General features: G+C 40.3%; 2 protein-coding genes across 2 annotated transcripts; one reads left to right on the forward strand and one right to left on the reverse strand.

The window, feature by feature from the left end:
* Window positions 1-214: 214 nt before the first annotated feature.
* On the reverse strand, window positions 215-30,321 carry LOC137268213 (sodium/myo-inositol cotransporter-like). Its single transcript, XM_067802753.1, has 16 exons — window positions 30,007-30,321; window positions 22,023-22,191; window positions 19,473-19,544; window positions 16,351-16,455; window positions 15,410-15,469; window positions 14,866-14,970; window positions 13,986-14,091; window positions 12,942-13,022; window positions 12,261-12,475; window positions 11,422-11,557; window positions 9,684-9,791; window positions 8,585-8,735; window positions 7,602-7,770; window positions 3,593-3,817; window positions 2,803-3,016; window positions 215-1,434 (listed from the first exon to the last, which is right to left on the reverse strand). Exons 2-16 carry the CDS (start codon window positions 22,110-22,112, stop codon window positions 1,088-1,090), a joined length of 2,184 nt encoding a protein of 727 aa, XP_067658854.1. The 5' UTR covers window positions 22,113-22,191; window positions 30,007-30,321; the 3' UTR covers window positions 215-1,087.
* A 3,048-nt stretch (window positions 30,322-33,369) lies between these two features.
* Window positions 33,370-40,955, forward strand: LOC137268220 (transformer-2 protein homolog alpha-like). The gene is made up of 2 exons (XM_067802759.1): window positions 33,370-33,659; window positions 39,550-40,955. Exons 1-2 carry the CDS (start codon window positions 33,623-33,625, stop codon window positions 40,167-40,169), a joined length of 657 nt encoding a protein of 218 aa, XP_067658860.1. The 5' UTR covers window positions 33,370-33,622; the 3' UTR covers window positions 40,170-40,955.
* Window positions 40,956-65,718: the final 24,763 nt, after the last annotated feature.

The raw sequence follows: 65,718 nt of genomic DNA on the forward strand, positions 1-65,718 counted from the left end.
TGAGCGACAATTAAGCCACTGCTATTTTAGTGGGTGAGTGAGTTTAGTTTTACGCCGTTTTAGGAAGGTTTTAGGCCATCAGTGATGTTATAGGGTGCTGTACTTTGACAGAATAGGTTTTCGCTTTCGCTCGTAAAGTGCACCCTTCAAACACACACGCACACACGCACACACGCACAAGCAAGCAAGCGTACGCAATAAATTACGCGTTATGTAGTAGGTATATCGTCTTGTAATCTTTATTTCTACCATAAAGCATAAATGACACCGCAGATATACAAAGGTGCAATACAATGAAGATCAGGTCCAAAACACTGCAGTGATGTAAAAATAGCAAACGTAAAACATGGACGTCCATGGGATTTGTACCGCCATCTTTGTGGTAGTGACTTCTACCTACGGGAATGTATTTGCAGCACACAGAGACATCATCAGGGTTGGAGTGAGTGAATGAGTGAGTTTGGTTTTACGCCGCTTTTAGCAATATTCCAGCGATATCACGGCTGGGGACACCAGAAAATGGGCCTCACACATCGTACCCATGTGGGGAATCGAACCCGGGTCTTCGGCGTGACGAGCGAACGCTCTAACCTCAAGGCTACCCCACCGCCCCATCAGGGTTGGAACTGATCCCTACGATAGGAAAAATACAACCGCAGCTGAAGAAGGACCATGGAGTGCACCTACCCAGTGCCTGGAAAGTCAGATAAGTTATTACTGGCTTCTGCCCACAACTGCTAATCACTTGTATGAACTCCTCCCATGTTTAAACAATATACCCATTGTCTGTGCATCTCGCCTTTTTATCACGTTTATTATTCGATTTTATTGTACATACACGTAACGCTGCTTTCTTGTACAATACAGTACATATTCTCATTGGTGTATCTTGTTTTTATCAGTTCACCTGACGAAAGGGCAATAGCCCAGAAACAGTTGTCAGCCATCCTGTTGGCCTTTAGCTTCAACACCAGCTTCGAAATTCCTCTCAAGAATCCTTTTCAAAGACCGTTTTCACAAAGGTGAGATATTGTTCCGTGATAAGTAATATAGTGTAAAAGCCGAACAAAGATGACTGCCACAAAGATTACACCAGAGTTCTGTTGCTGAGGGCTGTGTCCGATGTGTGTTTGGCTGTATGGTTCATAGAATTGTGAAGAAACTCTTCATCGCCAGGAAGAAGATCCTCGGCACCTTCAGGATAGAATTCGTTTGTGTCGAAGTTATAGACAGACCAGAAAACGTACATGGCTACTGCTATTGAGAGTATACTCAGTAGACCAGTGGTCAATATTACTTTCTCCAACCTGGTCTGTTTGAGGGCAACAGGGACAAACACGGGATCATGGAACACCTCGTCATTCTCGGTGCTTTCATGGACTTGGTCAATACCAAAGACGTCGTTGAACAACCTCCTGGCGACACTCCTCGTGGCTGTGGAACAGCAAAAGTAGGTTTAGAAATTGGATATAAGTTCCTGACTGGATGTAGCATTTGTCCACGATACTGAAACAGTTTATTGTTCATAAAGCTCATATATTAGTGAATATGATTTGTTCAGTTTTAACCCCTGTCCTGGGATATACTCTGGAATGACCAGTTTTTGCAACAAAAACCAAAAAAAAAAAAAACCAAAAAAAAAAAAAAAACCGGTTCCTAATTCATACTCATAAAATGTGATATATAGGATTTTGTTCGTGGCAATCTCGACTCGCCACATATTCTATATTTGCATGGGCAACTTTGTTTAAGTAGTTGCCTGTGAGGCCCATACTGAAAGTAGCATAATTCATCTGATCCATGTTCCGTCATATTGTATCAATAGTTAAAGATGAATAACGAAACGAAATTGGCAAAATGCAATAATTATTTGGACAATGCTGCAGTGCATATTATGCGCGCACACTTTCTGTACTTGATATCCCCTGAATTACCCGAGAAGATGCGGGTTAGGATTGACCCTTAGGATTGATCCGGGTTAGGATTGACCTTCAATAACCCATGTCCGTAGAAAGAGACGACTAACGGAATTGGGTTCGCCGCCATTAAGCTGGAATATTCCTGGGTATTGCGTAAGACCCGTCTAAGTAAACGTACACATTAAGTTAAGCAAACCTAAACTTACTTACTTACTTCGTTACACTCCACTACTGAGTCTCACAAACCCTAGAAGACGGTCGCGTCAGGTACCCTTTGAGACTGACCAATCAGAACACAGCTTATCAAATCGCGAATTTGCACATGCCTTTTGACCTTTTACCTCGAAAAGGTTTGTATCCGAACCATTCCAAATGTTATTTTCCTTACGATCATTTCCGGGTGGTGCACATGGAGCACGATACAACACTGTCAACAATAACTAAACGCTCAATGAAAGTAGCGTTTTTGTCAATATTATTTCAGGATTTCAGCTTGCGTATATACTGCAGGTCAAATATATGTGTTTTATGCGGATTTGCGTTTGTTGAGTGATCAGTGTCAGTGACTGGTGAATTTTGTCCCGCCAAACCCTAAACAGTGGCCTTTGTCTGATTGGTTAAATCCGTTAGGCCTTCTTGCGTTTGCCAGCACAGTCATATGTCGCTTCAAAGGTTGAAGCGACTGCCAACAATAGGGTTTATTAGATGGCGCAGAGAAGTGTAACGAATAGTAATGAGACCAAGTTTAGGTAGACTGGACGTAAAACGTAAATCACTCTGATATTATTTTGTTACCTAGAAAATATATGATCTCAGTTTTTGAGACACGCTCCATATACACACTCTATTGTGTTGGTAGCTTACTGCAGTTTCTACACTACACCTGTAGTTTCTGTCTGAAGCAGGTCAATACAAGTCTCTTCCGCGTTAGACTCCTCGGTAACCGTCGGTGGAGCAACGTCGTCGCGTGGTGTAACAGGGTCCATTTCGTTACCGTCAGCGCCGCTGATGATCTTCAGGTCAACATCAATGTTCTTACTCCCGTCGCTGAAGGTTTTGACTTTGCTTCGGTAACTCCATAACGTAGTGTTTAGCAGCTGGGAAAAACAAATATTCTCCAAAGAAACCTAGATTAGAGAGCTCTTTCACCGCGCGCGCATACGTGCGTGGGTGCGTGGATGCGTGGGTGCGTGGGTGCAGGGGTGCGTGAATGCAACCGATGACTGACGTAAGAGGCAACTAACAGGATCGGGTGGTCAGGCTCGCTGACTTGGTTGACATATATGCATATATGTGAAACATTACTGAAATTGTTCGCACAATTCTTCATGACTATAATATTGATGGGTGAAGCGTTAAACAACAAACAAAACCCAAACGTGTGTGTGTCATAAGAGGCAACTAACAGGATCTGTTAGTCAGACTCGCTGACTGGGTCATTGTATCCTAATTGCCCAAATCGATGCTCATCACTGACGTTAATCAATGGATTGTGTGGTCCAGATTCGATTATTTACAGACCGCCGTCATACAGCCCTACTATTGCTGAGTGTAAAACTAAACCCACTCACTCACTCACTCTCCAGGAAGACGCTCTGTCCACCGATCAACGGAATGCCGTTTGTAATGGGCGATGGTCGTAACAATCACTACCTGATGTGTTTGAAACTCACGCATTCCTCTGGCGGAGGCGTTGTCAAGTAGCTGATGACAAGAGCTATCAGACCAGTGGACAGGAAGAGGAACAGGGCGAAGTACATAAAGTGCATGTCCCTCACAACTGAGGGTATCGTCGTGGTGGATGACGCTCCACAGAAGCCTTCCCCCTGGAAAGACAGAACCAGGACCAGGCGCACCGCCCCGACCACAAAGGCGTACATCAGCGACCAGAACACACCCTGTAATCAGTATCATATATATCTCAGTTTCCAAAACAGACAGAACACACCCTGCAATCCGTACCAGTAGTATAGGAAATAGGGACCGCAGCGGAAAAGATAATGATAATATGAAGGAAAACAAAACAAAAAGAAGAACTGCATTGTGCATTTGAGTATATTTACGAAGGAAAGAGACTCTTTGTCTTCGGGTTGTTTTCCCGGTGGTCAACCCAACACCAAGGCTGGTACCTGGAAAACAAAATGGAATCCAGCACAGGAAAAACCCAACAACAGTATGTGGATGGATCATTTTGTTTCTACACCAAACACGGGGAAAACACTGGCGAAGGTGCACCCCACTTAGAGATACTGCAGGTGCATAGATGAAGAAAACAGATGCCTGGAACCAAGCTATTGCTTGAAGCCTATGCAGAGAACTGATCGGGTCATTTGCTGATTTGGAAGCGAAGAGGAAATATCACATATCACGAGCCCAATATACGCAAATTTGGGTCAGGGTTCCCGACATGGTAGAAGTCTTCAAGACCCTGCTGGAGAAGTGTTCCCGCATCTTGCCTTCTGGCCAAGAGAAATGAAAAGACGTGATCGGGGCACACCTTCTACAAGTGATACCAGATCCCTCGCCAGTTTCTCAAACTCTATTTGTTGTGCTTTCGTGAGTTTGTAGAAGTTGCCAAAATATCAGTTTCGTCTACATATAACCACACAGCCAAATCGACCGTAGCGGGCAAACTCTGAATCGTTCTCGCCACCTACTACAGTCCAGAAGGACAGACTCAACCACTGCATGGACTGCCTCGTCACTGTATCAGCACTCTCCACACTCTTTGAAGCAGACAACTCGACTTGCAAGTGCACCGCCACTGACCACTGTGTCGGACGCAAGAAATGTGTTCCACAATGAACTGACAGACAATTGTCCAGTGATCGTTGCTCGGAGGGGCTGCCATGTCTGTATGCCTTGGCCCACCGTAGTTGGGCAAGGGGGTGTGTTGAATACTATTCCATCTCTGTGGCTCTGTTTTCCCCATTACCTGCCAGAAGGTACAAGATCTTTCTCCCCACATGGACAATTGTCCGCCAATTTGTCAAGGAGGAGTTTGTGTCGAAGGCACCACAGGAGGCAGTCATTGTACAGGTTCTCTATGTTCTAGAAACAGCCATCAATCGCGATTTCTTCCAGCACCCCGAGCAGGAATCATTTCTGAGGTGTGTAGTCCATGTCCTTGTTCTTCCAGAAAACGCATTTCTTGTTGGGGACGTAGTAGTTGATGGTGCCACACAAGTCGAGCGTTTGAAGAGTGTTGGGAGTTCTGATATCGCGACAGTCTGTGCAGTGGTTGTCCTTGGATTCCATACTGTTGTCAGCGGTGAGAATGATTTGGAGTTTGCCCGTTGTGGGTTGAATTTGGCTTGGCAGGTAGACATAGATGAAATCAACCATTTTGCCATCTTTTGCAAACTCATAAAAACACAGCAAATAGAGTTCAAGAAATTGCGAAGGGATCTGGTATCGCTCATAGAAGGTGTGCCCATGTCGACAAATGACCCGATTGGATTTCGGCATAGGCTTCATGCGACAGCTTGGTTCCTAGCACTTTTCTCTATATCCATGCATCAACGATATATCTAATTGGGGTGAACCTTCACCAATCGTTTTCTCCCTGTTTGGAGGGGAAACAGAATAGTCCATCCACATATTGTTCTTGGTTTTCTGCGCTGGACTCTTTTTGCTTTCTGGATGCCAGCTCAAATGCACAATGTACGTCTTTCTTTTTATCTTTTCCTTCTTATTCTATTATTATTTATCTTTATTTTTTCTTCTGCGGTCCAGAACCCCTATCCCCTATACTACTGTACCATACATATCAGTTGCGTAAATACAGATACAGAGCAAACCCTGCAATCAGTACCATATACATCTCAGTTGCACAAACACAGGCGCAAGAAAATGTGAGTTTAGTTTTACGCCGCGCTAGGGAATATTACAGCTGTGTGGCTGCTGTCTGTAAATAATCAAGTCCAGATCAGACAATCCAGTCATAATCTCAGACTCAGAGACACATGCTCTACACTTAACCTGGTTCTAATGAATTTATTGAAGGGTGTCTAAGGTAAAACTGACCAGTACCAACAATCTCTCGCCACTAATATGTGTGCTAACTTAGCCTTGCGATAGTCTATCTTTTGAAACCAAGATATATCATTCTCATTGCGATAGTCTTACTTTTGAAACCAAGATATATTATTCACGTTGAGATAGTCTTACTTTTGAAACCAAGATATATTATTCTCATTGCGATAGTCTTACTTTTTGAAACCAAGATATATTATTCTCGTTGCGATAGTCTTACTTTTGAAAGCAAGATATATCATTCTCGTTGCGATAGTCTTACTTTTGAAACCAAGATATATCATTCTCGTTGCGATAGTCTTACTTTTGAAACCAAGATATATTATTCTCGTTGTGATAGTCTTACTTTTGAAACCAAGATATATTATTCTCGTTGCGATAGTCTTACTTTTGAAAGCAAGATATATCATTCTCGTTGCGATAGTCTTACTTTCGAAACCAAGATATATCATTCTCGTTTTGATAGTCTTACTTTCGAAACCAAGATATATCATTCACGTTGCGATAGTCTTACTTTCGAAACCAAGATATATTATTCTCGTTGCGATAGTCTTACTTTCGAAACCAAGATATATTATTCACGTTGCGATAGTCTTACTTTTGAAACCAAGATATATCATTCTCGTTGCGATAGTCTTACTTTTGAAACCAAGATATATCATTCTCGTTGCGATAGTCTTACTTTTGAAACCAAGATGTATCATTCTCGTTGCGATAATCTTACTTTTGAAACCAAGATATATCATTCTCGTTGCGATAGTCTTACTTTTGAAACCAAGATGTATCATTCTCGTTGCGATAGTCTTACTTTTGAAACCAAGATATATTATTCACGTTGCGATAGTCTTACTTTTGAAACCAAGATATATCATTCTCGTTGCGATAGTCTTACTTTTGAAACCAAGATATATCATTCTCGTTGCGATAGTCTTACTTTTGAAACCAAGATATATCATTCTCGTTGCGATATTCTTACTTTTGAAACCAAGATGTATCATTCTCGTTGCGATAGTCTTACTTTTGAAACCAAGATATATCATTCACGTTGCGATAGTCTTACTTTCGAAACCAAGATATATCATTCTCGTTGCGATAGTCTTACTTTCGAAACCAAGATATATCATTCACGTTGCGATAGTCTTACTTTCGAAACCAAGATATATCATTCTCGTTGCGATAGTCTTACTTTTGAAACCAAGATATATCATTCACGTTGCGATAGTCTTACTTTCGAAACCAAGATATATCATTCACGTTGCGATAGTCTTACTTTTGAAACCAAGATGTATCATTCACGTTGCGATAGTCTTACTTTTGAAACCAAGATGTATCATTCACGTTGCGATAGTCTTACTTTTGAAACCAAGATGTATCATTCTCGTTGCGATATTCTTACTTTTGAAACCAAGATGTATCATTCTCGTTGCGATAGTCTTACTTTTGAAACCAAGATATATTATTCTCGTTGCGATAGTCTTACTTTCGAAACCAAGATATATTATTCTCGTTGCGATTACTGGATAAAATTATTTTTGATAAATGCAAGGTCACACATTTCAACATGAAATTACCACAATTAAATAAATGGAGATTATATCTGCATTTCAACTCATTCTATATAAACTAAATAAACGTCAACCAACACACCTTTTCATTGACCCTGGGAACTAACACAGCCAGTAGAAACACCGCAGCGAAAGAAGGGGTGAAGTAGTTGGTAACCTCGTTCATGAAGATGAACACCTGACCTTTCTGGGTTTCTTTAATCACGGGTACCCATGCTATGGATACGACAACCATTATCACAACAAACACCCTGTAATTACAAAACACTTACAAAACACCAGAACTTTGATAAAACTGTCACTAAAATAGACGGAAGGGAGTGGGTTTAACTTTACACCACTGTTAGCAATTTACTAAAAATATGACGGCGGGGGTCATGTCAGTCGAGTGAAGCCACTGCTAACCAAGAAACAGGGTGCGACAGAGTTGGCTGCCCTGAAAGCGAGTGAGTGAGTGTAGTTTTAGGTCGCTTTTCAGCAATATTCCAGCAATTTCACGGCTGGGGACACCAGAAAATGGGCTTCACACACTGTACCCATGTGGGGAATCGAACCCGGGTCTTCGGCGTGATGGGCGAACGCTTTAACCATTAGGCTACTCTACCGCGCCCCTGAAGGATACTGGACAGCTCACATGTATTGTGACAAGACGTTGGTTACCAAGGATACGTTTGATAACGAGGGTCTTCGGCGTGACGGGCGAACGCTTTAACCATTAGGCTACTCCACCGCCCCCCTGAAGGATACTGGACAGCTCACATGTATTGTGACAAGACGTTGGTTACCAAGGATACGTTTGATTACGAGCGCGCAGACTGGAATGGCATTGTGACGTCAATACAGCGTGACTTAAGGCATATGCGGTACTTTATCGCCTGATAATGAACTGTTAGCAAAGTGTCGTTGCCTTTCCATACAGTTAGTCCACAGTGCTAAGTAACCGGTTCTAACATATCGGTGCGTTCTGGGAATGTCAGCGTACATGATGGGAATTCACCGACAACAGGCTGGCAAATGTCATGAGAACCGCTAATCATACATGTCTGGAAGATAGTTAACAAGCACCTGCCAACAAGCAACTGTTCTGTAACCGATGCCGCCTTTCTGATCCGCTTCCATACATCAATGGTGAACAACGTGCTGGCGCTGTTGAAGATGGAGTCGAGGTCACTCATGAGTGCTGCTACAATCACAGCCATCATCAGCCCCCGGGCACCTGTGTGAAGACAAGACGATAACAGACGCACATAGACTGACAAGACAGGCTTCATCTGGATTCAATCACTCAGTCATGCATAGACTGACAAGACAGGCTTCATCTGGATTCAATCACTCAGTCATGCATAAACTGACAAGACAGGCTTCATCTGGATTCAATCACTCAATCAAGCATAGACTGACAAGACAGGCTTCATCTGGATGCAATCACTCAGTCATGCATAGATTGACAAGACAGACGTCATCAGCCCCCGGGCACCTTTGTGAAGACAAGACGAAAAAAGACACGCATAGACTAACAACAACTGTATGAAGACAAAATGATGAAAGCCCATGAGGACTATTGTGTAACTACGGGGAAAATCTTCACTATTCATAAATAAAAGATGATAGAAGTCATGCATAGATTGACGAGATAGACACCATTTGCCATTGGGCACCTGGTGAAGAAAGACATGCATAGACTGCCAAAATAGACACTTTCAACTCACGGATGCCATTGTGGGAACAAGATGAAAAAGGTCAACCACAGACAACAGAACCAGCATCTCTCGAGGACCAGTGTGTAACTATCTGGAAGTCATCACTATTCATAGATAAAAAGTAAAGACATCATTTATCCTTGAACACTGAGTTTAGTTTTACGCCGCACTCAGCGATATATGTCAGCGATGTATGGTCTGTAAAGATCCGGGGTGGAATTGATATTCAGCAATCCATGCTGGTCGCAAGAGACGACTAACGGGATCAGGTAGTCAAACTCTTGGTAGACACATGTCATCGTATCCCAACCACGTGCACTGATGCTCATGATGGTGGTGTCTGGTCTCGATTAGGTACAGACCTCGATTATATACACACCTCCAGCATATAACTGAAATATTGCTGAGTGTGGCGTAAAACTAAACTCACTCACTATTTTACGAATTACGTAACAAAACCTCACCGTCAGACATAAGCCCCAGGACAAGTCTGGGGTAAGCGATGTTGGAACAGCCTGCTCTGCTCTGACACACCGACATGCAGTAGTCTGGGTTGGTGCAAGCAACATCATCTAAGACCAAAATAGTAATTCATGTAAATACCGTGTTGTTCCTGTATAATACATGTTTGTTTGGTAGCACAGTTAGGGTATCAAAGGTGGCGATATAGTACCAGGTATTTGTTCAGATAAACTTTTAATAGATATAACTCGGGTTGCGAATCATTAAAAAATATTCAATGTTTGAATGTTGTGTCCACAAGCTCCACACTTCAAATGAATGCTTGGAAACGAATTCGAATTTTCCAAATATTCGTATGCTTAGCGTGGCGTGAATCGAGTCAATTCCCAAAGACCATATGGTTCTGTTGTTAGGTTTCGAAACAACGATATCTGTTAGAATAAGCTATCGGGTAATCTTTGATTCCTCAGGTCATACTCATAAAAAATGCATACTCTTCAAACAATGAAGCCTATAGGTGATTTTGAGAATGCTGGACTCATGTCAGTAACAACACAAACAATACACTCGTCAGGTATTCTATTTCTTTCTAAAACGTCATCTTTGTGCGATTGTAATCAGTTTCAGTGCCAATACTTGGCAATTTTAACCTTTCCCATGCTTTAGAGGCGTTTGAAAAAATATTCGCCAAAACGTCACCAAGCAGACATGAAAGGCAAAATACACGTGCAAGTAAAGGGAAAAGTATGCGGTATCGATCACTATAAAAAGCAAATGGTGGGCATAATTTCGTAATTCATTTTTGTCTGAAAAAGATTAAATCGTTATGTCACGAGTGAGTGCCGCCAATCGAAACATAGCCACAGCCTAACAGCTGGGAGACGCAATCTGCAGCTGTCTGACATCAGAGCACCATATCTCCCCCTTGGGATCGTTTCCTGTAGACCATTTCCACCCAAGAAGGCCGTCCAAGAGTTACCACCCACGCCTAGAACCGCTACATTCGTGTTGCTAACTTGCGTCATTGTCTTGCCACAGCCGTGGAGACACAATATATCCCTGGTTTGAGAAGAATTTTAGACCAAACTGTCAAGTATCGATTGTGTGAGGTGGGGATTCGACCAAGAAGGCCAATTGCCGCTGCTGTTTTGAGAGATTTCCATGGCCGCATTCGCTTGCAGTGGTGTTGTGAAGTCCGGAACTGGAACTAGAACCTTAGAAACTGGAGGCGATTCTGGTTCAGGGATGGATCATGATTTCTTACAAACCTGCGTGTTTACCATCAGAGAAATGAACGTTTTGCATTCGACAAGTTGACAGACTCGGTGTAACGGTGTCATGGTATCCAGCAGACAAAGATCTCATTTAGTGGTAGTTCAGGGAAATTTGCCAGCAAATCGGTACATCATCGTGGTCTTTGCTCGTCATTTGCTGATCCAATTATGGACCGACAGAGAGAGCTATTGCAGCTTGACAATGCTACTTCACAAACAGCACGCGTCACGGTGAACTGTCTTGCAAAACCTGACGTCAATGTCTTGCCATGGCCTTCCCGATCACCAGATCTAAACCCGATAGGAAACACCTGTTTCGCCCCATTTGTCAACGTCATTGATAAGTATTTGTTTCACCACAACTTTGACGACTGAGGAATCAATGTTCATGAGTTTAGCTCACCTGGGTACAAGCTAACCTGAGTGCAAGCTCACCTGGGTGCAAGGTCACTTAGATACAACTCACCTGGGTATAGAACTCTGCTGATCATCCCCGGCATCACCATGATGAACAGAGGAAGTATTTTGATGAAACCAGCCATCAGTGTGGCACCCTGAGCATGCGATACACTCTTGGCCGCCAGGGCGCGCTGAATGATCACCTGGGGAACACATGAAATATTTCTCAGAACGGTCGCGAATGGGACAAAGAACTGCTCAGTTTTGGAAGGAGTCTTACGGTGTTTTGTTAAAATCCAACAAAACGGGGACGTCAGGCTTCAAACAATGTATTATCACTTCCACCACTAGGCTGCCCGATTGCTCGGTTGAAGCTTCGTTTAGCATCCACACGACACCTGTTTACAGGGCAATTGTACGATGACTGTAAGTGAGAGTGCCATTAAAAGAAAGACAGAAACAAGTTACTCAGTTCATTGTCACGACAAAACAAAAGGGTAAGATTTAAGTGGTGATGTAACAAGAACAAATGACGTCAGTTTTGTCGTGTAACTAGAAAATGATATTGAAAGTCTGAGAATTTAAACCGTCGAATATCCTGTACGCCTGAAAGGACTTGTGACGATCCGAGTTGGAACTGATCTTCACGAACCCATGCTTGTCGGAAAGGGACACTAACGGGATCGGGTGGTCACACTCGCTGACCTGGTTGATACATGTTATCGAATCCCAGTGGCTGAGACCGATGCCCCCTGCAGACTCAATAATTTTCAGACCGCAGCCTTAGAGCTGGAATATTGCTGTGTGCGGCGTAAAACTAAATTCACTCACTCCAACCTGTATGTGATCCATTTAGGAGGGATCGATATCCAGCGTTGAGATGTCTCCCTCCTGACAGTCAGTTACCTGGTCGGCACACCAGTACCAGATGGACCCTGCTGTCTGTCCAAGGAGGAAGCCGACCCATGGCACGTAGTCATCTGTTGCCCCTCGCAACATGCGGAACGCCTGCTTGTCTGGGTGATGGCAGGTGGTACCAGGCACAATGGCAGTCACGTTGGTTGGAACAGCCTGGGGATACTTCTCCAGAAGACCCGAGAACCCACCGATTTCATAGAACCCTGTTGACGAAACGACAACGTCAGAGAATACCCACTCTCCTTTAACCATTTGAAAAAAGTGTGCGTGTCCGTGCGTGCGCGTGTCTATATATATTTGGCTGGAGGAGAGAGGAAATGATAAACATATTGTTGATTTATTGTTTTACAGCATGCTGCATTATTCAGCAAAATGTTCAGGACAAAATAGTTAGGGATATGCGTAAATTTGAATCATGAATAATGATCTATTTATTAATTGACACACTGATAAGATATCAATCATAAAATACCAACATCCTTGGCATATTCTGTCACGTATATAATATTCCTTAAGGCTCGCTAACTTGGTTGACACTTCGTATCCCAACTGCGTAGGTCGATGCTCATGATGTTGACCACGGGATTGTCTGGTCCCGACTCGATCATGTACATCCATCGCCATGTAGTGGGAACATTGTGGAGCACAGTCAGACCCCGTCGAACATACCTGCTCCCATGAGGTAGAGGGCCCCACCGACCATCACTGTAGCCTGCAGTGTGTCTGTGTAGATGACAGCTGTTAGCCCACCTGATGAAATAGCAACACACTTTGTTATATCTAGCAACATCCTCCGTTTAACTTATATCTTGCAACACTCTTTGTTCTATCTGAGACCACTTGAACAAAGTTAACTCGATCCGAAAGTAACTTTATCCTAAACGTTAAAATGAACTGGAATGCTTTGTGCAAGATGTTCCCGGATGGTATTACATTGCACAGATGTATCAAAGCAATGACAATCTGTAGGACTTTCATGGGTCTGTGTTAAGGGCCACGAAAGTCTTTGTTGGGGGATCAAACGGTCAAATGGCTCTCTGTCTTTAACAGTTTTAGTATTTATATTCAGTTGACTTGTTTGTTGGCTTCTTTTCTTATCATATTCGGCAACATTCCATCTAAAAATCCAGTTTGGACCAGATCATTCTCCGCAATTCGGAACCAATGACGTGTCAATCAAGTCAGCGAATTTGACCACCAGATCCTGTTAGTCGCCTCTTATGACAAGCATGAGCTACTGAAGACCAGTTCTAACCCAGATCCTCACGGGTCACTTATTTTGATAAATCTACGAATGTCATTGACAACGACAGTTGGGTAACTACACAGATCCATAAACGTTTCATCATCGTATTCCAACGAGTGTGGGAACAATAAGAGAAATCATCAACACAAGTTCAACTTTGAGGCTTACCAAAATGTTATATTTGTCAGGAATACAGAGACACTGCTACACTGATCCACATAAGTTGCGCGTACAGTGAACATGTTTTCAATGAACCGAAAACATGCTGATAATCAATAAAACACGTGGAATATACGTTAGTGAATCAGTGAGTGCAGTTTGGCGTCGATTTCCACAATATCTAGTGGTGGACATCAGAAATGGCTCAACACATTGTTCACATATAGACCCCGGGTGATGAGCGAACACTTTAACCCTCCCCCGTCCCACCCCACCCCAAACATGTGAAATACAAAGAGAGTAACCACCTGTAAATGTGAGTACGGCAGTAACAACGATCAGCAACACGATGCTGACGTAGATATCCCAGTTGAGAGCTTGTTGGATGAACAGCGCACCTGTGTAAAGATTAGACTGAAAGCAACAAATAAATCCATTTATTCCATCAATTCGACAGTGGTATGGCTAAAATAAGTAGTTTACCATCACATTATACATTCAAACAACTACCTGATGGACTTGGCTACTTTGCATGTTGATATATTCTTCAGATGAGGAACACTGGTACGCAATTTCACTATGAGCTCATGTCTTCAACTTCTTAAGTGTCATTTAGAAGCTGGAAGAGCGACTTTTTATGGATTTGTAGTTGTAGATGCGGCGACAATTTGGTGTGAATGCTGTATAAACGATCTCGAAACGCCGTGCATGTTGCAATAATTCTAGAAGATGAGAATCCACAAAAGTTGAAGCTCATACATTTAGAATCAGAATGTAAGCAGTAAATAAAAACACGATTTTACAGTCGACTGGGACCTGTGACAGCACCTCTGTCGGGTATAGGGCTTGTAAGTCTCAAGACACGCTACTTCCGGTACTAAGCTGGTTACCATCGCCCTTTGTGTGCGCCAACTTACGCTTACTTCCGGTATAACATTTCCGATGATAAGAGTATATTTAAGAACCAGTCCTGATTCCTAATTTCACGACCGCCAAATATGACTTTACTAGAAAGGACAACGTGTACAACTATGCTCGGGGGTCACATCCGTTGACAGTCTCAATGATAAAATGGGCTAATTTTGGGATGTTTTGATAAGATATGAAACATTGTCCCAGGAAGTTCAAAAGTCTCGCAAAGTACCGTCCCATACAGGTCCTGTTGGCGTTACAGAAACAACGACTCACCGAACACTTTGTCAGCATGGAGAGAATAAGGCTCAACACTGCGTAATAGATCCGCAACCGATTACCACCAAATCTCTTGGCGAGATACTGAGGCATTGTGTAGGTCTGTGAAAACAAGAATAATTATTGTGAATGATATCCATAATGTATTTATGGGAAAGTTAGTTAAAACACAACTCAGTGGAAACAGGTTTCAATTCCCCTTGCTCAAGAGAAGAGCCGGAAACGTGGCTGAATTTTGATTTAGCTGAACGCTTTATCACACCACTAATTTCTAAATAGACTAGTGAAGATCTGGTTTAGAACTGGTCTTCAGCGACCCATGCTTGTCGTACGAGACGACTAACCGGATTGGGTGGTCAGACTCGCTGACGTATGACATCGTATCCCAATTGTGTAGATCGATTTTCATGATCTTGATCATTGGATTGGCTGCTCCAAACTCAAGTATTTACAAACGACCGTCATAGAGCTGAAACATTCCTGAGTGCGTTGCGAAACAACAAAAAAGAACCAAGCAAGCTCTAGATAAACAGTTACTCACCCCGCACGATAAGTAAACAGGTATGAATATCCATCCAGATATCTGCAGGATCAGTAGAGCCTGTTGACAAGAACCGACATACATTACAGCATGGGAAACTTGACTAGTAACTAGTATTTAAGCTACTTTATTTTCAATAAAGCATTCACCAATACCAAAAGTGTTGATTGGAGGCATGTTAATACAGAAAATCTACCTCACAGAATCTCCAGATTTTAAATACGAGGCAATGAAAATTTTAAAAACCTCCAAGGTTTGTCGGGGAACTTTAAACGTTTAAAGGCGAATGTTGATACATGTATTATCCAAAGTCAGATGATCTGTTGCTTTATCATACAAAGGATTCTTCTAACTGCTCTGGGTCTCGAGCCAGAAAACTTCAGGAGTACTACGACATTCGTAAGTCTATGATGAAGAGGTACGACAGGTCGTAAGTTACGAACACTCTGTGGATCGGGAGTGTGGTTAGAAAACAGTAACCACGGGGACTCCAGTGTAAATATTACAGCAGATCTGCTTCCGCGACAGGGAATAGCGACCTCATTAAGTTGTGATGTCCTTATCAAATGACACAACACTTGAGTGTCGGAGGAAAGGCAAAACGACTCTTTATGCTGGTGCGTAGTCCTGACAGACCAACCCATGAAGATCAGGGTTAGAATGGATCTTCAGTAACTCATGCTCGTCCTAAAAAAACACTAAAGGGATCAGATAGTCAGGTTCCCTAGAATATTGCCGAGTGCGGCATAAAACTAAAACTCACTCACTTCACCATCGACAAACCTCTAAGTTTATCGAACGGTTTGGTAAACAGACTTCGGTGAACGATCACCGGGCACAACACGGTGTGCACAATGCTGACGCTTTAAGAGAAAACACTTTTATCATACTGAGTGTGTGATGGTAGCTCTGGTCATCGTGAATATGGTGTCGTCACTTACATTGAGCTCCCACGCGCCAACAGCGATTCCATTTGCAGCACCAGAACCAGCCAGCCCTATGAAATGTTCCGTTCCTATATTGCTCACGTACAGAGATGCGCCAACCTACAGGTGATGTAAATGTGATCACCAGAGACAGAGATTAGAGACAGATATTCAAGGAGCTGAAAACAGGCCACTGAATGGGGAAACGATTTAAATATTCAGTTTGAAAACTGCTATAGTCATCATAAAATTTTCTTTGACCCAGACCCATTTTGATGTTTGCATGTGTTTGTGGTGGTGGTGTGATGGGGGGAGGTGGGGCTAGGGAGCATAGCAGTATACACGAACCGCCTGGGGTTAAATGACCTTGTACTGAGCTGACCATGGCAAAAATAGCGTTAAGAATGTTAAGGAAACTTTTCAGTTTCTTACAGTGGTTACTTGTCACATCTTCCTACGTAACCTATGTGCTAATACGACCCTTTGATGGTGCGAGTGTTCAAGACTCGTAATTTGATGTAATCAGATTTAGTAGTGCAATCAGCGACCTTGTTTCAAAAGTGATCGTTCGCAAGATCGGTAATTTCCGGATACATCGTGAAAACTACAACCTCTTCCCGAGCGCGATACTCAAATGCTTCTTCTAGACAGAACTCAGTCATGCCATATTTGTTTCTCCACATTGCTTGCATTTGTCAAGTTGAATCTAAGTCGATGTAACACGTGTTCTGATTGGACAGAAAAATGGGAGATAAATCTGCAGAGTATAAATAAACAGAGTATTAGAACAGAGGTTCGGAGGAAGATATGACATGTAACCTCTGTGGTAAGAGAATAGGGAACAGAGATGATTTGAAAAAGGAATATGTTTTTTATCAATCTACACTTGAGCCTAGATCCATATGAAGGGACAGTTCGATTACCTTAAAACAAGATAACCTTCGTTTAGAGTTAAATTCTAAGGGACTGTTTGATTACCTTAAACAAGGCAACCTTTGTTTGGAGTTACATTTTAAGCAAGAGCTTCCAGAAGGTTTCAACTGTTGCAAGGATCAGCTGAGATTTGAAGTGCAAGATGCAAGATTTGAAACAGAAATTTTTGATAGTTTTGGAAGAATACCTGAGTATTATCAAAGAACAGTCTACACATTTCTCCATATAATGGTGCATCTTTCCAACACAATACACGGGTACTTCGTTTTATGCAATGATGAAAAGCAGAGGATATTCACTGAATGATATTCTTAATAATTTTACTCTCAAACAAAGGTTAAATGATATGCTAGTATATAGATATGCGTTTTGATAATGTGTCACTTTTGACATGATTTTCTCCTTAGAATATGTCGGTCACGGTATCTGAAATGCTTAGGTGACTTGGCCTTGATTTTGAAATTAAGGGTTAGTATTTGCTTTATACACTCTGTTGATTGTCTTGCAATCAAATCATTAACATCGACCTTTGCTGTTCGTCGATTGGTTCAATTGGTATTGTAAGATTTTTATTTGATGACGTCACACAGGAATGAATCACATCATGTGCGCAACAATAATACTATATGCCAAGTGAAAAAGATATGCTATGCGGTTTCCCAAGGTCACGTAGTCCAGGTCATTGTGCCCCTAGATCAATGGCGGACACCCATGACCACGATTCTTAGGTGAGCTCAGTTCAAGGTCATTGATATCCGGTCAAATGAGGTCAGCCAGGTTTAATCAGGTGAACAAAATGACGTATATTCTGCTATATCCCCTAACACAGGCTATAAGTCGAGACCAGCAGTGGTTTCCAAATCATGAGCTGCTCACGTGTGCAAGGGGCGCAACTCTGCAAAATATACTGTGACCCGTGTATTTTTAATGAAGGAAAATACTCAGATCATCTTCCCCAGCTGAGGGTGATGATGGTGCATTGCTCTTCTTGTGCATACACGTATAACGTTGGACAACAAACTATGAAATGGAAAAGTCACGCTTTTAAATCCAAATGGAGTTGCATTGATAAGTTGCAAGTCCTTCATAAATACAGTTACCGTAACTGTAAGCGTTATGATTACTTCATGTTTAAATAATAATTCATGTTTATTGCTGCATGTGATTATGCAGATGCTGCCACTAACACTGATCCGAAACACACCGGGCCCAAATTTCGCGAAACAAACTTAAGTGTCTGAGTTTTGACTTAAGTCTGTGTTTTTACTGAGTTCAAGTTTTTGCTTAAATCTGAGAAAACGCAGGAACAAGCTTTTTCCAGAATGAACGGAAATCGGTATCAAACCTTAAGAGGTTTGGTGGACAGATTTCTTTAGTGGTTTGAACTTTTTTATTGTAAAAAATGCAGTTGAGGTAAAACTTCAAATTGTCAAATTCATTTTGAGATTTGAGTAAAAACTTAAGTTTGTTTTCAGAAATTGGGGCCAGGTCTACACTACAACAACTAAACTGTTTGACAGGTTCTGAACACTTGCCTAGCCCTCCTGCAATGGTAAAATCTGGAATGAAGCAAGTCTGGATTTCCACACGGTGAGGTTCTGAATCTCACATCTAAGTGGGGCCACTTTCAGTTTTAATGTGGTTGTTGATAACTATCAAACTACTACTAGTATCGAATTAATATTTCAGAGACTAGGCGTTAGTGTCCCTGACAACAAACCCTACAAAATATGCTTTTTAGAACTGAACACTAAATGCATAATATAAACAGCAACATCTGACACGTTAATAACTACTCATAAAAATGTGCTTTTACGCTACAATCGTGTCCTTTTCTATCTCACAATTTCCTGTCATACATCAGTACTTGAGGATGTCAGGTGTGTCACTATAAATAGGACAAACAATCACATATACACAAGACTTCATGATAGCAATGTGTATTAATGGATTTGAATGTGTGAGGTGAATAACACAAAAGTATATATACATATATATATATATATATATATATATATATATATATATATATATATATATATATATATATATATATATATATATATATATATATATATATATACACACACACATACATACATACACACACACACACACACACACACACATACATACATACATACATACATACATACATACATACATATACACACACGAAGTTTTACTGGACATGCCATACTTACAGGAAGAAACCACATCGACCTCTCAGCTAGAAAGTAGCCGCTGATGGTGTTTCTTTTCGCTCTGAACATAGCCTGCAGGTGACACAAACATACATTACGTTACTTCAATGCGTGTACATCTTGACATTGATTGGTAATCGTTTTGCTTAATATATCTATACATATAGATAAATACACTCGCGAGTGTGTTAATTTCTTCATTATCCATTTGTATCTTACTTTTTATTTCTAAACAACAACGTCCACGTGAAACGAAATCAGCTGCTGTCGCTTGACGTAAAGGTCAAGGTCGCGTAAGAATACAGTGATACGGCACTATGGGCGTAAACTTCCTGTGTAATGCAACTAAGTAAAAGAGCACGATATATTGACTAGCTACTAGCTAGCATTAAGACAAAAATACAAAGTTAACACATTTTGAATTTAATCTTCATCAACTTAAGTAACTGTAAGAATCGTATAACTGGAAACATTGTTAATGCGAATGTTATTCGTCGTCAGAAGAGTCACTGAGAGGAGAGCGAGCAACACGGCGATGTTTTGTAACGGGCTGGGCTTCACTCATTGCTATAGAAGACACCTGGCAATATTGATGTGGAATTTCCCCCAGTATACTGGACCTGCGAAGATAGTGTGAACAACATCAAGAGACAAGGGGTTTTTGTGTCTGTGTACGACATGCACTGAGATGTAGACTTAGTTCGGACAACGTCTGAAGACGCGCGAAGCGAGCATGGAAGCATGGCAGGCTGATTTCCGGTCGAAGACAACAGATTTCCCACTTCCCAGTGTTGTGCATCGGAAAGGCGTGAATAATTGTTCACACTCTGTACATTTTTATGTCCAGAAACGTGATTTGCGTTATTGTCCTGCAACTTCTGAATCAAATGTTTACGGGCACTGTTATCCGTTTGTCCCCAGTGATGTATGCTCCACTTGTCATTATCCAGCCGAATTTATAATCACCTTTTCTTGAAATTGCATATAAAAAAACAAGGTGTGTGAAAAAATGTTTGTTTCTAACGTTTGTATTTCATAGCATTCATTGGTTTGTTCTCGTTGTAGCGAGACTAAACGTACGTAGTAAATTTGTAGTAAAAAGTTATGGATGAAAAAAAGTAGTTCCACATTCCAGTGTAGTCATGGCGGTCATGGACGTAAAACTGACCAATGAAATTCGTTTTAGGGTTTATTACACGTGTGCAACATATGATTTTTATGTACATTGTACTCGGTTATGTTTCACTGTATGGATAATAATGTTTATTAATATATACACGATTATGTACGTTCTCTCAATTTGAATTTGTAAGTGGGTGGTTCTTCGGAATGCATTGTTCAACGTCATATCAAAGAAGATACACTTTCAAAAAGAATGCATTTCATCAAGTGACCGGGTGAGCATAGATATATTACAGCAGCATCATGAACTGGGTTTGAAACTTGGACGTCACATTTCTACTCATGTTGGGAATCAAAATCAAGAATATGACGTCACAAGCTAACGCGTCAACCACAAGACTACAATATCCCCAAGTACTGTAAAACTTGGGCGGTGGTGTAGCCCAGTGGTTAAAGCGTTCGCTAATCGCGCCGAAGACCCGGTCTCGATTCTCCACATGGGTACATTGTGTGAAAACCATTTCTGGTTCCCACCGCCGTGATACTGCTGGAATTTTGCTAAAAGTGACGTGAACCTAAACTCACTCACTCATTCACTATCATATTTGCAGGTAACAAAGCGCCTTCGTTTGCTGAAAACAAATCACTCGTCACGATATGGCTGCAATATTGCCGATGTGACGTTAAATATTAACTCACTCACTCACTCACTCGAAAACAAATCACTCGTTGATAATAGCTATTAGACACTGGGGCACACGATATATTTAGGGTGTACTTGTTCATCGACTTGGCATCATTTGAAGAGGTCTGTCTACACAAATCCCACACAAAGAAGACGATGTGGCTGGAGTGGCAGAAAAAGAACGGGCATGTCACAAAAAGGAATTAATATTTAACATACATAGGAATGGTTTTAACAAGTTCTGAGATCGCTGCATTATTTTTAAAGAACTTTGAGTGAGTTTAGTTTTATGCCTCTTGCAGCAGGATTCCAGCAATATCATGGTGGGGGATCCCAAAATACGTTTAATGATCGGTAAGAGTCTGAAAACAGACCTAATGGCGACAGGCTTAAATTGATAGGACCGAGAGGAGATTGGAAGTTGTTTCAACTGGTACTGAGCTCTGTCGATCACAAATATGATCTTGATGGACAATTCAAAACAATTGCTAAGAAGGTTACAAGAAAAGGCCTTTTCGGAAAGGAATTATAACAATTTCGAAAATCAATATACCCTATGTTGTATTATCTCGATGCAGCGGAATTTCAGTGATAACAAGTGGGTGGCTTCGGTACCTATTATTATGATTCACACTGATGACACATATAAGCCAGAGGGGCACTCTCACTTGGAATACGCGTGATGTTTTTATGATTAATTGCCGTACTAAATAAAATAAATATATTACACATGCTGTACTTACTAACAGGCCGACACCTATGACAAGGATGAAATAAATGGCGATGACGCTAATGTCAGCTCCACTTAAGCGGGGGGCGTTGAAAGTCGCCATTCTCCCACTTAGAGTCAATTTGTAAACTAGGTTCAGCGCTCAGTCATGAAGCTTCAACTCGATGTCCCGATGCTTGGCGCTGAAAAAAATACGTAGCAGTAAGTCACAGGTGTTGTGTTTTTGTGTATGTGCTGAAGAGCAACCGCTAGCTCTGCAGCTGCTTTGTACAACGGTACCTCTGATGGTGGGATAGTGGTGTATTTAAGGCTTTCGCTCGTCACGTAGACAAGTCGGGTTTGATTCCACTCATGAGTACACTGTAAAGGCCCTTGCTAGCGACCCCCGCTGGAAAACTGCGCACACTGACTGCTTGACTGACTGCTTGACTCACTGATTGTTTGACTGACTGCTTGAATAGCTGCTTGACTGACTGACTGCTTGACTCACTGTTTGACTGACTGCTTGAGTGACTGATTGTTTGACTGACTGATTGTTTGACTGACTGACTGATTGTTTGACTGACTGACTGACTGACTGACTGACTCACTGACTCACTCACTCACTCACTTACTCAGTACTGCCCTTCACAAAGTCACATAACAAGCATGTTACACCCAGAAAGGATTTTTAGCGTCAACGGTATGCACGGCTGCATACTTACTGCTTCATAACATTCATGTTTGTATATATTTTCCGGTAAATTAGCTATGAAATGTTGATTAATTATCCGTAACATATGAACAGATGTGATGCATAGTAACCTTGTAGACAGTGCGTGTATCAATATTAGGGAAAGAATATTTCGTATCGCTGAAGCCGGATGGGTAACCACTTCGGGTAAGCGCCGTTCCTGTCAACTCGCCAAAGTACAGAATACAAAGTTGTCAGACAGACAGACAGAGAGGCAGACAGACAGACAGACAGACAGAAAGACAGACAGACAGGCAGACAGATTGTTTATTTCCGTCTCACTTCAATTCTAAGTGGATAGAGTTAAACAAAGCAATAATTATTACAGCTGAACCCCTCCTACAAGGAGACAAAATTCTGAAAAATAAAACACACAAAGATACAATATTTGTGCATGAAATGATATGTGTGTCGTAATGAATAAACATAAGCAATTAAAATGTAATATTCATGCGTACAAATGAGGCTTAGAAAGAATAAAATGGCAATTTGGAGCAGCAACAGATCACTCATTAGGGCTGCACAACATAACTTTTGACTGTCATCAAAACCATTGAAATTATCACATTCATCATTCCATCTGTCAATTAAAATCGACATTTCATTTATATTCAATAAAACATTTCAGTAAAACATGGTACTTACCTTGCACTTCATCCTGACAATATACATTATCTGTCAAACATAAACACCGAATAATAAACAATAATGGCTATTTGTACCGCGCCTTTTCCACACACTTGTGCACGCTCAAAGCGCTAACCCATCATTACCCCCGATAACCCAAGCTGCCTGTGAGGCGCTAAAACGTTATTAGTCTTACGACCGGGTACCCATTTTCTGCTGGGTGAACAGAGGCAATTTTGAACAAACTCGCTTGTCTAAGATGAGACCACATGTACCACACGTGCTTCGATGTGGGGCAGGACCGAAGTCCTATAAACCCTCAGGAGTCCAGCTGTCAAACATGGTGACCCACCCAAGGACTGTCTGCACAGGACCATGCGCCACGCTCCACTGGCTGTCGAACCGGTCAGTTGTGTCCCGCAAAACAGCATGGTCTAAAATCGCGCTCGAAATTATAGTATCTAGACTTGAAGAGGGTTTCAGGGCTCTCAGTTCAAGGACTCTCTGCGCTCAACGTTGCTCAACTGAAGTCTAGGCACAGGACCATGAGCCACGCTCCACTGGCTATCGAATCGGTCAGTTGTGTCCCGCAAAACAGCATGGTCTAAAATCGCGCTCGAAATTATAGTATCTAGACTTGAAGAGGGTTTCAGGGCTCTCAGTTCAAGGACTCTCTGCGCTCAACGTTGCTCAACTGAAGTCTAGGCACAGGACCATGAGCCACGCTCCACTGGCTATCGAATCGGTCAGTTGTGTCCCGCAAAACAGCATGGTCTAAAATCGCGCTCGAAATTATAGTATCTAGACTTGAAGAGGGTTTCAGGGCTCTCAGTTCAAGGACTCTCTGCGCTCAACGTTGCTCAACTGAAGTCTAGGCACAGGACCATGAGCCACGCTCCACTGGCTATCGAATCGGTCAGTTGTGTCCCGCAAAACAGCATGGTCTAAAATCGCGCTCGAAATTATAGTATCTAGACTTGAAGAGGGTTTCAGGGCTCTCAGTTCAAGGACTCTCTGCGCTCAACGTTGCTCAACTGAAGTCTAGGCACAGGACCATGAGCCACGCTCCACTGGCTGTCGAACCGGTCAGTTGTGTCCCGCAAAACAGCATGGTCTAAAATCGCGCTCGAAATTATAGTATCTAGACTTGAAGAGGGTTTCAGGGCTCTCAGTTCAAGGACTCTCTGCGCTCAACGTTGCTCAACTGAAGTCTAGGCACAGGACCATGAGCCACGCTCCACTGGCTATCGAACCGGTCAGTTGTGTCCCGCAAAACAGCATGGTCTAAAATCGCGCTCGAAATTATAGTATCTAGACTTGAAGAGGGTTTCAGGGCTCTCAGTTCAAGGACTCTCTGCGCTCAACGTTGCTCAACTGAAGTCTAGGCACAGGACCATGAGCCACGCTCCACTGGCTATCGAATCGGTCAGTTGTGTCCCGCAAAACAGCATGGTCTAAAATCGCGCTCGAAATTATAGTATCTAGACTTGAAGAGGGTTTCAGGGCTCTCAGTTCAAGGACTCTCTGCGCTCAACGTTGCTCAACTGAAGTCTAGGCACAGGACCATGAGCCACGCCCCACTGGCTATCGAACCGGTCAGTTGTGTCCCGAAAAACAGCATGGTCTAAAGTCGCGCTCGAGATAATAGTATCTAGATTTGAAAAGGGTTTCAGAGCTCTCAGTTTATCTCAGTGATGGTTATATGTAGTGGCCATAATAGGAAAATGCGGCCAATATGCGGCCCTGAAATGGGAGGGGTTTTGGACAAAATGGATGATGATAACACATTTTCTACTTACTTTCAAAGAGTGCTGTGCTGAGTGGAGTCTCTCAGAAGGTAGGCCTCGTATATAGTATAGTCAAGCCCACGATTCACCTGTTCTGAATACGTCAAACTAATGCCTACTTAGCACAGTTGTACTGGTAGGACGATGATGAATTATTGATGCTGGAAGAAATATATGCAACCTTGTCCTGCATCAGTTGACAATAGGAGATTTCTAAAGAGTTAATCACTCATAAATGAACACATTCTTATTAGAACACGCCCTTAGACGAGTGAATGAGTACGTGTTTTTTTACGTCGCTTTAGCAATATTCTAACTATATCAAAGCGAAGGACATCTGACTAGGCTTCAGAAATTGTACCCATGTGGGGAATCAAACCCGGGACTTCTGCGTTACGAGCGAATAGTTTAACTACTAGGCTACCTCACCGCCCCCGTATTGAGGGAATATGGGCAGAACCTAGAGTAAGTGAGTTTTACTTCGTTATTATGAAAACAAATCAAACACCTTGAAGTTTACTCATCTGCCAGTGATATAAAAAAACCCAGTTAGGACTGAAAAATAAAGAAAGTCAGTGTAGGTCTTTATATTTTGTCTTATAAACCTAATTAGTTCCTTGTCACATTTGTATGCATTTTGAAAGTTAATTTTAAAAAGCCCACACGGTCTGCTTATACTTACAATGAATTTCTAAAATGATGTTAATATCTAAACAACGTGAATCACATTTCACACACACCCTATTCGCGACCAACTGCATGTTTTCTGTAATACGGATTCAGCTGAATGCTACAAGAAATAACTTAAAACAAAATGCAAGCATTAAATTTAAGACAGACGAAAGTTATAGCAACAATGTCAGGCTATTGACTCGTTCAAGAATGTATTCATCAATATCCACATAAAAGAACGATATTCCATTCATCTGCAGTTAGTAAATAATTCTGCTCTATGTCTTGTGTCTTTCAACAGACTAATATGTGAAAAAGTACATGTATACACAATCTCAGTGGTCACATAGGACAGCACACGTGGCAACTAACTATATGATGTGCGCCATTAGTTAACCAATAATGAGCAACAATCAATCGATCAAGGCAGTGGCGGTTAATTCTTTGTAAGAAGGATGTTGTTTTTACACTCGTACTTTACGACAGGGTGTATTCAGTATAGATTACGTAAATCTACGCTCATAAACACTGCCTTTTTGACAAATCCGCTGTGGAAGTAATTAATCAATCAGTGTGTTATCGGTTAGTTCTTCAATCGATGTTTGTTTTTGTAACTCAGCTAATAATCCCTCTTGCATCACCTACACGCACATAATACATAACATGCAATACATTTGCCACTACAGACCTTAATCTATAAAGTTGAGTATCTACTCCAGACAGGAGAAACGCCAAATGGGAATCTATGTCGAGTAATTTTAGTGGTGTTACCACTATTTATACCCGTTATAAATTCATTAACTGACCATCAAGTGAATGATGACAAATAACACGTGTAGGTCTATACCATCAAACGCGAGTTACAGCAAGGAAGATGTAATCTCTGTGTCGCATGCAGCCTGAAAACACTTCTTGGCCGAAACTGTTTGAGGATACCAACGGAACCTCGTTTTTACATAAGAAATGCATATAGGTATTTGATGTATACTTGGGTAAATGTGTATAATCAGTTTTGTTTATGTAAGAAAAGTCTCAGATTTCTCTACCAGTGGCAAAGTTGTTGTTATTAGTTTAAGAATTCAGATAAATCAACTGTGTGTTTTCCTTATTATCATAGATAATAAACCAGGGTCGTAGGTACCAAAATGTACGTATGATGTTTGCTATGACAGCTGGGCCAACCCTCAAAGCTATCTAGATAAAAAGCTTTGTAATCTTTCGGACTTATATTAAACAAATGGCTTGCTACGTGTACGTAGACATCATATTTTCACATGACATGATTAAATATCGAGGTAAAAAACACAGACACAGGATTAAATTGGATCAGTCACAATACCATCCAGGCATCAGAAAAAAATACACTGCTGGGATATTTTGTTAAAATCAGATAATGAATACCATGGATATTTTTAAAAAACGGCATATGATGGGCATCAGGCCTCCTGACTTTTTAGGGTGAAGAAATTCTGCTAATGTGGACAGGATCCCAGTCCCTTTGTCCGTCACGGTCGAGGGAGCGCTCTCTTCTCAGTTTGCTGTATTGATTCGTAATTAGACCCTTGGTGAGAAACGTTATTCGCTCAGCATCAGTGCCCCTTTAAGAATGGGCTTGAAAAGTGAAAGTTGAAAGCTAAATAGCTAGAAAGAGAATAGCTAGCCAGGTGTCGAATGAACGCTTCCGACGAGGTAATGACAATATTTAGTGAGTGAGTCAGTTTAGTTTTACGTCGCACTTAGCAACATTCCAGCTATATGGCGACGGTCTGTAAATAATCGAGTCTGGACCAGACAATCCAGTGATCAACAACATGAGCATCGATCTGCGCAATTGGGAACCGATGACATGTGTCAACCAAGTCAACTAGTCTGACCACCCGATCCCGTTAGTCGCCTCTTACGACAAGCATAGTCACCTTTTATGGCAAGCATGGGTTGCTGAAGGCCTATTCTACCCCGGGACCTTCACGGGTCTGACAATATTTATGAAACAATATTAAGTCATGTGTCACAAACACAAGCAAAGACAAGTTAATTTTCTAAAAGACGCGACCACCATGCATTGCCGGAAGTCATGGAGTTGATATCTAGCCTTTCTCTGTATTATTTATGATATTGCATCACTGGCTTTATCAGCATACGGATTAGTCAATTATGTTAAGCATGTTTCGTTCGTATTCAGTACACATAGACATCCCTTCACTTTATGGTACGTTGTTGCTTGACAACGGTACGTGAAGCTTTATCGAAACATCTCACTAACCAAATAAAACACTTTGTTATCCATAAAGTTTATCTGTTTATACCTCATAATCAGTCTATTTAAAAAGCCTGAACACCCGATCCCGTTAGTTGCCTTTTACGACAAGCACAGTCGCCTTTTATGGCAAGCATGTTGCTGAAGGCCTATTCTATCCCGGGATCTTCACGGGTCATCTTTAAAAATGTCACTTCATGAACAATTCTGCTGCTGTAGGAATAAGCATGAATTATGCTATACCAACGTCCGTTAACATGCTCGAGATAAACATTTATACTTTGTCGCCCTCACCAGGTGTCACTGTACCTAAGGTGATCCTATTCTAATACGTTACCATCATCCCGACATGGCGGCAGTTAGTTCGCGAGGATGTCTGTAACTCAACCGACATTGAGACTTTGATCATGAGTTACCGACACCCTAAGTTGATTTAAAAAAAATGCTTATTCTTCAACACATAGAGATAAATAAGCAAATTCAGTGCCTTCAATGTACTTGCACCATCAAGGTTTATCAGTGTGTTAAATAATTTTGATTGTATACACGAGGAAGATTTGATATACCATGCATATTTTCAGTTGGGACACGTCAAGATCCGTGTCAGACCGCCGCCATAAAGCTTGGCGTGTGCGGAGTAAAACTAACCCCACTTACTTACCTTTGGATGGTACCTGTCGCTATCACGGGCGAAGCAAGCCAGTTCTTTCGTGTAAGTCAGACAGATTGCAAAGCCTTTCAGATAGCACCCCCACCCCCACCCCCACCCCCACCCCGTGATATTGTGGGAATATTGCAATAAGCGGCGAAGAACTAAACTCGCTCACTATCTTTAAAAATTTAAAAATACGTAGTTTTACGCCGCTCTCAGCAACATTCCATCTATATGGCGGCGGTCTGTAAATAATCGAGTCTGGACCAGACAATCCAGTGATCAACAACATGAGCATCGATCTGCGCAATTCCAAACCAATGACATAATTATGTCAACCAAGTCAGCGAGGCTGACCACCCGATCCCGTTAGTCGCCTCTTACGACAAGCATAGTCGCCTTTTATGGCAAGCATGTGTTGCTGAAGGCCTATTCTATCCCGGGATCTTCACGGGTCATCTTTAAAAATGTCACTTCATGAACAGTTCTGCTGCTGCAGGAATAAGCATGAATTATGCTATACCAACGTCCGTCAGCATGCTCGAGATAAACATTTATACATCGTCGCCCTCACCAGGTGTCACTGTACCTAAGGTGATCCTGTGCAAATACGTTACCATCATCCCGACATGGCGGCAGTTAGTTCGCGAGGATGTCTGTAACTCAACCGACATTGAGACTTTGATCATGAGTTACCGACACCCTAAGGTGATTTTTAAAAAATGCTTATTCTTCAACACATAGAGATAAATAAGCAAATTCAGTGCCTTCAATGTACTTGCACCATCAAGGTTTATCAGTGTGTTAAATAATTTTGATTGTATACACGAGGAAGACTGCTAATTCAAGGGAAATAATGGCAAAGCGATCTACTTGCCGCCATGTTGGTATGTTGGTAACATAACCTTAGGTACAGTGAGGTGTGCCATAAAATTCTGTGTCGACACTTCAGCATGATCTAGTGGCATTGATGTTTGAATGTTCTCAATCCTTGAAAAAAGCGTTTAATACACCATGCATTTTTTCAGCTTGTACACGTCAAGATCCGTGTCAGACCGCCACCATAAAGCTTGGCTTGTGCGACGTGAAACTAACCCCACTCACTTACCTTCAGATGGTACCTGTCGCTATCACGGGCGAAGCAAGCCAGTTCTTTCGTGTAAGTCAGACAGATTGCAAAGCCTTTCAGATAGAAGTGAAGATTTGACCAATATCTTTTTAGAAACAATCATATGCAAGCCCGGGTTTTATATAATGGCAGCTACCCACCTGGCTGCCGTGGTTTCTTCCAGTTTGTAGTCTAGAAGTGACAGCATTCACCCGTTAGATCAAAACTGGTGTTCAGATCCCCCCACACTGAAAACTGTTTTAGGGGGGTATTTCTGAAACCCGTATGAAGCCACACCTCACACTCGCTGTTGAAATGAACAGTGATGCATTTGGATTAAAATGTAACATTACAACATTAATTTAGTACTGTTCTCAGTACAAGCACGTCTATCGCATAAAAATCATCGCAAAAAATCTCCTCGTCAGTGAAAATATTCCACAATGTTCGGGAATTGGAGTAGGTGAAGGACTTTCGCATACCAGCAACGGTTACTTGTCACGTGTTGCACGTGCATGGACTGACCGATTGGTTGTGTTTGGGCGTGAGGTTTATGTAACCTGCTTCCATTGCCTTCGCTTTTCACTCTCATTCAGTGCGCGAAACAGTCTCCGACTTTTTGCTAGCCAGGCTATAGTCTGTTCTGGTCAAAAGCGGACCGATGAATTGCAATCTAACTCGGAAACTAATAAACATAAAATACTCGGTGAAACACCGATCATAAACAAAGCACCATACCAACTCTGAGAGACTTTTGCAGAATTTTTGTTAAAAACATAAGAAAAATGTGTTTAACAAACTATCATTAAAATATTGACATAGTTCACTGTTCGGTACGAGGGAGGAGTACAGAGACAGGGACAGCAGGGTGTTTGAGAGTGCTGACAATTTTTTATTTCTTTCATTAACCTGTGCTGTGCCGTCACCCTCCTTTCTCGCACACCTATGTTTAACATGTTAGTCTCCTCTAACGACAAGCATGGTTACTTTTCTTGTCAATATTTTTCACACTTAGCTAATCACACTGATATTCTGTAATTGTCGATCCAGATGCACATTTCTTAATCTGATTGCTGATGCTCTGTTGCACGTCATCATGTCACGACAATAAAGAAACGCATGTGTTGACATGAATTTGCAGAAAGAGAGTGATTTAGACTTAAAAAGATCTCAGAAACAGAAAGCATGTTACCTGTAGATATTATCGATGCATTAATTTACATTGTCATAAGTAATGTCTGGGTAAAGACCAAAGAGTCGATTGTACGATTCCGGTTTAAGAATTACCATTTGTGATTCCATAACGCTTCTTTAAATCTTCGAGGAAAGAGCTTGCCGGACAGTACCTAGAGTATAGTTTTGATCCGCACTCAGCAATGTACCAGCCCTATGGCCGCGGTCAGTTGATAATCGAGTCTGATGATCAGTTGATAATCATGGCGCCTGGACCAGACAATCCAGTGACCAACAGCATGAGCATCGAGCTGCGCAAGTAGGAACCGATGACATGTGTCAACCAAGTCAGCGAGCCTGACCAACCGAATCAGTTAGTCCGCTCTTGTGACAAGCATGGATTACTGAAGATCAATTCAAACCGGGATCTTCACAGGTAACACTGGTACTGGTGGACGAAATGTAAATGAGTGTCAACAGAGTGCTAAGGTTTATATAGGGAAGATTCTCTGAACGCTCAGTGAATCCATGCTATGTTTAATGATTTATCGCCACAGGTCCAGATTTAAGACCACGTGCTTATAGAGCATAGCATTTCAGTAATACGATGACTGATTACAGTAACACATGCTATTTCTAAGCACATTATTAAACTTTCACAGCTGTATATTTTCAAGAGTAGTCGTAATTAACTTTCACCTCCACCGGAACGTCCCACTCAGTGCACTAAAGAAATCCATATAAATACTGAACTTGGTTTTCCTAGTGCTAAGTGTAAATAGTATTTAGGGTCGAAAAATGGTGGGGATCTTTTTATTTTATTTTATTTTATTTTTATTTTTTGTTTTTGTTGTTGTTGTTCTTTGTGGTTTTTGTTCGGGTGGAGCGTGTCGGGTGAAACCTGCGTCTCCCAGCTGATTGATGGCAGACCACATTTAAAATCTTGACAGATGCTATGTGAAGTGCTAAAGGAAGAACATTATCCCTGCTGAGCCTTCACTTTGGTGAAGACGGCGTTAGCACAAGCACAGTGCCTTAAGTGGTATGACGGGTTTCCTCAATCAACGTATGGGCAACCAAGAACACGTAGAGTGCCCCCTGGAAAATAATAATTTCCATGCTAACAATTTCACGCTGTCACAACGTTGAAGACTTACGTTGTGATGCGTCATCTTCACGTCGCCACAGGTTTAACATTATTTGATACTGACACATTCTACATTGCTAAATTAATTGTTGAATAGCTTTTCCAGCAGTGAATATATCATATGAAACAAAGCAGAAATTCACTTTAATGACTCTTCCTAACTTTGCATGTTATTTTGGTCGTGTGTTTACGGACGCTGTAGCTCTTTGAGCTGCGTTACAGCTGTCTGAACCAGACAATCCGGTGATTGTTACCAAGGGATAGGATGACATATTTTGCGTTTATGAATCAATAGTGATGATAACAGGTGTCCGCGGACGGGTGAGAGTATCTACCCCCACAGGTGGCACCCGTCATAAACATATGCTAAATCTACCGAGGTGTTCCTGTGAAATAATTTGAGAAGGTAAAAGTCAAAACAGAGAATTGCATCCGACGTCGTTTTTGTCACTGATGCATCGCTTTTGGAAATGTGCTTCACACACCATCACACTTCCTGAAAGCGTAACTCTGGCCTTGGGTGTTATAACCGTAATTAATCATTTTCTGAGCAAGGGTGACATGAGGCTCACTGAAATCCCGATAAAAAGAGCATGGTTGATTGTACCTTAAAAGCTGTGAGCAACCCATGCTTGCCATAAAAGTCCACTATTCTTGTCGTAAGAAGTGACTAACGGGATCGGGTGGTCAGGTTCGTTGACTTAGTTGGCACATGTCATAGGTTCCCAATTACGCAGATCGATGTTCATGCTGTTAACCACTGGATCGTCTGGTCCAGACTCGATTATTTACAGACCGCCGCCATATAGCTGGAATATTGCTGAGTGCGGCCTAAAACTAAACTCATTCACTCAATAGTTGTGAAATGTAAACACCGGAGGCTGAAATTGTTGAAATATTGCTCGACATGAAATTTGTCATAGCATAAATCACCCACTTTATCATACAGCATTGTGGAAAGGTCTTGTCATTCAGCATCTTTATGCATAGACCTAAATATTAAACTGCGGAGGCGACCTTTCTTGTCCCCTGAAATTGATATCATTTAACGTGACTAAGTGCATTCAGTGTAAGACATGATAATCACCCACCTTAACCGACTATGCAACAAGTACGATCAAATATGTAAACAATTATATTCTCATAAAAAATAATCTGACAAAACTAATAACGTATATCAAAGTGAACGAACATGTTAAACCACAAATTATTAATATAGCAGTAAGTGCTCGAACCAGTGGATATCATATTTAATCCTGGCTCATCGCAACATGTAAAACCGGATAAGCACATGTAGCAGCATGCCTTTTCAGCAGGATATTAGCATACGAAACAGGCCCTGTACGGAATTGAGAGAAGCTGTTGCCACACCTTTCCTGCTTAGTATATAAAGTCAATGTCTACCAGCGACACACCATTGGCGCAGACTTATTTTCTCAGTCATCAGAGAACTGAACATGAACAAGCTTATCTTCCTGTTGTTTGTGCTTGCAAGTGAGTAGCTGTTCGTCATAATATGTTGTGTGTCAGATACTTTGTATTACATATGGTTAAGCTTTGTGAACCTTGCACGTAATCACATTGTGGTGTGCCACCGTCTGAGGTACCATTATGCCCAAAAAATAAGTCCTGCCATGTGGTACACGTGGTGCCTATTTGAACGAATTTGCACAAACAAGCACTGATCTTCACATAAAAATCCATTCAAGTCACGTTCATATATTACTAAGGTCTCACTATTTTCCTACACGTGCGATTGTCCAAATCCATTTCGGATGTATTAATGTTCTTGAAAACTTGTATGGCCGAGATTTGTCTTATCACACGTTTCATACACAACTTCTTTCTCTCGGGTTAGCTTTTAGAAACAAATTTTAAACCCATTTGAAGCCACACACACATCCATTCTGGACATAACCCATTTTTAGAGACAGAGAGCGATTTATTTGCATATAAGACCATTCGACGTACAGTACAAAACAGCGCATGTTATAGTCGGGTTACCCTGAGGATACACAGTATGGGTCGAAGAAACAATGTTTCTAAGAATGTTACGCAGAATAGACATATTTGAAATATCATTTCCACAAGGATGTTAATTAAGGTAAATATCTGGGGATGTACAGGGACTTTTGCAAAGACTACCATGACACTTATAGTTGAATATAACATGAACTTCATCTTCGACATTTTAAAATGTTTACATAATACAACATCATCACTGACAGAAGCCAGATCTTTCCCGATTGACTGAATACCGAGTCTATAATCTCTACTTAAATTAGACAGGAGATGCTTTTCACAATTCAAGAAGGATTTAAGGAAGTAATAGAAACACGGTGACTTGTTGTTATGAAGAGATGAGCGCCAATCTTGTTGGAGACATTTACATAAAAATATATTTGGATCATTAACAAATACATGTAGTGTGTTCCATTCAATTCCAAACCCATTCCTAAACAATAAATGTTTCGTATAACTTACCTATGTTGGCCGATTTCTAGATTCAATATCTATCTGGGTGCATATGTAATATTCTTATCGAATATTTGATGCATTTTACAAGATAAGCATTTGGCAGGGTTAGTCTTACGCTTCCCCCATACTCCCCATAATTAACAGCATTAGGAGATCTGTAACCACTTTGCAACGTGAATTTGCAAAAACTACAACTGTATAATGTCAATAGTCTCTCTTTTTTGAAAACCTCAAATCTCAGCGCCATATTTAAGGATTGGAAAAATCTTCTTATTGAAAGTATAAAAGGCATCAGAAAAACACATATTATACCGTCTTCTTAATGATTTAACAGGTCAAAGTGTTTTACTAACAAATTCCAAAAGATTGTTTTCATGCTCTAGTCCAGATTAATTTAGGTGTTACCAAGATACTTAATATATATACTTACAGTTTCTTTGGAGAACCATTATGCATTTTTTCATGTTTTTCCTGTTTGATAGAGGGCCAGTCATCTTAAAAACAACATCTATATCCAAGCCCCATTTGTAAGAACACATATGTGAAGCATCAGGTCAACGTTGAAGTTTAACAGCAGGGTCAGCGACCAAACTCGCATCATCGGCAAACCACAATGTCATGATGTATAGCACTTCATCGGATATAAATATGCCGTCTGGAAATTTAGTTTCTAATGACAGTTTGAGATCATAAATGAAGAAAGCAAACAATACAGGGCTGAGGACACAACCTTGATGAACACCACAAAATATCAAAATAGTTCTATCCAAATCATAAGATACAGTGGCTGTAACATTTCTGTACATATTTTGTATCGAAGTAAAAAAATATACCGTGAATTCCGTTTTGTAAAAGAACATATAATAATCTGTGCCTATATACCATATAAAGGCCTTCCAAAAATCTATGAAAACAACAGATAGATTATCACCTTTACAAGTTATATGTTTCTGTACAATAGCCTTTAAAAAAAACTAAAAAAAACTGTCAACAGTCGAGTGATCCTTTATGAAGCCTCCTTGGTATTCATCAACCAGTTCACAGATATCTAAATAAACTTTCAATCTTTACTTTGAAACTGTAAGTTTGCTTATAACATTTAATAAAGAAATTCCCTTATAATCATTTGGGTTACACTTGCTGCCTGTCTTATGAAGTAGCATAATTATACCAGTAGGAACCTCTTTATGTACTACTCATACTAAATGAGTGGAAAGTTAGGAAAAGAGGAAAATTTTAAAAATTCAAGTACAGTTGTATATCTATATGTTGCTAATATATTTACTGGGGTTGTGCGGTAATCTTTGCAGACAGGTACATGATTTGAAGTTTGAGAAATTGTTTCCTTTCCTATTTCATACCCGTTTGGAATGTGTATATGATTCTGTGACCTAATGAGTGAGATCAGTTTTACGCCACTTCTAGCAATGTTCCTAACGTGCTTGTCAAGACGAATTTGGGCATTTCCTACTTTGCGGTGGTTGCAATGAAGGCTGTATATGAAGAGCACGGACTTCCAAATTATCATATGTCCGTTTAAATTGTGCATGTGTTGTAAAGACATGCGTTATTCAGAACGACGTCGGTGTGACGGTAAATTGTATCCAGGTAATGTGATATCTAAAGCTATTATCTGTATGTAACAGATGCTTTTATGCAAGTCTTATATGAATGCACACTGAGTCACGGACAGTACTAATATCGGGAAATTGTACAATGTACGTCTTCTATATAATGTCTTACATGTGTTACCCTTGCCTTCGCCTTGCAGCTTCTGTCCTCTTATTAACAAATTTCATTCACGAGAACTGTATCTGAGTGAATCTAAAACCAAATAGACCCATTTGAATGACTTCTGGATTGAAAAACAGATCATTGCTTGCCTTATAATGTGAGTGAGGGAGTGAGTGAGTTGAGTTCTACGCCGCTTGCGTAATAAAGGACAAAAAATATCATGGAACCATTTTCATACTGAGTGAAGAAACATAGCGCTATGTAATATATGTCGCTTATGATAAAATGAATATTAGGGAGTTAGGTTTTACGCTGCTTTGCGCAATACACCAACAATATCACGGTCGGGGACACCAGAAATGGGCTTCACATATTGTACCCACGTGGGAAATCGAACCCGATCCTTCTCCGTGACGAGCGAACGCTTTAACTAGTAGGCTACACCTTCTAGTCACTCTAAAACTCTAAAATACCTTTCAAACTAGTTGTCAATATGCAGTCTTTGAGATATGCATTCTTTGGCAAACCGTTATGTTTTCAGAACCATACACATTTAATTAAGGAGTAGAAACTAATTACGCATTAAAATTATACAATTTATATTCATTTATCTCTATAACTATAATCGTGAATTAAATGTGTTAATCCGTGGGACCGTCGCAATTTCTCGAGAAAAGTTGCTTCCCTTGGGCACGCCAGGATCCAATGATCGCGGGTTCACGCCATACCTGTTCTCGTGGGTTTCAGCAATGTGGTAAACGTCTAATTATTTGTAATTACCTCCCACATGAAGCCTCTGTGATTAAACTAAAAAGAAAAAACACAAACGCACTCACTCGCTGTTAACGCTTGCGTTTACATCTAAAAATGCTTGCGTTAACATCTTAAAACGCTTGCGTTAACATCTAAAAGCGTTTGCGTTAACATCAAAACAAACAAACTCGTTTTTGTGAGTTACGTTTCAGCGAGCATACTGCAAATGATGGTAATAAAATATATGCCTGTACCTGCTCATTACGTATACATAGCTATATGGCGGTGACGTTCGTGTGGTGATGCATGACAGACCATACTCACAACGAACACATATACCAAATGCTTCGTATTTTCTTTTGACACGTATTAAACACTCTGCAAAGTATATTTGCTTTCAAATTGGTCAAAACTAGAGGGTCGATGGGTTAGCCTTATGGTTAAAGGTTTCGCTCGCCACGCCAAAGATCCGGGTTTGATTCCCCACATGATACAATGTGTGAAGGCCATTTCTGGTGTTCCCCGCCATGATGTTGCTGGAATATTGCCAAAAAGCGGTCTAAAACTGAACACATTTACTCTTGTAAACTCTAGCCCTGGTAATGTCATAGGAGTATAAGCCTTTTTGTTGTTGTTTTTGTTTGTTTGTTTGTTTGTTTGTTTGTTTGTTCTGTAACATAAAGAAGAATGTCGTGTTTGTGTTTATAATGCAATATCTCATTTTATTGTGGAAGCAAGTAATACTTGTTAAAAACTGGCAATGTAAACTGATCTGCAAATAATTGAAATATTAATGTTTGACTAAGGCTGAAGTTTGAATCTCTACGATTATGGCTTCAGGCGCGGCTAACATGCGTAGTGATGTACGATGAAGACCACTCGATAATCCGTAACCCCACAAGGGAGACAAATAGATGCCAGGTGGAAGATCTATTGTTTACAAAGTTTTCTGTTTTGTTTGTTTGTATTGCTTGTTTGTTGTCTAACACCGAACACCGTTCTCAGCAGTATTTCAGTCATATGGCGACGGTCTGTAAATAACTGATACTGGCCAAGACAATCCAGTGATCAACATAAGCACTTCTGAACACCATTCCTAAACCGGGATCATTGTGTGTAAACGCACTGACTAAGGTTCCTTCCATAGACAAAATGAGTGAAAGAGTATAGTTTTACGCCGCACTCAGCAATATTCCAGCTATATGGCTGCGGCCTGTATATACTACCGACAAGAAATAAGGGAACTAATGAAACAATAGCGAATTTGAAACTGCTTTAAAGATCCACTAAATCAATTTTAGGCGTCAAGTTCAATATCTGGTGTGTCCACCATGTTGGGCAACACATTCACGGCACCTTGATGGCATGCTGTTAATCAATTTCCGGATGGTTGCCCGTGGTATTGCCCGCCATTCCTCTTGGAGAGCTGCACCAAGCTGGGCCAGGTTGGCGGGTCCTGGGTCCCTGGCGTACACCCTTCGACCAAGAACGTCCCAGAGATGTTCAATTGGGGACAGGTCTGGGGACTTAGAGGGCCAGTCCAATGTCTGGATACCTTCTTGTCGGAGATAAGCGGAGACACTTCGGGCCCGATGTGGTCTGGCATTATCATCTTGCCAACGGAGCCACAACAGGACGCAATATTTGGTCAACGTATCGCTGACCAGTCATGGCTCCGTTAATGATGACCAAATCTGATCGTCTGTCATGTGTAATCCCACCCCAAACCATGACACTACCACCTCCATATCGATCATGGTCAAGAATTGCTGCTCTGGCATATCGCTCCCCGCTCCGACGCCAACAACGTTTTCTGCCATTTGTGAATCGTAGGCAAAACCTTGACTCATCAGAGAACATGGTGTAACGCCAGTGGCACATAGCCCGTCCCTGATGCTGCCTAGCCCATGCCAATCTTTGGCGCTTATGCTGAGCTGAAAGGGTGACACCCTTAAAAGGCCGTCTTGCTTTCAGACGAGCTTGATAGAGTCGGTTTTTAACGGTTGAGGTTGAAATGCGTCTTCCAGTGAGTGTGCGGAATTCTCTATTGATGGCAGGGGCCGATTTAAACCTATCGCGTAGAACAGTTAACGTAATGAGACGATCCTGTCGTGGTGTCGTTGATTTTGGTCTACCACGCCCAGGTCTCGTTGCAACCCCACCCGTTTGACGGTACGTATCCCACAGGCGTGAAATTACACTTTTTGATTTACCCATCTGCCGGGCAACTTCACATAATGATAATGGGTTGCTGAAGACCTGTTCTACCCCGGATCTTCACGGGTCATAGACATAACGAAGGCATATAAAGTGTTCTTGTGACGGTACAAGTAAAGCAGATTTTCCCAGGTACAATGTATAATTCATATCCTTACATCGTTATTATTGTATTCATCATGTACATATTTTCGTTTTGCAGTATGTATTGCAGTTACATATGCGAGCGAACAACACCATCGAAGAAGCCACCGCCGCGAAAGCAGAAGCGTTAGCCACCGTCACCGTCAACATCGCAATGACCATCGTCACGGCCACCGTCACCATCGCAGTGACCATGGACGTCGTCACTACAGTCGCAGTGAACATCGTCGGCATAGTTCAGGTGGACATCGCCATCGGCGCGAAGGTTACGACCATAAGAGAAAGTCTCCAGAAGTCTACCACCACCGCCGTGTAGTCTCCAGAAGAATTTCCTATGACACTTCCACCAACAGCCCCGAACACATCTATCATTATTACTTCGAGAAGGACAACGAGGACCCCGAGAAGGACATCGTGGAAAACACAGAAAGCAGCGATAGCAGCTTCAGCAGCAGCGAAGAGACCATTATCCACCACCATCACCACTCCCTGCCCAAGTCTTACTCTTCATCGGATTCCGGGAGCTCAGGTAGCTCCGGCTGCGGGGGATCGTCCGAGTCCTCGGATACATCATCCGAGGATTTCCCCGTCCCAATTCCTATCCCCTTCCTCAAAGACGGCGGCAGTGGCGGTAGTCACAGCAACTACCTTCCCATCGTTTTGACTACAGCTGGCTAGGCACGACAAAGACCGACCGGCCCACGAACGTCTGCCTTTGTACGCTTGTTTTGTCTTTTTAAGCCAGTTATACATTTGGCTTCAATTTTGTGAAATTAAATATCACATTGACCCGAAAATCATCAGTTATGGTGACCATTACGTTACAGTTCATGACAGTATTTCTGTTTACACTTGAAAATGTACGCAATTTGTGTCCGATGATCGATTGTATCGACAAATGTTTGAATTTTACAGAGGCTGCATATATGTGCGTTTTAGCAGCTTAAAAACGCATTTGCCTTAAGTATACCGAGGAGCCAAGGAGACACAAATATCTTTGTCACTGCCCCTGCCTGTACGGGTTTACAGCTTCCGGCAACTTGCAGCCCACTTCTTTATACTAACTTGCACAAGGTGGTATCAGTAATATTAAAATGATATAATTTTCCAAAAGACCATTCTACACTGTATTGCATGTCATGTGCCTGAATTATGAAAATATTATGAATCAATTACATGAAGGCAAATGAATGTTGAAAGAAACATATTTTGGTAATGCTGTTCTGCATGTATGATATTGTGTTTTAAAAATACTTGAAAAAAATGTGTTAATTACTGTATGTTTACATAGTGCCGCCTGCACATTGTGTATTGCATGTTATTTTGTACTTTTCAGTAAAATTGTCTTCCTTCTCAGAAGAATTCAGAATGTAGAATTCAGTATGTTATATTTTGCATGTACCTTTTTCACACATTAGTCAGATCATCAAAATGAAGACGTAATAAATATTCTAAAATTTGAAATTATTTTGTTGTCATTTTCAGGAATAGGACGTTATTGTATGTTGCACATATCAGTGTTTACGTTGACCTGGAAATTGTGTCGTTTTAGTCCTGAGAATCTATTAACTCCGAGGTAAATATGCCCGTTGTTTGAACAATGGAACACATAATCAGTTAGGTTATTCCTTGTGAGCATCTTATCCTCATTTGTTGGCACCTAGGGTATGCATATTAGAACTGGTTACAGCAACGAATGGATTATGGAAATCAGTTCTAACTAGGGTTTTCATGATGATCACTTTAGCACCATGTCGTCGTGGTGATCAGTTCCCCATATAGTACCTGTGGTGGTCAATTCTACAGATAGTACCTGTAGTAATGATTCTACATATAGTAACTGTGGTGATGAATTCTACACATAGTACCTGTGGGGATGACTTCTACACATAGTACCCGTGGCGATAAATTCCCCACATAGTACCCGTGGTGATCGATTCTACACACAGTACCCGTGGTGGTCAGTTGTACACACAGTACCTGTGGTGGTCAGTTCTATACATAGTACCTAGGGTGATGAATTCTACTCATAGTACCTGTGGTGATCAATTCTACAAATAGTACCTGTGGTGATGAATGCTACACATAGTACCTGAGATGATACATTCTACACATGGTACCTCTGATGATCAATTCTACAAATAGTACCTGTGGTGGTGAATGCTACACATAGTACCTGAGATGATACATTCTACACATAGTACCTCTGATGATCAATTCTACAAATAGTACCTGTGGTGATGAATGCTACACATAGTACCTGAGATGATACATTCTGCACATGGCACCTCTGATGATCAATTCTACAAATAGTACCTGTGGTGGTGAATGCTACACATAGTACCTGAGATGATCAGTTCAGTATATAAAGCCTCAGGTGATCAAATCTATTCTTGGTACTCGAAGCCACCAATTCTTCCAAGGTATCTGTATCTAATGCACTTTAAATGTTATCGTAACTCACTAATTATGTAAGCTAACCCTACCGCAATGTTAAAGAAAGCGAGTTGATGTCAACCGTAGTAAAGTTTTCTTCGTGAAAGGGACCCCTGATTAATTTGGCCATCAGTCAGTTTGATTAATTTTGTAAGATCAAATTAATCTGAAATGCATCTTTCACACCGATGATATGGCGTATTTTTTTCAAGTGTGTTGCGTTGAACAGCAAAGTATAACAGTACCAGTAAATGTTCATTGCGTGATATGTATTTACAGTGGAAGAAGGCGAAAACGGCATCTGTCCGATCCGGCAAGTTGTCAACACTTGCATGAAATCTCAGTCCCATCCGTGGTTTGTACATTTACTGCTCTAAAATCCGGCACATTGTCTAAACCTGGTTATTTCATCAGGCCCAGTGAGTGCCGGTACTGACAGCTTCCACTGAATATGCAATGGGGATACAATGCAACATAGCGAAGGTCATGAATTCACTGCTTGAACTTTATGCTGACTCGTTTTGATCCACCAAAGTTGATTGCTTCTGTAAAGGAACAATAATAACATCATGAGAAAATGAAAAGAAAATGAAAGTTTAGTAAGGAGTCAAGTCCACAAAAATGTAAAGAGAAAAACGAACATCTAAACTGGGTAAAATTTCATGTGCGATCTTTTTTTACACATAATGAGCATTAACTATTGAACCTATATTTCCCAGACTCCTGTGTCACACACATGTGTTATATTGCATGGATATTCACACACATGTGTCATATTGCATGGATATTCGGCTGATACCTACTTTATCTCAGATATGTTATCAGCATAATATTTTATCTGATTTTTGCAGAACTAAAGTGCAAACTGTTAGAAAAAAAACATGTGTTTGTACATGCAGTTCGTGTCTACAGTCATGTATATTAAAGATTTAACCACATCCCATCTCGGAATACTTCCATTCAGTATTCATGTTTTGGTTCTGATATCACAACAACACGAGAGCGTTTGCAGTAGCCTACCCCTTTTACTACCCTTATATCCATGTAGCTGAAGTATTATGGGTGCGGCGTAAAACTAAACTCACTCACTACCCATAAGTACGAGTGGTATTTGGAATTAACAGCGCATTTACTTTCACTTTGAAGTGACTATCTAAGGAAAAGATAAAACATCAAGCTTACCCCGTACTTCCATTTTCGGCGAGGGAGGTGCTAATTCAATCTCCCTGAATAGAGCAAACGACTGGCTGAAGAGAACTGCGGTCGTTTGAGACAAAAAGACAAAGGTTATTATTCTATTATTCGATATAGGACAGGCGAATAGTATCGTTGTATTGTGGTTCTTCTATATGTGCAGTAAGGAAGTAAAACGCTAACGTTAGAGAATGACAAATGCATGCAAGGGCACATCAACCATTCACCGGAAAGAACACAGAAACACACTGAGGAAATGCCTTGGAAATCGTACTTGTCACTGACTTCAGATTTGGAAATGTCTCCACATATTAAACATGAAAACTTCCGAAAGCTTTACTGATTGTTATGAATGTTATGACTGAAAATGTTAATTTTCTAAAGCAAGCACGGAAGAACAGGACTATGATGAAAGTTGAATTTGTTTGAAGAAGCGATTTAAAACGGGTTTCAAAATTAACGAAGAAAGGCCATGCTCAACTGTCCCACGTTGACATTAGGTCGTCCCCCTGATCATACAGTTTGAGGGCGGTGCGGTAGCCTAGTGGTTAAAGCATTCGATCGTCTCGCCGAAGGCCCAGGTTCGATTCCCCACTTGGGTACAATGTGTGAGGGTCAATAGTGAGGGTCTGCTGTGATGTTGCTGGAATATTGATAGTCTATCTCACAGCCCCTCTGCCTAGATTTTCGCAGGTCTCTTAGCGCGGAGATAGTCGTAAGTGTCATACATTAACATTAACTTACGAAAATCTTATCACTAAGAGAGCTTCGAAAATGTAGATCCTGAAGCACATTATTTTCCGTATAGCCAAGTCCTCCCCGCAATGCTTAATCCCCAAGTAAAGCAAATCTAGATTTCCCCACGTGTCCTGGTCTTCATGGGGCTCCTTTCCAATGCATATGGGTTAGTTTGTTAACAAAAAATTATATTAAAATTTAGAGAATAAGAATTAGTCTAGAATATTGCAAAAAGCGGAGTAAAAACAAACTCACTCACTCATAAAGTCTTTTTGAAGAGAGCATGATGTAAAAGTCATCACGTAGCTGATTGCAATCTGGACATATTTAATGCACTACATCACACAAAAAATGCTTACATTTCGTTTCAAAATACTGCGAATAAAAAACAACATACCCAACATGAAAAGTGAAAAATATATCCACTGCATGCTGCTATATGTTGATCGTCGACGACTGAATAAAAAACCGGTAATGAGAATGAAGTGAAGTTGATCTATATATATATATGTATATCTCTGCCCAAAACACAGCTCAACAATGTGAAAAGAACGTCATCTGACAGTCTTCTTCCTGTAGAATATCGATAATCTGTCCTTGTCCAACTGGGTTCATTGACTGGTCGCTGTGATAGCCGTTGGAACATTCAAAAAGCTGCAAGCGACTTGCTAATGGAATGTAATGTTGTATCAAGCATGTTGTTAACATTAACATTATTTCAAACACAAATAAGGAAAGGGATATTATACTCCATGTTTCCTTATCTTAAAAAAATATATGTTAGGAAATCATTGTACTTTGTGAGCCTTTGGCGATTGTATGTAAACTGAAGACAGTATACACCCATGTGTCTTGATGATGATGGAGGTATATGGAGGTGGGGTGAGGTAAAGTAGAGTGAAACTGAGCACAGTGTACACCCATGTGTCTTGGTGGGGATGAAGGTATGTGGAGGTGGGGTGAGGTGAAATAGGGTGAAACTGAACACAGTATACACCCATGTGTCTTGGTGGGGATGGAAGTATATGGAGGTGGGGTGAGGTGAAGTAGGGTGAAACTGAACACAGGTGAGGTGAAGTAGGATTTAACGTCGTACTTAAGAATATTTCAATGATGTGATGACGTCCATGCGTGTGTATGTGTTGCTGCTTGTACTAGTTCGCTGATATTACCACGCAGTTAAGTAAGAATACCCCATTCAGGACACATTGTACTGACACTCAGCCGACCAGCCCTTGGACCCATTAATGCCGAGCGGCAGATCAGAGATACCATATTTTAACGTCATTTGGTATGATGCCAACGGGGATGAAACCCGCAACCTTCCGCTCTCAGGGCGGACGCTCTAACCACTGCACTACATTTCTGGATTTTTTCCTCTTCTGAAAATTGATACCTATTGTTTCGACGGATACCCTCCTCAAACCAAGCGCATGTCTTTCAGCCTCAATGGCAGCATATGAACACAGGATCTCGTGTATCGACTGTCTTACTCTTCTCTGACCATATTTAGTCTAACTGAAGCTGGAACACTGGTACCGATCCCTCTATGTAATGTTCTGGAGTACATTGAAAGAATATGCACAGTTTCTCCAGGTGTATAAGTCCTGTGAGTGACGTTCAGCAAAGACCATACAATAGAAATGGTCTATGCGTTCAACATTCAATCTCGGTATGTTAACAGTTTCTGACAAATATTGACTGGTATTTGACCTTTTACTGTTATTATCTCATCTCAAGACTGTCGCAACTTGCTTGTGAATTCTGCTTTACATTTCCTATCCATGACATTGTCGCGCAGTTTAAGACAAAAATTGTCCAATAAAAATCTTAAACGGTTGCACTCGTGCACCAAACGGAACATATGATTATCATCGTGCAACCACAACTATTGCATTTTTATTGAATGCTTCATGAATAAACAAAATATAAAATTGTCATGTGAGTGTATTCTATGCATTTCTGTATGACTGGTATTGCATTTCAGATCATATTTCCAACGGTATATATAGTTTATCTGAAAGCACCAAATATGTAACGCTTGCATACATGGCTAACTAATGTTGACCACAGCTGGACACGCTGCTTCGTGTACACTTACGTTTGTTCGAGAAACATTTTTGGCGAGGCAAGGTGGTTTTATAGTTTAAAAAATATGTCATTATTATTCATTGTGGTTTTTCGTACAGAACTATCCATGCCCTGTATTTTCATTTCGTTCTTCTTATATTTGGTAAATTGTGGAACCCGGTCTCTGATTTTATGTATTTTAATGACATCCCTGATGAATGTTGAGGCGCCGTAAGTGGCCGTGCGCAGTTGCGTCCCTTGCCCCACCAGGGTCAAGAATCTGGAACCAAAACGGTTTCTACTGTCAGGTTTTGTTGATTGCACGTGAAAGGTTCGACAAGTTTCAGGTTGCTGTGATATTGAGAGAGTGAGTACGGTTTTACGTCGCTTTGGGCAATATGTTAGCAATATCATGACCAGGGATAGCAGATATGGGCTTCACACATTGTGCCCATGTGGGGAATCGAACCTGGGTCTTCTTCATGACGAGCGAACGCTTCAACCACTAGGCTACCACCCCCAACCACCCGCCCCACACACCCCCACACACACCCACACACCCCCACACACCCCTTGCTGTGATAGGGCTGGCCTGCTGTGTCCTTCATCACCGTTACAGCCTGAACATGGATTGATATATTCCCTGTTTAGTGGAGTGGGTGGGCTTGGGCTGGGGTTGGTAAGCAAAGTGATTCACGACTTGAGTTCAATTCTCCTTGTAGCAGCGATGTGTGAAGCCATTTTCTGGTGTCCCCCACCGTGATATTGCTGTAATAATGCTGGAAGCGGCGTAAAACCACACTCATTCAAGCATATTCCATGTTTCGCTTACACAGGCTTTATGAATATTCTCCCCGTTTCGGATCATATGGTTGAATTCCTCTGTGCTAACGTGAAGCTTATCATGAAATCTATATCGACATCAAACCAGTCTTCTGTGTCAAATTTTAAATAAAATAATTTATCCAATTGACTAAACTCAGAGTAAACATCACTCAATTAAATGCAATATGTCACAGACGAATTTATTCAAAACAAATATTATTGTATCTATCACATCACTACTGTTGAGAGTTTGAAACGATATAACATGACTCATAGTAAGTATTCTAAATTTAAATCTTTTGAAATGTCCTGAGTGACTCCAGATTAAGTATTCGTCATGTCTATTGTAATTTAGGGTAATTTTATGTCTAACTTGAAACTGATAGATCAAAGTCAGTACAATAATAATTATTATCAACCACAGGGTATTACATGCACAATAAACAAACAACGTTTTGAGCGTGAAACTTTATTTATAAATGCACACCGATAAAAAGCCTTTCCACATCAATTAAAATATCTAAAAGCTAAAAGCAAAATCGACTGTACAATTCAGACCGTACTGTGAGCATATTTGTTTGCCCACTCACACTGATATTATATCTGTATAGCTGTCTGGACTGGGCAACCCAGTGAATGACATAATGATATACAAAGTGGATGCATGAATCAATATCAAATAGTGATGGCACCAGGTGTTCACGTAAAGGTGAGCTTATCTTGCCCCACCGGTGGGACAAATACACTGAAAAGGCAAGGCAATATTTCTCATGAAAAACTTCGAAAACCTGTAGTAAATGTCAAAACAGGGATTTGCAGTCGGCATCAGTGAAATGTTGGAGCGACGGCGACGAGGAAGGAAACGACACCGTATTACAGCAGGCAATACGTTGTTCCACTTTACGTGTTTAACTTCTGAAAAAAATAACAGAAATTATGAGGGCATTGAAATGAATACAGTGTAAGCTGTCTAAACCGGCACTCATAGGGACTGAAGAAATAATCCGGTTTAGGCAAGGTGCCGGATTGTAGAGCTGATGATAAATGTACATGTCATGAATGGGACTGAGACCTTATGCCTGTGTTGACAACTTGGCGGATTGGGCAGATGCCGGTTTTGACAGCTTCCACTGTATTGAGAAAGCGGATATTTCATGTCGTATATATCGTTGATAAAAAATATCAACATAGATCAATTTTCAATTTTTCGCCACTTTTACAGTATTCCAGCAATATCACAACGGGAGGGATATGAGGAATGGACTTCATACATTGTACCCATGTGATAAATCGAACCCCAGTCTCCGGCGTGACGCACGGACGCTTTAGCTACAAGGCTATCATCCCACTGCCCCTAATTAAAAGCCCAGTTTGTCCATTCACCATCACAATAATTTTGCGGGTCTCAGACAATCAAATTCAGATCACACTCAAATAAGGCCAGAGTGGTTCACTTGGATTTCATACAAAACTTGCTTTATTCATTAACTCATATTTACTCCCTAGAATTGCTAACTTCATGTTTAAGTCTTACTGAGTTACCGTTATGAACACACCTCATTGCCTAGCAACCCGACGATGGTTGGCGGAATGTCTGTGGAGGTTCATCATAGCGGACTTCATACGTCTGTGGACCTGACTCGTCACCGTATTCATTCCAAGATGCCCGACACACGGCCAGCAGGACGGCTGGAATCATATGACGTATGGTTAATACCTTAAGTCAATATAATTATGAACAACAACCTCAGATATTAATAATATAATGCATCCATTTCATTATATACGACACGGTTGGCATATTCAAGATATGACTGCTTCTTTTAAATTGCGTGCCTCAGTGTTTTCCAAACTGCATGTGTATAGTGTCAAGCTGTCGTTAAGGAAATGACCTTTGACGGTTTAAGACCCACTTGATCCGTCACCATGTTCATTCTAAGATGCCAGTACGCCAGCCCTATCATATGAACACATGTTCACGTACACGTGAATTTGTCCTACCAAACTGTTGTCCAATAACAAACTGAAATATTCATCATATGAGGCTGCATTTATATACAACGTATCGTGTATGTCTTTCAGATTTCCACATCATATCTTCCATGGTGTCAAGCAATTCTTTAGTCAGTGACTTTCGTCACTATGTTGATCACATCTAGCAAAAAATAAAAAATATAAATAAATAAATAAATAAATAAATAAATAAATAAATAAATAAATAAATAAATAAATAAATAAACGAAAGAAGTGCATCAGACACAGTTACCGTCTTTTAATCGGGTGTCCTACTAACAATTCCAAAACGAGGCGGAATGCAAGAAAACAAACTTAAAGACAGACTTAAAAAAGTCTCAAAGAGAAATAGTAACAGTTTATATGATACTTTTTTTTAAAAAAACATAAATATTCCACAGCCCACTACAAAAACTGACGTCCTTAGACTATCCCCCATCCTCGCTATAGGATAGAATTACTGCACCTCCATGGGGGTAGCATTCAGCAAAGCCATGGAGCATGGCTAAGTTAAGGCTGTGTGCAGCAGTTTAGATGTAATTAGTGAAAACGAAAATGCTAAACCTGTTTATGTTGTCGCTGTTGAGGCATGTATATCTTAAAACGTTTCGCTTCGCTTATGACTATATGATGTTCAAAAATAATATTTCTGTGTCTCAGAGTGGGATATGTGGACACTTAGTGGCGTGATTAAAGAAAGCGCACATGTGTTTCACATGCATACCAGCGTCTTCCATTTTTCATTTTTCATATTTTTATGTATCTAACTCAAACAAGCACATACGTAGACACGCCTATAGCTAGAGACACTCGAACAGAACAAACATTTGGAGAGGTGGTGGTTCTTAGTAAGTATCCTGTAACATAGGCGAACAGGAATGAGAAGTTTTCGCATTAAGAAGATAATCTGTATATTTTAAAACCGTTATTAGAAAAGAGTCACACATAATTAGACGTAAACATCTTTCCAGCGTATATGGAAATTGAAGTTAATGTTGAATAACTACAGTAACTAGTTTTCTTGAATTTAATTTCAATAAACATTTCAATTTATACACAAAAATACCACAACTTACCAAGGAGGAGAACTTGTACAAGCTTGTACATTGTGAAAAGGTTTGATGAATACTTGTTGTAGAAGACGACTGATAAGGTTTATATAATGACCGACCAGGATAAATATGCCAAGCACTGGGAAGTATAATCTGGTTATTCAACACCCTTCTTTCCTTTACCAGCTGCGAGTCTCGTGGTTTGCGGTTAGCAGTCTGTAGTTACAACTATGGTGTCATCAGTCCAAATTCCGTTGAAGGCGCCTTTCCTCCATTCTTTAATTTCATACCGCCCGTGAGATATAAAAATCTGTTCAATTTCTGAATCACGTGTGTCCGACTGTGAGGAACGTGTTCGGCAAAGTAAGAAAGAAACGAAGAAAACGCAGCAAAGCCATGTGGTAGTATTTTTATAGGCTGTTTACATATACACGCACCTAGTACTGATCAGGAACATTTTCTGGCATTCTTTTAACAAATCAGCTCCCTAGGGAGAAGTCAACACATATGTTTTACGTACATCGAACAGCATGTTTCGATACTTTATGGTATGTGCAATATAAATGAGTCTATTTACCTTTGACGGAAATGGACTTCACACAATGTACCCACACGGGGAATTGAACAGATTTTTTTGGCGTGACGAGCTGACGCCTTGACTACTTGGTCACCCCACCGTGTGTAAACACACACAAAAAAAACACAATCAGTATCTGTTTCATCATTGTTCTAGGCCTTCTTAGTGTATCTTTTTTGTGTGTGGAACCTAATTAAACATGTAACAATTGTCCTCTTAAGTTACACAGTATTGTTAGGATGGTGGAGTAGCTCAGTAGTCGAAGCTTTCGCTAAACACATAAACGGCCGTGATTCGATTCCCCATAGTGGTGCAAATCGTGAAACCCAATTCTGGTGTCCCCCGCCATGATATTTGTGGAATATTTCTAAAAACAGCTGAAAATAACATTCGCTCACTCAGAGGAAACAGACCAGCGAATTAATAGCAAGGCTATTACCCACAATCCTGTGAAATAATAGCAAGGCATTGTCGACTGACTTTTAATGTGACCAGAGTGTCATTAGTGTGGTTGGTTTTGAATACGGGTTTGTTCATCTTGGATCATTTATTTGATAATTATTCATTGGTTGATTATCAATGCGCTCTGCATGGTCCTCAAAACACGCTAGTCGGAAGGGGCGTTAAGTGCATAGATGCGCAGGTTTGCTCACTTGATTGCTCATGCGCTTGATCACTGGATTGTCGTGTCCAGTCAGACAATTTACTGGAATGTTGCTGAGTGTAGCGTTAAGAAACAAACAAACAAAAAGACACATGTCAATATTTAAATTACTTTCCTACTGAACGACTCACGGATGCTTTAAGTTTTGGTCAGTGAGAAAGTGTGTAATTGTCCCACCTGTTCATGTGACGCAGGGTGACAGCTGATCAATCTGCCCAAGAAGAACGCCAGATACACCTCGCACGTGCAAGGTAATACTGCACGCATTAAATTCGAAGAGCAACGAGTGAGTGAGTGTGTTAAACGCCGCATTTAAGCCATATTCCTGCAATATACACCAGAAATGGTCCTCACACATTGGACCAATGAAGGGAATCGAACCGGGCTCTTCGAACGCTTTACCCACTAGGCTGGCCCACCACAGGAAGTGCAAATAACACACGCTAATCAAACAGGTCAAATAGGTTTTGGTAAAAACGAAAACGTGAAGAATAAAACAACTAATATAGGACTCTTTAAACAGGACATACTTTTAGCAGATGTCTAAAACTTAAAACCCATTTAGACTAAAATTTGAAAGTATTCGGAAGGGAAACTGTAGAGAATTTCGTAAAGATGAAAGGGAAAATCACCAAATCAATCTGCAAATGAATACACGAAATTCCGAAATAATAGTTTTGCACACTTTTCGAAAAGTCCTGATTATTAAACTGTAATGAGGTTAACTTTTTTGAGACGGAAACAATATAGATATCAACTATGGAGAAATTACCACTGTTCTGAAAATACTGAAAAGAATATTATAGCCCAGGGATTAAACTAAGTTGAAAACGCGTACCCATATAAACGAATAAACGGACACATGAAAGAACAATCTGCCATTATTCTTTTCCATTTTATATATTCTTCCTTTAAAAGTTTAGACTCGCTTAAAACACTCACAATATAGATCTGTCCACTAACTTGGGGAAACCAACTATATACCATATATGCAGATGACATGCGCGAGGATGATGCGTCAAATTGCTGAAAATTATATGCAAATATTATGTACGTGCACAGCTGCGTTTGGGTGTAAACTTTTGTAAAGAATTCATAAATGTTCGCTGATTTTTTTCATTTATTGAGCTCATGACAATATATTTTTTTCAAAGTTACATATTTGCTTAACAATACATCGGTTCATGTGTAAACAGTACATTTTAACAGCATGGAATATTTTGCAAAAATGCGTTTAGTACAGTTGCCTGTTGTAAATGACTAGTGGGTCCAAACTTTTGATGGAAGTATATATTTCACTGTGAGTGGAATTCTGGAAAAAAATAAAGGAGCACTTCATGTGTTCGCATATTAATTTCTGTTAGTATATAATTATCTAATAGATATAAAATAGAAAAAGAAAACTCAGAGTCAAACACACATTCACTTTCGAGTTGCCATGGTATCTGTTTATAGCTGTTATCACTTCGAGTTTGCTATGGTGACCTGTTTATGGCTGTTATCACTTCGAGTTGCTATGGTGACCTGTTTATGGCTGTTATCACTTTCGAGTTGCTATGGTGACCTGTTTATGGCTGTTCTGGATATTAGTCTCCGAGTGTTCATAATTCCTGCTGGATGATATTTCCTGACAGGATTCTCGGTATGTTCTTATTTGTTCATTTAGCTATTACAAGACGTAACGTGAAAACGCAGCCTAAGAATTCCTTTTAGGCAACCAGTCATCATTTCGGGGGGAAATTAAATATGTTCTTTTCTGACAGGTGGTGTTGCATTTCACAGAACCTAGTGTCACATTGGTCCAACATGTATCAATAGAATATATAATACCACATTGTCTGCTCGTAAAGGCAAGAAAAATGGAACCGTTGTCCACATATAGTCGATACATTTGAAAATCTCCATCCTCCAAGAAGACTTTTCCATGACATGCTGACACCGGTAAAGTGCTGAGCATTGAACTGATATGGAAGGTCAAAACCACCACTGGAAGATTGTGAAAAAAATAACTTCACCCATTGGTATAGGTATAAAATTGTGTTTATTAATGAATGTAGATGATGTCATGGTGATTTGATGTTCCACCTGACCGGGGTCTGTAAAAGGAATATGAAAATATTCTGACAGGACAAAAGCATAACTGACATTCTAGCAAATTAAATAAATTGATAAAGGAAGTAGATATGTGTCATAGTGGTCGCTGTTTGTATCATTAATATTAAACTGATACTGACACTACTACTAGCTGCTACTGTTACTACTCCTACTACTACCACTACTACTATTAACACCACAACTACAACCACTACTACTATTACGCTAGCATCACTACTACTACTACTACTACTACTACTACTACTACTACTACTACTACTACTACTACTACTACTACTACTACTACTACTACTACTACTACTACTACTACTACTACTACTACTACTAAGGCTGCTGTTACTGCTACTACTACTACTGTTGCTACTGCTGCTGCTGCTAATACTACTACTACTATTACTACTGCTGCTGCTGCTACTGCTACTGCTACTACTACTGCTAAGGATGCTGTTACTGCTACTACTACTGCTGTTGCTACTGCTACTACTAAGGCTGCTGTTACTGCTACTACTACTGCTGTTGCTACTGCTGCTGCTACTACTACTACTATCTACTGCTAATGCTGCTGTTGCTGCTGCTACTACTACTACTACTACCATCTACTGCTAAGGCTGCTGTTACTGCTACTACTACTGCTGTTGCTACTGCTACTACTAAGGCTGCTGTTACTGCTACTACTACTGCTGTTGCTACTGCTACTACTACTACTACTACTATCTACTATCTACTGCTAATGCTGCTGTTGTTGCTGCTGCTGCTACTACTACTACTACTATCTACTGCTAAGGCTGCTGTTGCTGCTACTACTACAACTGCTGTTGCTACTGCTACTACTACTATCTACTATCTACTTCTAAGGCTGCTGTTACTGTTACTACTGCTGCTGTTGCTACTGCTACTACTACTACTGCTATCTACTGCTAAGGCTGCTGTTACTGCTACTACTGCTGTTACTGCTACTACTACTGCTACTACCTACTGATAAGGCTGCTGTTACCGCTACTAGTACTAGTACTGTTGCTACTGCTGCTGCTACTACTACTATCTACTGCTAAGGCTGCTGTTACTGCTACTACTACTACTATCTACTGCTAAGGCTGCTGTTACTGCTACTACTACTGTTGCTACTGCTACTGCTACTACTACTACTACTACTACTAAAGCAAAAAGCTCTTGTTTAATGAGAAATTATATTTGGATTGGAAATATGCAAATTACAGAAACCACACATGAATGCCTTGAGCTTCATGTCCATGACTGTATCACTGATCGTCAGAGACTAATTCATATGATTTCCACAGCTATAAATGCCTTACAAACGTAAATAATTATCACGACATCACAAAACCATACTGTTGTTATATTAGAAACAAACACATAGATAATTCCAGTTCTTTTTAACGTACAATCATGAACACTGCTCGTTGCCTAGCAACCCGTCGATGGTTGGCGGAACGCCTGTGGAGGTTCATCATAGCGGACTTCATACGTCTGTGGACCTGACTCGTCACCGTATTCATTCCAAGATGCCCGACACACGGCCAGCAGGACGGCTGGAATCATATGACGTATGGTTAATACCTTAAGTCAATATAATTATGAACAACAACCTCAGATATTAATAATATAATGCATCCATTTCATTATATACGCCACGGTTGGCATATTCAAGATATGACTGCTTCTTTCAAAATGTGTGTCTCAGTATTTTTCAGAATAATCTGTCGTTTAGAGAGTGAGTGACCTGTAACGGTTTAAGGCAGCTTTCAAGGGTATTGCGGGGCGGTGGGGTACCCTAGTGGTTAACTAAGCCGATGACCCGGGTTCGAATCCCCACGTGGGCACAATGTGTGCAATTTCTGGAATATTGATAGAATATTGCTAAAAGCGGCGTAAGACCAATCACTTGAAGGGTATTGCAGTGTGGAGATATGCATCCACGAGAAAACATATCTGGTGTCAATATGGTATTCCAAAGGCTGTGTTATATTAAAGCAGATACGAGCGTCTACGGTCGATAAATATTAGCTATAAAGAGATGGTTGGTTATGTTGTCGCTCTCGGTTCATGTGCTTGAAACAAGAGTTTCATTTTCCCTTTCATCACCAAATGCACGTACTGTCACACATGCCGTAACATGGTTATTAGAAAACAATCCCACATACGTAGATGTCGACCTCTCCAACATCTATAAAAATTGAAACTTAATGTTGAATAATTACTTTTTTTCTTGAATTTAATTTCAATAAACATTTCAATTTATATACAAAAATACAACTTACCAAGGAGAAGAACTTGTAGAAGCTTGTACATTCTGAACGAGGTTGTTGAATACTTGTAGAAGACGACTGATAAGGTTTATATAATGACCGACTAGTATAAATATGCCAGGCACTGGGAAGTATTGTCTGGTTACACAACATCCATGCTTCCTTTGCCAGCTGCGAGTCTCGCGGTTGCATCGTAGTAGGCATTCCTAGACCAACCTTTCAAACTTCCGCGATTCCTTTCCGCGATTGTTTGCATTCCACAGCTATGATATAAGTCTCTAATCGATTTTGAATGCCTAGTTGACTGTGTTTGATGGAGGAATAGCCAAATGGTTAAAGCGTTCGCAGGTTCGAGCCATGTTTGACTGACCACATTGCTACAATGTGTGAAGCCAGTGTCTAGGGTTCCCCGACCAGATATTGATGACTGTTGCTAAAAGAGGCGTAAAAATAAACTCACTCACTCACTCACACAAAGGAATTGTTCTTTGTGGTGGTGTCTGACAAAACATGCAAGCCACGGTGATGTCAAAATGATAATATACCCAGAAATTTTTGAGAAATTATTTTGGCAAATATCTAACACACGTATCTTAACTATAGAACATTAACGTAAATGAGTATGTTGAGATATGAATCTCTGACAGTCTAAGTATCTTTTTATTACTTTGTGAGACCCCCTTGCCCTACCATACACGACTGAATGCATCTAGGTACACTGCCGATCAAAATTTGTAGGAAATCGTCTGACAGCGTATCCCAATATTTCTTTCTTCATGTCCTCAATCGTTTTAAGTCCCTTCATTAGTCCACATATATTCTCAATAGGGTTAAGCTCTTAGCTGTAGTTCGGCCAGTCTAAAACTTCAATATTTTCGTCCGACAACCACTATTTTGTTGTGTTCTGTGTCGTCATCATGCTGTCAACTCTTCATACAGTATTCTGACCGTTGGAACTAGGTGATCGTTTATGTCCGACAACCACTATTTTGTTGTGTTCTGTGTCGTCATCATGCTGTTAACATTGTATCTTCATACAGTATTCTGACCGTTGGAACTAGGTGATCGTTTATGTCCGACAACCACTATTTTGTTGTGTTCTGTGTCGTCATCATGCTGTCAACTCAGGTATCTTCATACAGTGTTCTGACCGTTGGAACTAGGTGATCGTTTATGTCCGACAACTACTATTTTGTTGTGTTCTGTGTCGTCATCATGCTGTTAACATTGTATCTTCATACAGTATTCTGACCGTTGGAACTAGGTGATCGTTTATGTCCGACAACCACTATTTTGTTGTGTTCTGTGTCGTCATCATGCTGTCAACTCTTCATACAGTATTCTGGCCGTTGGAACTAGGTGATCGTTTATGTCCGACAACCACTATTTTGTTGTGTTCTGTGTCGTCATCATGCTGTTAACATTGTATCTTCATACAGTATTCTGACCGTTGGAACTAGGTGATCGTTTATGTCCGACAACCACTATTTTGTTGTGTTCTGTGTCGTCATCATGCTGTCAACTCTTCATACAGTATTCTGACCGTTGGAACTAGGTGATCGTTTATGTCCGACAACCACTATTTTGTGTAGCCCACAGTGTGTTTTGGGTCGTTATCATGCTGGAAACTAAAATCATCTTCTTACACTAGTGATCGGGCCGTTGGAAGGAAGTGACCACGTAAGATGTCACCTTCGCCATATTTCCAGAGCAAATACACAACGGCGTCACTCCAAGGGATGATATCCCATCCCACATGTGAAAATTCGCGTTTGTTTTGGACGTTGGTACATAGGTTTCACGATATCGTTTGTCCTAGTTTTCATACAGTTCGGAAAAGGCGAGACAGAAAAGTAAACCTGGCACCAGGCTTGATTTTCGAAGTCTTACACCAGTTTAAACGTCTTTGTGTGCATCTTTCATTAACGGTGAGGGAACTCCGAACTTTTTCACCCAGTTAAGTCTTTCCACTTCTTGTCTTAGGGGTCCATTACATACCCGAGGACATCCTCTGTCAGTTGTCTCATTCCTGATATCCTCAGGGCTTTAATATTTTCCTTACTCACAATCTGACCAAGTCGCCGGCGATGCTCGTACTGAACTTCCTTGGCCTCTCTGTCCCAGTCTTGTGCTCTGTCCCAACTCCTGAGTGAATGTTCTTAAATGTTTTGTTCACTAAAGACAGAGAAGGCATGTCTGCCAGCTAACGCTTTTGCATTAATCACAACCCTTTCAAACTCATTTAAAACCAACTTTCTTTTCTTTTCTGCTGTCAACAAAAGATACCGTTTGCTGCACCAGTGGAGATAACTCTTGATGTAGGAAAATTCGTTGTTATGCTTACAACGGTTGCCTCCTATAGTGAGTACCTTACTACTTAATGTAACACCTATTTTAAAATTCTATTATAAGCATGGGGCAACGAAGATTTTCCAAAACTTTCTGGGAAAACGTTATGTTATGTGCACGACAATTGTCTTTTCAGGCGGTAGCAGTTTTCGTAGGACAAAGGGATTACAGCGCAAGAAGTCAAATAGTAAGGAACCAGCCTTAGTTTGTGTCGCAGTACAATCAATGATAGTCGAGTAATTGCTGGCTCAAATTGCTGGTATGATATGACTTGGAATCAGTGGAGCTGGAAATACCAATCCCTGCGTTGGATGTTGAACATCCATCTCCGCAGTTGGAATGCGATTTCATGTGTCGACCAGGTCACCCAGACTGACCACCCGATCCTGTTAGTCGCCTCTTACGACAAGAGTGGGTTACTGAAAACCAGTTCTAACTCGGATCTATCCCTGTATAAAACAACGGAACACCATGACAGGTGTTTGTTACATGTGAGACATGCTGGATATATACGTGAGGACGATTTCGGTGCAATCGAACCAGACTTCCATCTAATAGCTGATAACTTCATCACGCCAGATTCTTTCATATCTACTTAGCTGTTAGCACAATGACGAATTGGTTTCATGCTGCTTTTAGAAATATTCCAGCAATAACAAGACGGGAGGCACCAGAAATGGGTTTCACATATTGTACCCATGTGAGGAATTGAACCCTGTTTTTCGAAATTGTTTCGATTTTGTAACCAACAGTCGTGACTGACAGTGAGTGAGTTTAGTTATACGCCGCTTTTAGCAACATTCCAGTAATATCACGGTGACGGCACCCGAAATAGGTGTGACACTTGGTACTCATATCGGAATTGAACCCGGGTCGTTGCGGTGATCTTGTGGTAACAAACGCACAACACGAAATGTTAAAATTACATTTTTATTGAATTTTACATTTTATAACAAATGGTCATGTAGTATTATTTATGAAGTGATTGATAAGATACGAATACAAACTGATAAGAAATTACTGAAAATTACGACAAAGAACCTGAAATGTACAACCACATTTTTATAGATTTTCTATTTTAATGTAACTTTTCAACATAAAGGCTGAAATAATGGGGACTTTTTAATCCCTTTGGATCTGAACCTTTTCAGAAATTTTCCAAGTGTTCTTCTTTCGAAAAAAAGATGAAAATACAATTGTTCGTTTCCTTGACGTCGACCCTCTAATTCACAGTCTAAGAAAGATTTACAACATGCGTAAAATTATAATGACTGAATAAATGTTAAATGTTGTAAGTGTGATATGTACATGTAAACTGTTATCAAAAACCGCTATAAAAGTGTTCTTTATCCCCAAGAAATCCTGAAAGAACAGTGGACCATTACTTGTACAAATAAACCATTACGATAAATACACAAGTGCACTGCCCAAACATGAACTTCCGGTTAATATTTATCCAGCTGTTGTCAGAACGATGGGAAGGTAGTTGGAGTGACTGCCGCCACTGCTACCGCCGTGAGAGATGGGAATGGGGAGAGGGACTGGGTAGTCCTCTGATGACGACTCGGAAGAATCAGATGACCCGCCGCATCCACAAGACGACTCAGATGAAGAACCGGAAGAAGATGAGGAAGAGGGCCGAGAAGAGTGATGGTGGTGGATAATGATCTCCTCGCTGCTGCTACTACTCTCACTCTCGCTCTCGCTTTCGCTGCTGCTACTACCGCTACCACTGCTTCCACTGCTTCCACTGCTGCCTTTACTGCCACTGCTGTGATAGTGGTGATGATGGTGGTGGTGATGACGTTTTTGGTGGTGGTGGCGATGGTGACGATGTCTGTGGTGACGATGTCGTCGGTGATGCTCGTGTGCAAGGACAATGGATGTTATTACTAAAAGAGAGAAGAAAATATATTTTCTTAAACAAAATCGCATTGTACTTATTTTCGTGTTTCCATGAAAGAATGTCAGGTAAATCTAATTATTTTATATTAAACAGACAAAGACTTCTCCTTCATGAAGCTTTTCATTTCGGAGAGTCTACCATATCAAAACCAACTTCTCTCATCACGTTTGCATGTAGTGTAACTCAGCCATGGTCTGTGTATAATTGTATCATTACCATGTGCAGGCAGACTGGTGATCATGAACATCGATCTACACAATAGGGATGCGATGAAATGCATCAGCCAATCTTACCACCCGTTAGTGGCCCTCTTATCATGAAAGTGGCACGAAACGCCAGGGTGGTGTAGTGGATAGAACGTCTGTCAACACTGAAGAAGGTCAATGGTTCTATTCCGAGGATGCGGGGAACCAGTTTCGGAGGCGGTATGATGTGCCTAAGGGAGATACCCACTAATGTGGCCTCTTGAGTAAAACAATTGCGATGCAAACACGATGCTAAACATCCCTTTATCTCAACATTGTCCATCCTATTCCAATACCTGTAAATGTTATACCCACATTAACTGTTACTTGCCATGAATTTCAATATCGTGGACTGAACTATTGCGTTTGTGTTTTCGGTATTGTTTTCCATCGCTTTCGATCTTACTGATCCATCGCTGTCAGGCATGCCAAAACATTTTTCATTATTTTCAACCCTGAATATACTTTTCATTATTATCGCTTTTCAGTTGTCGATGTCAATTTTTAAAGTTCATAAAAAGATATACTGCCAGCGTAACACAGAACATTATCACCATGGCAACCTCATAATCAAAACATGCTCGTTGCCATGTGGATTTAGTTATTATCACGCAGCGCGGGCGTTGGGATAGCCTCATGGGTAAGCGTTCGCTCGTCACGCCGAAGAACCAGGTTCGAGTCTCCATTTGGGAGCAATGTGTGAGACCCATTCCTGATGTCCCCGACTGTGTTATTGCTTCAACATTTCAGAAAGCGGCATAAATTCATAGTCACTCCTACTGACAAAGGGTCCCTTCATCTGTGACCCTTTATCAGTGGCCCTTTATCAGTGATGCTGAGATTACATGCCGATTACAAACAAGGAGCACTTACCGATGAACAGGAGAAACATCAACGTCAATTTCCCCATCATGAACAAAGAAGGTGATGTCTGTTATTAAAGCAGATGAAGAGGTTCTGATGACTTGAATTTTTCTTCAAGTCTTTTATATACTCTTTCAGAAGAAATGACAACTATTTAGTTATGTAACCAATCTGCGTAATACGTACTACTTTTGTTACGGAAGTCAGTTGTCAGCAGGTTTTCTCTCACCAAATTCATTTTGATCTCATTATTTCCCAGGTGGGCGGACACTGAAGTTACTATGTGTGATGTTGCACGCATTACCAAGTCAGCGGTGTTGTGCATGACGTCACTTAAACAAATGTACAATGTTATTAGTAATTTTTTTTATCGATTTTACATTCTCTTTATTGTTTGGTTTTTTTGCTGCGAATGCTTCATGTGTTTGTTGTACGCAGGCAATATTCCAGCTACATGGCGGTGGTCTGTGAATAATCGAGTTTACCAGACAAGCCGGTGATCAAAGTGTGAGCATCGATCTAAGCAATTGGAATACGATGGCATGTGTCAGTCAAGTCAGCCTGGGTTGCTGAAGATCAATTCCAAACCGGATCTTCAAGGGTCGCAAGAATGTGATAGAGTATGGTTTTACGACGCATTTAGGAACCTCCCAGCAATAGTGAGTGAGTATGGTATTATACATTCGCAACTACTCGGCTCTTTCCGTGACCTACAAGAAGACTCGTACTCCTCTCGTACGCCATCATTGCCAAGAATCGTGGTAAAGCAATCAAATCCGCGTAGTAAAACGCATTTCAAAACATGAAAATGGCCGAACTTTGAAACTATATAAAGCACAATTTAAACATAAACTAAAGGATGAACAACTTTCAACACTGAAACATTTTTGCAAAGAGAATGGCCGTATTGCTGTTTTGCCCACGGGGTGTAGGCTATTCTAATAACCATGTTTGGAAATTCAAAGTTATCTTTCCTTACGAATGTGGTTTTATGCTGCTGTTAATAATAATTAAACAATATCACTTCGGGAAACACCCGAAATGATTTTCATACATTGTACCTATGTAGAGAATGGAACCCGGTTTTCGATGGGGAACGAATGGACGCTTTATCCACTAGCCAAATACGACGGTAAGTTTCGTGATGAACATTTTCAGCGCATACGGTACACGTGTGTATTCGAATTCAAACTTTGCGACATAGTTGCAAGAGCGTTTTGACATATCCCATAAACGAATTTGGGGATAATAGTTTCAATACAAAGTATCGTTTTCTAATATCTAAATTTGCAACGAGAGGTATCGATTTAGGAGATAAACATCACGTGTTGGCCAATTTTCGGGTGCTGCTGAGTATTTGAAGCATGGAAATGTATTTGGAACCGACCCATCCCACGTCAAACTGTAAGCGTTAATCACAATCATTACCGAAATATACTTGGCCTTCCATTTGAAAACTTCTATATCTTATAATCATCAAAGTACACGTGTCCTAGCTTCAGAAACTTGGAGTCAGATTAGCCTTTAAACGTCCTAGCATGCCAACATGTGGATTTCAGTTGTGACGTCATGAAACAATGTCGTCTCCTAAGTTACCGTTATAAACACTCCATGTCGGAGATGTACAGCAGGGATCTTTCGGTTGGTTTTCTAAATCAACAATCTGTATACAACGGTAATTAGTATAGCCCCTGAATGTTAAGTTATGCCTTTTGTTTTAGCCGCTTCCCATCGGATAAATATAGAGAATGTATGTCTAAGCATTCATTTGCTGGGTGATACCGCTTTGTAACTTCTGGATTGTATCTGATGCCAAAATTGATGTCAAACATATAACATCGTCAGAATTAAAAATGATTATTAATAAAATCAGCGTAGCCAAATGCCTAAGGTTTGACTCTTTGATCAAATAGCTGAGTCAGCTAGTAGCATGTCAGATAAACATCACCTTGATGAGGACCCGTGAAGGTCCCAGGGTAGAATAGGCCTTCAGCAACCCATGCTTGCTATTAAAGGCGACTATGCTTGTCGTAAGAGGCGACTAACGGGATCGGGTGGTCAGGCAAACTGACTTGGTTGACACATGTCATCGGTTCCCAATTACGCAGATCGATGCTCATGTTGTTGGTCACTGGATTGTCTGGTCCAGACTCGATTATTTACAGACCGCCGCCATATAGCTGGAATATTGCTGAGTACGGCGTAAAACTAAAACTCACTCACTCACCTTGATGAGGGAGGCAAACTCGAATGCATGACGGGACAAGGCCCCGGGAGCATCACTGCAGGTGTCGACTACACATATTTACATGCCGCTTCAGTTACACAATGCAGCACGTGAAAGTGAAGTGATATTCACCACACCCAAAACACAAAGCCTTACAAACCTATCACTTCAATATGCAGTAAACATTGCTTCTATTAATACAAAGTTAAATACACATTGTAGCCCTTCCTCTACAACCGAACTGATACAAAAATCATAAGAAAATTAATATAATCCTAAAACAATGCAAGATTCCACTGCAAGTGTCACTCAACATTATAAGCATGTGTTTGTTGGTGATATATTACTGTTGAATATTAAGAAAACCTTAAATAAGTTGTGATAAAAAAATCATAAGAAAAGTAATATAATCCTAAAACAGTGCAAGATTCCACTGCACGTGTCACTCAACATTATAAGCATGTGTTTGTTGGTGATATATTACTGTTGAATATTAAGAAAACTTTAAATAAGTTGTGATGAAAAAATCATAAGAAAAGTAATATAATCCTAAAACAGTGCAAGATTCCACTGCACGTGTCACTCAACATTATAAGCATGTGTTTGTTGGTGATATATTACTGTTGAATATTAAGAAAACCTTAAATAAGTTGTGATAAAAAAAATCATTAGAAAAGTAATATAATCCTAAAACAGTGCAAGATTCCACTGCACGTGTCACTCAACATTATAAGCATGTGTTTGTTGGTGATATATTACTGTTGAATATTAAGAAAACCTTAAATAAGTTGTGATAAAAAAATCATAAGAAAAGTAATATAATCCTAAAACAGTGCAAGATTCCACTGCACGTGTCACTCAACATTATAAGCATGTGTTTGTTGGTGATATATTACTGTTGAATATTAAGAAAACCTTAAATAAGTTGTGATAAAAAAAATCATAAGAAAAGTAATATAATCCTAAAACAGTGCAAGATTCCACTGCAAGTGTCACTCAACATTATAAGCATGTGTTTGTTGGTGATATATTACTGTTGAATATTAAGAAAACCTTAAATAAGTTGTGATAAAAAAAATCATAAGAAAAGTAATATAATCCTAAAACAGTGCAAGATTCCACTGCACGTGTCACTCAACATTATAAGCATGTGTTTGTTGGTGATATATTACTGTTGAATATTAAGAAAACCTTAAATAAGTTGTGATACAAAAATCATAAGAAAAGTAATATAATCCTAAAACAGTGCAAGATTCCACTGCAAGTGTCACTCAACATTATAAGCATGTGTTTGTTGGTGATATATTACTGTTGAATATTAAGAAAACTTTAAATAAGTTGTGATGAAAAAATCATAAGAAAAGTAATATAATCCTAAAACAGTGCAAGATTCCACTGCACGTGTCACTCAACATTATAAGCATGTGTTTGTTGGTGATATATTACTGTTGAATATTAAGAAAACCTTAAATAAGTTGTGATACAAAAATCATAAGAAAAGTAATATAATCCTAAAACAGTGCAAGATTCCACTGCACGTGTCACTCAACATTATAAGCATGTGTTTGTTGGTGATATATTACTGTTGAATATTAAGAAAACCTTAAATAAGTTGTGATACAAAAATCATAAGAAAAGTAATATAATCCTAAAACAGTGCAAGATTCCACTGCACGTGTCACTCAACATTATAAGCATGTGTTTGTTGGTGATATATTACTGTTGAATATTAAGAAAACTTTAAATAAGTTGTGATACAAAAATCATAAGAAAAGTAATATAATCCTAAAACAGTGCAAGATTCCACTGCACGTGTCACTCAACATTATAAGCATGTGTTTGTTGGTGATATATTACTGTTGAATATTAAGAAAACTTTAAATAAGTTGTGATGAAAAAATCATAAGAAAAGTAATATAATCCTAAAACAGTGCAAGATTCCACTGCACGTGTCACTCAACATTATAAGCATGTGTTTGTTGGTGATATATTACTGTTGAATATTAAGAAAACCTTAAATAAGTTGTGATACAAAAATCATAAGAAAAGTAATATAATCCTAAAACAGTGCAAGATTCCACTGCACGTGTCACTCAACATTATAAGCATGTGTTTGTTGGCGATATATTACTGTTGAATATTAAGAAAACCTTAAATAAGTTGTGATAAAAAAATCATAAGAAAAGTAATATAATCCTAAAACAGTGCAAGATTCCACTGCACGTGTCACTCAACATTATAAGCATGTGTTTGTTGGTGATATATTACTGTTGAATATTAAGAAAACCTTAAATAAGTTGTGATACAAAAATCATAAGAAAAGTAATATAATCCTAAAACAGTGCAAGATTCCACTGCACGTGTCACTCAACATTATAAGCATGTGTTTGTTGGTGATATATTACTGTTGAATATTAAGAAAACCTTAAAAAAGTTGTGATAAAAAAATCATAAGAAAAGTAATATAATCCTAAAACAGTGCAAGATTCCACTGCACGTGTCACTCAACATTATAAGCATGTGTTTGTTGGTGATATATTACTGTTGAATATTAAGAAAACTTTAAATAAGTTGTGATGAAAAAATCATAAGAAAAGTAATATAATCCTAAAACAGTGCAAGATTCCACTGCACGTGTCACTCAACATTATAAGCATGTGTTTGTTGGTGATATATTACTGTTGA

This window comes from Haliotis asinina, chromosome 16 (genome assembly GCF_037392515.1).
Source record: "Haliotis asinina isolate JCU_RB_2024 chromosome 16, JCU_Hal_asi_v2, whole genome shotgun sequence".
NCBI classification, from domain to species: domain Eukaryota; kingdom Metazoa; phylum Mollusca; class Gastropoda; order Lepetellida; family Haliotidae; genus Haliotis; species Haliotis asinina.

What these genes read in the sequence shown, in the direction of transcription:
- LOC137268213 (XM_067802753.1), bottom strand. Translation starts at nt 22,112, where the DNA reads ATGGCGACTTTCAACGCCCCCCGCTTAAGTGGAGCTGACATTAGCGTC. An exon ending in CTGTTTACTTATCGTGCGGG is followed by an intron (nt 14,971 to 15,409) that starts GTGAGTAACTGT and finishes TTGTTTTCACAG; the next exon opens with ACCTACACAATGCCTCAGTA. An exon ending in TGCCGTACTCACATTTACAG is followed by an intron (nt 13,023 to 13,985) that starts GTGGTTACTCTC and finishes CTATTTCATCAG; the next exon opens with GTGGGCTAACAGCTGTCATC.
- LOC137268220 (XM_067802759.1), top strand. Translation starts at nt 33,623, where the DNA reads ATGAACAAGCTTATCTTCCTGTTGTTTGTGCTTGCAA. An exon ending in CCTGTTGTTTGTGCTTGCAA is followed by an intron (nt 33,660 to 39,549) that starts GTGAGTAGCTGT and finishes TTCGTTTTGCAG; the next exon opens with TATGTATTGCAGTTACATAT.